Source organism: Gymnoscopelus microlampas, assembly GCF_963454915.1.
Source record: "Gymnoscopelus microlampas genome assembly, chromosome: 21".
Lineage (NCBI taxonomy): Eukaryota > Metazoa > Chordata > Actinopteri > Myctophiformes > Myctophidae > Gymnoscopelus > Gymnoscopelus microlampas.
Genome location: NC_139958.1, coordinates 1,871,393 through 1,943,481, shown reverse-complemented (window position 1 = coordinate 1,943,481; position 72,089 = coordinate 1,871,393). Strand labels below are relative to the sequence as shown.

At 42.4% G+C, this 72,089-nt stretch overlaps 1 protein-coding gene and 1 pseudogene across 2 annotated transcripts in view; both read left to right on the top strand.

The window, feature by feature from the left end:
* wdr45 (WD repeat domain 45) overlaps positions 1-754 on the top strand; it is a 71,039-nt gene extending 70,285 nt beyond the window's left edge. Inside the window, exon 11 of the mRNA XM_084046121.1 lies at positions 1-754. This exon is cut by the window's left edge and continues 1,130 nt beyond it. The gene's annotated coding sequence lies outside the window, so the exon portion shown is untranslated.
* Positions 755-14,698: 13,944 nt separating this feature from the next.
* Positions 14,699-70,911, top strand: LOC311037545 (cGMP-dependent protein kinase 1-like; annotated as a pseudogene). Its single transcript has 20 exons — positions 14,699-14,891; positions 18,881-19,016; positions 22,914-22,980; positions 23,863-23,962; positions 25,938-26,051; positions 26,888-26,994; positions 27,574-27,636; positions 28,451-28,528; positions 29,218-29,312; positions 30,312-30,377; positions 34,669-34,743; positions 34,983-35,079; positions 42,463-42,602; positions 51,248-51,337; positions 53,091-53,232; positions 54,039-54,202; positions 64,544-64,666; positions 66,617-66,679; positions 66,768-66,834; positions 70,813-70,911. The product of its transcript is annotated as a cGMP-dependent protein kinase 1-like (transcript).
* The last annotated feature ends 1,178 nt before the right edge of the window (positions 70,912-72,089 follow it).

Here is a 72,089-nt window from a genome sequence, read left to right as displayed (position 1 = left end):
TCTTTTAACATTTGTACCAGGTACATGCTCTCCTGTGTGGTCGCTGCAAGTGCCATATACTCAGCTTCACCAGTAGATAGTGCCACTGTGGGCTGCTTCTTACTTTTCCAAGATATGACAGGACCACTCTTATTTAAGCTAAAGCAATAACCTGTTGTGCTTCGCCTGTCTTGCTGGTCTGCTGCCCAGTCAGCATCGCTGTGCCCTTCAAGTTTTAAGTTTTCCTCCTCTCTTCTTAAAGCACAACTCTTGATCACTAGTGCCTTTCAAACATCGCAACACTTGTTTTGCCGCTACCCAGTGCTGTTGCTTAGGCTCTGACAAATGCTGTGACAACTTGCCCACAATCCAACCCAAGTCAGGCCTGGTGCTTGTCATAATGTATATCAGACTACCTATGACTTCTCCATACCCTGTTGTATCTATCACTTCACCTTCAGTGTCAAAGTGTAGCTTTTGCTCACATGGGGTTGACCTTGGTTTGCACTCAAACATACCAAACGTTTGTAGCACCTTTTCAATGTGTCGCTTTTGATTCATTTTGACCTCTCCTTCACTCTGAGTGAAGTCAATTCCCAGAAAGTGTTTTAACTTTACTAAGGATTTAGTAAAGTTAAAACACTTTCTGGGAATTTTGAATTTCCCTTTTAACATCTCTTTCACCTCACTGAGCAAGTCATTGTCACTGGCCGCAATGAGTAAATCTTCTACCCATATTATCAGTATGACTTTGTCATTCTCAGAGTGTCTACTATAGACACAATGATCTGCATCATTTTGCTCTAAATTATTCTTGGTAAGGTGATCATGTAGAAGCCTGACTGCTTCAAACCGTACAATGACTTGTTCAGTTTACAGACTAGGTGTTCACCCATGTTTGACTCATGTTTGACTACTTCAAAGCCTTCTGGCTGCTCCATATATACCTGTCAGTCCATTGGAGCATGGAGGTAAGCAGTTTTACATCCATCTGATGTAGGATGAGATCCTCCTGTGCTGCCACCTGTATCACTGTTCGTACAGAAGTCATATTGGAAGTGGGTGAAAAAGTGTCCCTATAGTCAATTCCCTCTATTTGACTATTAGCCCTTACCCATTTATCTGGCTTTATAAGTCTCAGACCCCTCTGGGCTCTCCTTTACCACATACACCCACCGACCCACCACTGCTTGCTTATTCTCTGGCAGTTTGGTCAAAGTGAATGTCTCATTTTGTTTTCAAAGACTTAATCTCCTCCTGCATTGCTTCAAACCAACGTTTTGACTTGTTCGAGCCCATAGCTTCTGTGTAGGTTTTTGGTACACCATAAGCAACCCTGTAGAAATAATCCACATCCTCATTTTTTTCTCCTCAGATTTAGCTTTGCATTGATACTCTTTTAAATATCCTGGAGCTCTTCTTTCTCTACTGGGGTAGCGCTGTGCGCTCTCCTCCTGACCCCTGTGAGTAACTCCTGTCTCATTGGACTGACCAGCCTCATTTTGGGAAGTAGTATCACTGTGATACTGTACACTAGGCTGTCTTTGACTCTGTCTTAGTCGGTATTATGGGTGTACTGTCTCCATAACTGTCATAATTCAGGTCAAGATCTGTCTGAGTTTGGCTATCCATGCTGCTCTTTGTAATAAATTTGGCTAATCTGTGTTTCATAACCTTCCTTGTGTCAGGATAATAGACCAAATATGCAGGGCTGGATTTATCGTATCCTACGAAAATTCCCTTCTCACACCTCGAGTCTAATTTCTTTGCATCCTGCTTACAAGCATAGCATTCTGAACCGAAAACCCTCATTTTAGACAAGTTAGGTGTTTTCCCAGTGAATGCACAGTACGGTGTCTGTTCTAGACGCTCGCAATAACACCTATTGCGGGTCTGTGCTGCTGTCTGCACAGCGCAGGTCCACAATTGTTCACAGTGGCGTGCACAGACATTTTGAGGGGCAGGTGCTCAAATAAATTATACTTTTTTTTGTTTAATTGGTCTGCTCTTTTTTCCCTCTACACCTATACCTCTTTGCCAAAAATAGCCGGTATACAAGCCCACAACGCCTCACGCTGCGAGGCGTTGTGAGCTTGTAGATCGGCTATTTTTGGCTAAAGTTCTCCTCAGAAAAGGGATGCTAGGTTTCGAGTGGTTATGGTAAAAAGAAAAATCATATCACATAAAGATTTGGCGGCCCCCCTGTAGTAACTCTGCGGACCCCCTAGGGGTCCCGGACCTCCTGTTGAAGACTCCTGCTGTAAACTGGAAAAAAACAAACACTTTTTTTCAAAAGGCCTCTTCTGGTCAAGAGGGCAAAGGGCAGGTGCTCCAGCACCACCTAGAGTCTATCTGTGCACGTCCCTGATTGTTTAGGTACATTACATACATCTAGACATCTCAAAAAAAAGGTTCTCCAACTCCTTTCTGCTGTCCCATTCTGGTGTGGAGAACAGGGTGCACTTTTCCTCATGTCTTTTGCCGTTCTTGGTCAATAAAGACTGATCCTCCTGTCCTGTATATTCACCACCATTATCTGAACCTTAAGCACCGAGTCTTCCAGTATAGGGAGCAGTGTCTGCTATGAATTTCTCTGTTGCTTTGACACCCACTATAATCATCTGTGAATCCATCCATCTGTAGCCATCTTTATCTGCAGGCTCTATTGAACCAGCTAGATCTGTATGCACTAACTCAAGTGGCACCTTTGCCCTGGCATCTGCCTGTCTGTTTCTGTATAGAGTACATTTTCCCTGTGTGCATACCTCACAATTAAACTGGGACTTATCACGTTTCCCTTTGATAGTCATTGTGTCATATTTATAATCATAATTATAATAATATCATAATCATATTTTGGATGACATGAACACACCTGTACAAACTGAATTTCAGTGGAGTGATCTTTATTCTCATGCCACACTGTTTGTACAAATATGTTGTTATGTTACTTGGTCTGGAGTTAAACCTCCAACTAACGTATAACAAGAATTATGATATCATCGCTGTGTCTGTGCATGTGTGTGTGTGTGTGTGTGTGTGTGTGTGTGTGTGTGTGTGCGTCTGTGTCTGTGTGTGTGTGTGTCTGTGCGTGCGTGATTGTTTGTTATAGAAATTCCACTCCACGATGGGACGACAACCAAGAACAGCCATGAGTGACCATGGTTTGACTGGTACTGTTTATCTTTCAGCTCATTAACATTTAGGAAGTCTCATCTACAGAACCAACAGAGCAATGAGACAGACATTAGTCTAAAACTGGTGTTGATGTATTACATTGACAAACAAATATATCTATCTATAAAGTGCAGCAGTGTCTAGTCATGTTAGTGCGCGCTCCCACCACACTTTTATTTGACCTCTGGGGTGGAATCTGCCAAAGCTTTGTCAATGTAAATGTGTGGATTCATGGTCTTGCAGATTTATTCCATGAATCCACGCATTTGCATTGACAAAGCATTGTCAGATTCCACCCCAGAGGTAGAATAAAAGTGCGTTGGGAACGCGCCCTAACAGTGTTTTTCTATGCTTTACTTATTTGCAGTGGTGGAAAAAATATTCACAAATGTAGAAATACTCTGTTACAAGTAAGAGTCCGGAATTCAAAACTTTGCTTGAGTAAAAGTACAAAAGTATTGGTATCAAAATGTACTTAAAGTACCAAAAGTAGAAAGTACTCATTATGCAGAATGTCCCTAACCCTAAGTTTTCAATTGTATAAAATGTATACAAATCTTTTGAAAATAGCAGATCTATTTTCAAATGGCCTAAATGTATACAGTACTTTAGTTCCAACGGTCCCATTTGCATTCACATATAGAACCAGTTGTCTTACCATATACTTTACACTTAACGTCCTTTACGACCATGTTTCAAAGCACATTAATTCAATTGTTAAATCCCAAAATGTGCCAATTTACCAATTTCTTTTGTTTTAAGTCTGTTGTAAATCCGGTGGACATAGAGCTCTAATTTAACATCATGCTGATGCCACAAGAACTGCTTCTTGTTTGTCCATGGAATTAGCTGACATTTGCTGTGTGTGTGTGTGTGTGTGTGTGTGTGTGTGTGTGTGTGTGTGTGTGTGTGTGTGTGTGTGTGTGTGTGTGTGTGTGTGTGTGTGTGTGTGTGTTAGGGATGTCCGATTTTATCGGCCTCCCGATATTATCGGCCGATATTAGCATAAAAATTGATATCGGGAAAATATCGGTATCGGTTTTTGAAAAAAAAAAAAAAATTTTTTTTTTTTTTTTTTTTTTTTGCTTTATAAATAAGTTACAGGAGTTCTTACTGTATATGGTGTGTGTGATATGAAATTTGAGCTTACCCTAATCACAATAATCCCCGCATATATCGGTATCGGTTGATATCGGTATCGGTAATTAAGAGTTGGACAATATCGGTATATCGGTTATCGGTAAAAAAGCCAATATCGGACAACCCTAGTGTGTGTGTGTGTGTGTGTGTGTCTGTGTCTGTCTGTCTGTCTGTCTGTCTGTCTGTGTTGTGAAGACATTTATATCCTATATAGTAAATGTGGTTTTGCATACTAAATTGTATTTAGCATTTTACTCTGTGCACATTTAGCTTTATGGTATTCATAATGCTATGAGGTGTAGTTTATTATAAATATATGGTATTCATAATGCTATGAGGTGTAGTTTATTATAAATATATGGTATTCATAATGCTATGAGGTGTAGTTTATTATAAATATATGGTATTCATAATGCTATGAGGTGTAGTTTATTATAAATATATGGTATTCATAATGCTATGAGGTGTAGTTTATTATAAATATATGGTATTCATAATGCTATGAGGTGTAGTTTATAATAAATATATGGTATTCATAATGCTATGAGGTGTAGTTTATTATAAATATATGGTATTCATAATGCTATGAGGTGTAGTTTATTATAAATATATGGTATTCATAATGATATGAGGTGTAGTTTATTATAAATATATGGTATTCATAATGCTATGAGGTGTAGTTCGGTGGTTCTCAAACTTTTTCATGTCAAGGACCCCCAAAATGATATGTATTTGGCCGCGGACCCCCCCCATCTAAAAATATTTTGTCCCAGGGACCCCCAGAAGCAAAGATTTGAGTTGCAAATGTTTGCTTTAAAAAAAACATATATTCAAAGATTTACAGAAATGTTCAAGAATTTTCAAAAATAGCAGATCTACAAGCTCATAGCGCGGCACTCGGTGCCGTGCTATGAGCTTGTAGATCTGCTATTTTTGAATAGCCAAAGTATAAAAGGTTCAAATTATTCTGATGCTATATTTACACATTTTGCTGGGTACCCGCTGGAACCCCCTCAAGTACCCCTGGGGGTCCCCGGACCCCACTTTGAGAACCAAGGGTGTAGTTTATTATAAATATATGGTATTCACATATATATGTTTTATTCATATTGCAGTGGAATATTGTGACAAACAGTTAAAGTTACTGTGGTCGTGGGTTGGGTAAAACATATCTTTTGTCAGATTAAAGCAACGTTTACATAAAGAAGTGTAAATAATATGATCAACCAGTGACAGCATATGGGAGCCTGTTTGTTTTAATATTGACAACCACAGATTTACTTTGACTACATTTCACAAATAGCAGATCTACAAGCTCACAACACGTCACATCTGAGTATGAGGAGAGCTCTTGTCTGCACAGGAGATCAGAGCTCACAGAAGGTGTAGAGCGGGAAGGTGTAGAGCGACATCTAGTGGCTGAATGTTGTCTGTAAAACTGGTTGTCATTGTTTTGTTTATAAGTTATATAATTGTCTGTTATTTCCAAGTTCATAATTAAGAAGTTATTTCACATTTATTGTATACATTATTTCAATTAGTATGTCATTTGTGTCAAGTTAAAGTTCTTTTTACTTCTCTAGCCCTATGGAAATTATGGAATACGTGTGAAAAATAAAAAACAACGTAATACTTAGATACAGGGGTCTTCAACAGGGGGTCCGGGACCCCTAGGGGGTCCGCAGAGCTACGACAGGGGGTCCGCCAAATCTTTGTGTGATGTTTTTTTTTTTTTTACATGAACCACTTGAACCCTAGCATCCCTATTTCTGAGGAGAACTTTAGCCAAAAATAGCAGATCTACAAGCTCACAACGCCTCGCGCTGCGAGGCGTTGTGAGCTTGTAGATCTGATATTTTTGGAAAAGAGTTATAGGTGTGTAGAGGGAAAAAAGAGCAGCAAATGTATCTGAATTTTATACAATATAGAGGGGGTCCTTGCTTCATCTCTCTCTCAGCTATGGGGTCCCTGCTTCATCTCTCTCTCAGCTATGGGGTCCTTGGCCTGAAAACGTTGAAGACCCCTGACTTATAAGGTTAATATGAGCATCACATCAATATTCTAACAATGTTTTATTTGCACATGTATTCATACATTCCATAGGCCTAGACCACACATGGACACATGACATCATCAACTTGCGACGGCATTGTCCCTCTTGAGTGAAAGATGAACTATTAACTATTAAATGAACTATTTCTAAAATTAAAAATCATATTTAAGGTGTTTTTAAATGTTTGGCAGTGGTGGAAAAAGTACTCAAATACTTAAAGTATCAATACTGCAATGTAGAAGTAGGCTACTCTCCAGAATTTAACATTTACTTGAGTAAAAGTACAAAAGTATTGGTATCAAAATGTTGCCTACTTAAAGTACCAAAAGTAAAAGTACTAAAGCTTATTATTATTATTATTATTATTATTATAAAACACATTAACCACTTCAGCCCTATTTTATACCTATAGGCTATTTGAAAATAGCAGATCTACAAGCTCACAACGCGTCGCATTGTGGCACGTTGTGAGCTTGTAGATCTGCTATTTTCAAACAGTAGTTTTACTTTTGGTAATTTAAAGGTAGGGTAAGTGATATGTTTGGGTTAAAACAAAAAGTATTTTGTTAAAAGGTTAAAGCACTATATTCTGATAGTAATCATTGCTATAGAGTGTTTGTTCAGTAACAGGAGTCTCCATGTCTCTCCAGATCTTTAATAAACAGAAAATACATTTTCTGGTAGGTGTCAAAATCTCAGCCAATCAGGAGAAAGTACCCATTTTTAAGCTTCATTTTTATAGTGTTCCAGTTCCAATTTTGCATCTGCTCATTTCTTAGTGTCATCACTTCACATTTCACTTGTTTAATCTATATCCTGATTAAGTTCTCTATCCTGATTGGATAAAATTGGAAATTAAACTGAAACTGAAACGAAAATGCATTTTCTATTTTATAAAGAGCTGGAGAGACATGGAGACTCTTTATATGGACAGGACACTCTATCGTCACGAGCACTATCAGAACATAGACCCATTTTGCAATTATTTGAATAATTGCAAATCACTTACCCTACCTTTAAGTATATTTTTTACGCCAATGCTTTTGTACTTTTACTCAAGTAACATTTTCAACACAGGCCTTTTACTTGTAACAGAGTATTTTTATATTGTGGTATTGCTACTTTTACTTATACGTAAAATACCTGAGTACTTATTGAGTACCTGAGTATTTTTTGGCATAGTGGATGGATGGAAAAAGAACGCAGTGGAGGTGAAGTGGTTAAACACATATTACACTTCCACACATTATCCCATAGTCCCTAGGAAACAGGGAGGGGCAACACAGGTAACCAAGGCAACCAGACAGGCCGGTCAATCATGTCAGTCCTCCAACACACACACATACATACACACACACACACACACACACACAGCCACACAGCCAGCTGGTTGTTACTCTCTGCTCGCCTTGTTTGGACGTTTAAAAACAGACTCTTATAGTGAAGTAAACAACTCATAATGTAATCTATTACTCCACATGGAGGTTGAGTAGAGTAATATCAGTGTTTTACCAGGCTGGTGGAAACACAAGAGAATCTACCTCCAATCCAGGTGAGTTTTCTACAGTTGTGTTAGCTTCAGTGGTGGAGAATTAAGTACTCACATAAAATGTGACCATATCACCCCCTGTTCTGTGACCATATCACCCCCCTGTTCTGGCCTCACTACACTGGCTACCTGTGGTTTAAAATATTATTGTTTGTTTTTAAATCACGAAACAGCCTTCCACCTGCCTGTATCTCAGACCTTTCGCCCCCTTACATCCCTTCCCGCAACCTTAGATCAGTGGAACTCAAACTTTTTCATGTCAAGGACCCCCAAATTGACACTTATTAGCCCGCGGACCCCCATTTGAAAAAGATAAGCCAGGGACCCCCATAAGAGAAGATTTGTACGGCTCTAGCAGTGATTCTCAGTCATTTGTAATTTAAGGACCCCCCCCTCCCAGTTTGACGTGCATTAGGGCTACAGGCCCCCATTTAATGGCATTTCTATCTCTGACTGGGACCCCAATTCATATTGTAACATCAATGTTAATGTAACTCTGAGAGTGTACAAATGGAACCAAATGGACCCGTTAGGGTCCATTTGGTTCCATCTGTACACTCTCAGAGTTACAGACCTGTAAGGGTCCATTTGGTTCCTATAAATCATTTAGCTGGGGACCCCCTGGTATCCCCTCAGGTACCCCCGGGGGTCCTCGGACCCCCCCTTTGAGAACCAATGTCTAGTCTGGTTCCAGAAGGGGACAGACAGAACATCTAGTCTGGTTCCAGAAGGGGACAGACAGAACATCTAGTCTGGTTCCAGAAGGGGACAGACTCCACTTTTATGGAACAATCTTCCTCTGGAAGTTTAGACAAGCCTCACTGGACGTTTTTTAAACTCGTCTAAAGACCCACTGTTTTAGAATGTTTTTTTAACTAGACCACTAAACCCATCTGTGGACTCTATTGTATGGCCTCTGTTGTTGTTTTCTGCCTTTTTTGCTGTTGGTATTGTTTTAACATTGAACTGTCTGTGTCTTGTTTTTCTGTTTTCTGTTTTGCTTTCCCCACACTGTCTACTGTGGGTTGTGTTGTGAAGCACTTTCATAGCACGACAAAGTAACTCGCTTTGAGCTTGTAGATCTGCTACTTTTTAATAGCCAAAGTATATAATAATGGTTACAATCGGTGGTTCAAATCTAAAATGACACGGATGCTTTCCCGGTTTTAATGGGTTAAACGTCTACCTCAGTAGACTCACCGCGTGGCCGGGCAAAAATAGCCGATCGGATCTACAAGCTCGTGACGGGATGTGACGTGTTGCGTGCTTTAGTCCAGGGGCCAACACTGATATTTTCACAAATTGGTACCACCTGAGGTGGCCGTAAAGTTTTTGTATTTTTATATTCCTAGATGTCTCTAGTTTATATTTTGGTATGATACATCTTCCAATTCAGTAGCTTAATGGCAGTTATCACTACCTACCGGCTAATGTATCCGGTAGGAGACACAAAGTAGAATCTTTGTGTCTCCTACCGGAAATACAGCCGGGCATCAAATTATTGCGACAAAAAACAAAATATATCCATGTATTCATAGTCAGGGGATATTAAAAAGTCTTGGAATAAATTCCTTACCAAAAAAAATCTTCACCAATGTGTTTGTAAAGGTGTCTAGTAACACATCTCAAAAAGACTTAAATTCAGTATACCTAGGAGAATTTTTGACAGCTCCTTAAAGTTGGTGTACCATCCATAACCTCCCCAAAAAAATCTAAATTTAATTCTGTTTTAAGTAGCATGTGAGGTGTCAAACTAGGGTATTTCTATGATTCTGAATCCATTGCAAGCATTTGTTTTGCACCAAAACCACTCCTTGGGCTAAAAACGGCCCAATCTCAATGGGCTTTTTACACAAAAAGTATACCTGGCTATGGCCATTTTTAGCCCAAGGAATGGTTTTGGTGCAAAACAAATGCTTGCAATGGATTCAGAATCATAAAAACACCCTAGTTTGACCCCTCACATGCTACTTAAAACAGAATTAAATTTTGACATTTTTTTGGGATTCTTTTTTAACCAAGGTTATGGATGGTACAACTTTAAGGAGCTGTCAAAAATTTTCCTAGGGATACTGAATTTCAGTCTTTGTGAGATGTGTTACTAGACACCTTTACAAACACATTGGTGAAGATTTTTTTTTGTAAGGAATTTATTCCAAGATTGGAAAATATTCTGCTAATATCCCTTGACTATCAAGGCTTCATGGGGTGTGCAATTGATAACTTCTCTGATTTTTGGTGTTTGCAAAAAGACTGCTTTCCATAAGCTTGTAAAAGTTGACCCTCCTTCGGTCTAGGGTGGTCATATAGCTGAATGGGTAGAGAGTCCCCCTGGGAAACTTAAAGGAGGAGTTCACCCGAAAAATGATTTATTTTCTATCAATTGCACACCCCATGAAGCCTTGAATACATGGATATATTTTGTTTTTTTGTCACAATAATTTGATGCCCGGGTGTATTTCCGGTAGGAGACACAAAGATTCTACTTTGTGTCTCCTACCGGATACATTAGCCGGTTTACAGTGATTACTGTCATTAAGCTACTGAAATGGAAGATGTATCATACCAAAATATAAACTAGAGACACGTAGGAATACAAAAATACCAAAAATGTACCAAAATCTGGCTTGGCCCCTGGACTACTTGTAGATCTGCTATTTTCGCTGGGTTTGAGAGTTTAAATTCTATTGTAAAAAGAAAACACTCAACCCCCCCCCCCCCCCCCCCTGCTGTCAAACTCAGCTGTGTTCTGCATCTCTCACTGGACTCCAGCAAAGACCCAACATAACAGTGACCCTATATAGCCTGTCGGTACGTTGCTTTATGGTAGACACACACACACACATACAGTTTAGTTTCACAATTTCAGCCTATCATGTATAATGTAATGTGTTTATTTGTCACAGTTGTGTGAATTAAGAAGAAGACCATCCTGCAGTTTGAGAACAAAAGTTACCTGGCATTATCTGTGGACTGTCTGATACCAAGTATAAATGTGAGTATGCAGAAGACTAACATATCTCTGTCTGTCTGTGTGAACTATAATGTATATATGTGACTACAATGTATAAATAAGACTCACCGCAATGTAGATATGCATGTTATAGACCAGTGGTTTTCAGCCTTTTTTGCGTCAGGGACCCCCAAATTGACACACATTAGCCCACGGACCCCCCATTTGAAAAAAGATATGCCAGGGACTCAACCATTTTGATTTCTTGGGGGTCCCAATCTACACTGTGTCACCATCATTAGTGTTCATTTAACTCTGAGAGTGTACAAATGGAACCAAATGGACCCGTTAGGGTCCATTTGGTTCCATTTGTACACTCCCAGAGTTACAGACACATAAGGGTCAATTTGGTTCCATTTGTACACTCTCAGAGTTACAGACACATAAGGGTCACTTTGGTTCCTAACTATTCATTTGGCTGGGGACCCCCTGGAACCCCCTCAAGGACCACTGGTTGAAAACCACTGTTATAGACGCTATAGGGCCATTGTTTACCTGGTATCCTATTTGTACAGATCATTGTGTTTGATAGTATATAGTGTTTAGACTGACACTAGGTTCTTGGTTTAGCTGTGATGATCCTAGTTTACTGAAGTCTCTCTGCATGTGATGTGTTTACGGTACAAATTGTAAGTTAAGAGTCTGCTAAAAGCCTAAATTGCGTATAACAGCATGGATCTTAAAGGAGAATTTTGGACTAAGGTTTTCTTACCTTTTCTATGATGTTATGATATCTTAGGATGAATGGTACAGTTGAAAAATGTCATAACTCCTTCCCGGCTCCTTCCCAGCTTAAAACGTGCGCGGATAGGCCTTGCGTTAGATCGCATATTTTAATAGCTTTTTTTTTTTTTTTTTTGTGAGCTCTGACGTTCATAGTGACAGAACACTATGTAACCAAAAAAAAAAGAAAAAACTAAGTCTCTCTAGACGAGATTTCAATCTCGAGATTTCAATCTCGTCTAGCGAGACTTAGTTTTTTCTTTTTTTGTCTCTATGAACGTCAGATCTCACAAAAAACAAACAAAACAAAAAAAGCTATTAAAATACGCAATCTAACGCAAGGCCTATCCGCGTACGTTTTAAGCTGTGGCGGACCCGGGATGGAGTTATGACATTTTTCTACTGTACCATTCATCCTAAGATATCATCAACATCATAGAAAAGGTAAGAAAACCTTTCCTTTAACAGCATGGAGCATCCCAAAACAAACTTGTAAGGCTACTTCTTGGCCTCAATCACAAAACCCATCTAACCCCTGATCATTTTGCTAGGATTGGATGGCTTAGGGTTGAGGACAGAGTACAGCAACTTGCTATGGGCCTGGTCTAAAAGATACACCACAACATTGGGATCCCCCTGTATTTGTCAAAATACTTCCAAAATGTTAATGAAGTCCACGATCATAACACCAGAGGAAGCTCCACTAATCATGTTCAACCCAGATTTGGCTCAACAAAGGGAATGAACTTGTTCTCATGCTATTCATCAAGAATGCCCTACCAAAAGGAGTAAAGGAGTGTAAAACCCTACTCACTTTCAAAACTGCCCTAAAGATACACCTTCAGGAGGCTGCAATTCGAAAATGGCCCCTGTCCAAGTCTTAACCTACCCTAAGTCCTAACCTAACCCCCTACCCCCCCCCCCCCCCCCTTTCCTCTCTCTTCTCTTGTACATATTTTTCACTCTTCATACCAGTAACCTGTAAGCTGATACTGCCTCCCCCTGGTCAGCCAGGGCGCCTGATGGAGGGGAAAGGAACTGGTTGGAATAACGTGTTCCTTCCACGCGCTACGTCCAACCAGGGAAACTCCCCCCTGTCGGGTGACAAGAAGGTCAGTTGGCTCTCATGCATTGAAGGAGGCATGAGCTCGGCCCTGGCCTCCCTAGGCTGGTGGGGGGAGTGTAGTGCCCGGGATCACTTAGAAAATTGGCACAGGGTGAAAAAAGGGTTACAAAATCGAGGGATAAAAAAAAAAAAACCTTGATGATTGTATGACGTTCTGTATAGTAGTATGTGTCTGTCTCTTATATGTATAGTAGTGTGTATATCTGTCTGTCTCTTATATGTATAGTAGTGTGTATATGTGTCTGTCTCTTATATGTATAGTAGTGTGTATATATGTCTGTCTCTTATATGTATAGTAGTGTGTATATCTGTCTGTCTCTTATATGTATAGTAGTGTGTATATGTGTCTGTCTCTTATATGTATAGTAGTGTGTATATGTGTCTGTCTCTTATATGTATAGTAGTGTGTATATGTGTCTGTCTCTTATATGTATAGTAGTGTGTATATGTGTCTGTCTCTTATATGTATAGTAGTGTGTATATGTGTCTGTCTCTTATATGTATAGTAGTGTGTATATCTGTCTGTCTCTTATATGTATAGTAGTGTGTATATGTGTATGTCTCTTATATGTATAGTAGTGTGTATATGTGTCTGTCTCTTATATGTATAGTAGTGTGTATATCTGTGTGTCTCTTATATGTATAGTAGTGTGTATATGTGTCTGTCTCTTATATGTATAGTAGTGTGTATATCTGTGTGTCTCTTATATTTATAGTAGTGTGTATATGTGTCTGTCTCTTATATGTATAGTAGTGTGTATATCTGTCTGTCTCTTATATGTATAGTAGTGTGTATATGTGTATGTCTCTTATATGTATAGTAGTGTGTATATGTGTCTGTCTCTTATATGTATAGTAGTGTGTATATCTGTGTGTCTCTTATATTTATAGTAGTGTGTATATGTGTCTGTCTCTTATATGTATAGTAGTGTGTATATCTGTGTGTCTCTTATATTTATAGTAGTGTGTATATGTGTCTGTCTCTTATATGTATAGTAGTGTGTATATCTGTGTGTCTCTTATATGTATAGTAGTGTGTATATCGGTCTGTCTCTTATATGTATAGTAGTGTGTATATGTGTCTGTCTCTTATATGTATAGTAGTGTGTATATGTGTCTCTCTTATACTGTATGTATAGTAGTGTGTGTGTCTGTCTCTTATATGTATAGTAGTGTGTATATCTGTCTGTCTCTTATATGTCATCATGATTTGTGTGCATGGGGATCTCATCTTAAACAAGCTCAGTGCTTAATGAGTCTTCCAGTTTAGTACCTTGGTTCTCAAAGTGGGGTCCGGGGACCCCCAGGGGTACTTGAGGGGGTTCCAGGGGGTACCCAGCAAAATGTGTAAATATAGCATCAGAATAATTTGAACCTTTTATACTTTGGCTATTCAAAAATAGCAGATCTACAAGCTCATAGCGCGGCACCGAGTGCCGCGCTATGAGCTTGTAGATCTGCTATTTTTGAAAATTCTTGAAAATTTCTGTAAATCTTTGAATATATGTTTTTTTTAAAGCGAACATTTGTAACTGAAATCTTTGCTTCTGGGGGGGGGGTCCCTGGGACAAAATATTTTTAGATGGGGGTCCGCGGCCAAATACATATCATTTTGGGGGTCCTTGACGTGAAAAAGTTTGAGAACCACCGGTTTAGTAGACCTTGTATTGTTAATCTGTACTTCCATGTACTGTTGTTCTCATTTCTTACTAAATAAAGTACATCAATCGATCAATGGGTACCCTCAGAACCCTGTAATATGTATACATATTGTGTCTTGACAGCATGGGTACCCTCAGAACCCTGTAATATGTATACATATTGTGTCTTGACAGCATGGGTACCCTCAGAACCCTGTAATATGTATACATATTGTGTCTTGACAGCATGGGTACCCTCAGAACCCTGTAATATGTATACATATTGTGTCTTGACAGCATGGGTACCCTCAGAGCCCTGCAGCGGGCCTTACAGCTGAAGATAGAGGAGCTGATCCAGAGAGACGTCCTCATAGACGAGCTGGAGCTGGAGCTTGACACCAAGGACGAGCTCATCAGACAGCTGCGGACGGAGCTGAGCGCACACAGCGGAGCCGCTCACCACGCCGCCGCCGTCTCTGAGGACGCACAAGGTGCCCCCGCCCCCACCAAAACCCACCTGTCACTCAAAACCCTTAGGATAGCATGATGGATGGATGGATGGATGGATGGATGGATGGGTGGGTGGATGGATGGATGGATGGATGGATGGGTGGGTGGGTAGGTAGGTCGGTACAGTAGGTAGGTAGGTAGGTAGGTCAGGCAGGTTGTATTGGTAACAGAAATGCTTTTCGCGGACCAGGGGTGCTTGTATTCTTGTATTTGTTTTACTGAGGATAAGCCGTTGCACTGAGGTTACCTTAAAGGTAGGGTAAGTGATTTGCTTTGGTTAAAATAAGTGTTAAATAGCTCTATATTGTGATAGTACTCATTGCTATAGAGTGTTTGTTCAGTAAAAGGAGTCTCCTTGTCTCTCCAGCTCTTTATTAAACAGAAAATGCATTTTCGTTTCAGTTTAAATTTAATTTCTAATTTTATCCAACCAGGACAGAGAACTCAATCAGGATATAGATTAAACAAGTGAAATTGGAAGTGATGACACTAAGAAATGGGCAGACAAAATTGGAACTGGAACACTATACAAATTACGCTTAAAAATGAGTACTTTCTCCTGATTGGCTGAGATTTTGACACCTACCGAAAAATGTATTTTCTGTTTATTAAAGAGCTGGAGAGACATGGAGACTCCTGTTACTGAACACACACTCTATAGCAATGATTACTATCACAATATAGTGCTTTAACCTTTTAACAAAATACTTTTTGTTTTAACCAAAAAATATCACTTAACCTACCTTTAAGGAATAAGGTTAGGTTTAGACATAGTTTACTGAGGTTAAGGTTAGGAATAAGGTTAGGTTTAGACATAGTTTTACTGAGGTTAAGTTTAGGAATAAGGTTAGGTTTAGGCATAGTTTACTGAGGTTAAGGTTAGGAATAAGGTTAGGTTTTAGACATAGTTTTACTGAGGTTAAGGTTAGGAATAAGGTTAGGTTTAGACATAGTTTTACTGAGGTTAAGGTTAGGAATAAGGTTAGGTTTAGACATAGTTTTACTGAGGTTAAGGTTAGGAATAAGGTTAGGTTTAGACATAGTTTTACTGAGGTTAAGGTTAGGAATAAGGTTAGGTTTAGGCATAGTTTTACTGAGGTTAAGGTTAGGAATAAGGTTAGGTTTAGACATAGTTTTACTGAGGTTAAGGTTAGGAATAAGGTTAGGTTTAGACATAGTTTTACTGAGGTTAAGGATAGGAATAAGGTTAGGTTTAGACATAGTTTTACTGAGGTTAAGGTTAGGAATAAGGTTAGGTTTTAGACATAGTTTTACTGAGGTTAAGGTTAGGAATAAGGTTAGGTTTAGACATAGTTTTACTGAGGTTAAGGTTAGGAATAAGGTTAGGTTTAGACATAGTTTTACTGAGGTTAAGGTTAGGAATAAGGTTAGGTTTAGGCATAGTTTTACTGAGGTTAAGGATAGGAATAAGGTTAGGTTTAGACATAGTTTTACTGAGGTTAAGGTTAGGAATAAGGTTAGGTTTAGACATAGTTTTACTGAGGTTAAGGTTAGGAATAAGGTTAGGTTTAGACATAGTTTTACTGAGGTTAAGGTTAGGAATAAGGTTAGGTTTAGACATAGTTTTACTGAGGTTAAGGTTAGGAATAAGGTTAGGTTTAGACATAGTTTTACTGAGGTTAAGGATAGGAATAAGGTTAGGTTTAGACATAGTTTTACTGATGTTAAGGTTAGGAATAAGGTTAGGTTTAGACATAGTTTTACTGAGGTTAAGGTTAGGAATAAGGTTAGGTTTAGACATAGTTTTACTGAGGTTAAGGTTAGGAATAAGGTTAGGTTTAGACATAGTTTTACTGAGGTTAAGGTTAGGAATAAGGTTAGGTTTAGACATAGTTTACTGAGGTTAAGGTTAGGAATAAGGTTAGGTTTAGACATAGTTTACTGAGGTTAAGGTCAGGAATAAGGTTAGGTTTAGACATAGTTTTACTGAGGTTAAGGATAGGAATAAGGTTAGGTTTAGACATAGTTTTACTGAGGTTAAGGTTAGGAATAAGGTTAGGTTTAGACATAGTTTTACTGAGGTTAAGGTTAGGAATAAGGTTAGGTTTAGACATAGTTTTACTGAGGTTAAGGTTAGGAATAAGGTTAGGTTTAGACATAGTTTTACTGAGGTTAAGGATAGGAATAAGGTTAGGTTTAGACATAGTTTTACTGAGGTTAAGGTTAGGAATAAGGTTAGGTTTTAGACATAGTTTTACTGAGGTTAAGGTTAGGAATAAGGTTAGGTTTAGACATAGTTTTACTGAGGTTAAGGTTAGGAATAAGGTTAGGTTTAGACATAGTTTTACTGAGGTTAAGGTTAGGAATAAGGTTAGGTTTAGACATAGTTTTACTGAGGTTAAGGTTAGGAATAAGGTTAGGTTTAGACATAGTTTTACTGAGGTTAAGTTAAGGAATAAGGGTAGGTTTAGACATAGTTTACTGAGGTTAAGTTAAGGAATAAGGGTAGGTTTAGACATAGTTTACTGAGGTTACTTTTAGGAATACCAGGTGAATACCGCCGGATTTGCCCCGTGGGGAACTGTATCTTGGGGCGAGCGTTCTGATATAACATGCGTTGATGAAGACAAAAAGTGGAGGCGCACATAACAGAGCCGCACACACACACACACACACACACACACACACACACACACACACACACACACACACACACACACACAGGCACACGCACACGCACACGCACACGCACACGCACACGCACACACACACAGCGCAAAGACGCTTGTAGGCTTATCTTATACATGAAATGAATGAATAATACAACAGAGGTGTGTCACACACACACACACACACACACACACACACACACACACACACACACACACACACACACACTCGTGTTGTCTGCTGTGCACTGTAAGCCGCGCTGTCACGCTCTGATAAAAACAAAGGCAGAAGAAGTCAAGAACACACACATCACACTAAGAAGGAAGAAAGCGTCCGTATTTCGAGGTCGGGGAATCAGTATGAATGACAGGGGGATGTATTTGAGAAATGACGGTGATTCTGCTGTCCTGCTCTCACGGACTGTAATAATTGTGACCGGCCTAATAAGCAGTGTTACAGTATGTGTCGTATATTAATACGATGCGGTGTTACAGTATGTGTTTTATATATTATTTTTTTTTCTGGGGGGGGGGGAACATTCAGAACCCAAGATATCATGATCTGTAGATTTGTTGCTCCATTCACTTCTTGGTTAAAAAGGCTGTATCTCGGCTACTGTGTACTTTTTCTTTTACAATGCATTTTTGGCCGAGACATGTTATTTTCAAAGGCGTATAAAATCGAACGCGGAGGTCGCGATGACATTTTCTTGGCGGAAGCACAGTGAAACCCTCAGTGATTAGCAACCATCAGGGGATCCATTATACTGGAGATAAATATTCTGTGACTCCTTGAAAAAGGTACGAAAATCGAAAAAATCACTGGCATAGTACGCAATCATTTTTTTATTTAATTGGCACTGAATGAGTTAACACATTGACCGCCAGGCCCGTAGCCCTACGGGCCGATAAATCCAACCGTTAAGCGCCGATTCAATTTTCGACACGGCACATTTCAGTGTAACACCAAAGCCGGAACCATTCTTCGCCGGATATTTTCGTTTCCATCCGACTCCATTCTAAAGCGGACACTAAAATGGCCCTTTCTCTAGTTGTAGTTTTTCCTCCTCGCTGATCACTGTTTAACATAAACCGTTGTAACTACAACATGGATGCCACGTTTGACACGCGATCTCCACTGGTAGACACATGGAGATCTCCGAAATGTTTACATTCAGTGCAGCGCTGATTCTTATGGATTTTAACGAGGTCTATGGCCACGTGAAAAAAACAAAAACAACAACAAAACGTTGGCACTGGTGAGTACATCATGAGATTAACCTCTGGTGATCAATGTGTTAATAAGGTGCAGTGTTACAGTATGTGTTGTAATTCATAAGGTGCAGTGGTGGAGTCAGCTGCAGTACCAGATGAACCACAGCGTACAAAGAGACAAGCCATCTCAGCAGAACCCACTGCACTGGATCCCTCACAGCTCACCCATGTTACCCTGACCTGCTACAGCAAGAGCAAAGAGTGAGTGCACACACACACACACACACACACACACACACACACACACACACACACACACACACACACACACACACACACACACACACACACACACACACTTTAATTCTTTACTTGAATCCACAAAGTACAATTCATTTTCAGGGAAACACATATAACAGGGTTGATAGTTCATGGTCCCTAAGGATACACATGGCACCTCCTCCTCCACACAGACAAAATGCCTAGAACAGCTGAAACAGAGCAATATTTTGCAAGTTGTTTGGCTTTGTTTTGTGTCATGCCAGCGATTGCTAGGCCAATCGTGGTCAGCTTATATACATGGCCCAGGCTTCCAAATATGAGCACAGATGTACCCATAAGGTTTGTTATAATTCTCAGTAGCGGTTGGTAATTAGAATGCTTGTCTTGGTAAGCCTGGTTCATGTATAGATCAGAGACACAGCCCACCTCCACAATCAGAACTTCCTTGTGACAGGGATCAACAAAAACGACATCAGGGGTATTTGGGATGTTAGCAAAGACATCTCCTGTCCTGCAGTACTGTAGTACCACCTGGTATGGATGTCTGTCTGTAGCTTTAAAGTCACAACTGCTGCAGCAAGTGAACATTTGTTCAAAGATTGTTGGACAACCACTTCAGAGGCTCTATACATCTACATATGATAACAGTATGATAAGGTTGGCAAGGAATATCACTTCAAACACTAGCCATGCTTTGTATGGAGAATATAGGTTGCTGCCTTCAGGAAGGAGATACAGTGTTCCTACATTATACACAATAAGGTCAAACTGAAGAGGTCCTTTGTCCATCAGACGACATTGAGGCTTAATCAGGAGTTATAAGCCAGGGGTAGGCTGAGTGGTGGACATTGCTCTCGTCTTTGCATGTCTTCATGTATGTATTTTGTATTTTTCTTGTGTCATGTCAAATGTGTGTACTGTTATATGTTGCATACATGGCTGTTTGGGTCGCAAGACAAATTTCAGTGCAAACTGACAAAGTATTATCGTATCGTATCACAAGCTAAACCAAACCAATCTGGTAACAATCTTTAGTGTTTGTACATTGTTGCACTGGATGGCATACATTTTTTGACTGCATCGGACACTAAGTCAACTATGCGGTTGTGGCGAGCAATGTACACATTGTTATATGCACTACATCCATTGGTGATGTGTGCAATGGATTCTAGGTGTTGTTCAGAATCATGATGGTTTATACAGAGTGGACTATGGATGTCAGGATACCAGATTGACAGATTGTACTTGGTTGGTAATACTTGCATTCTTGCTTTGATGGTGAATTTTAACACATCCTCCCCAATTACAGCATTTTTGTACATAGAATGTGAAACAGAATGATCAAGCGGAATCAACACAGGCCAACTTTCCCTGCAGTGGAAGTCCATGCCAGTGTTGTTTGGCTTCAGTCTGTTTCATATTAAGCAAAACCCTTCTAGCTGTGTCTTCCTGTAGTCTAATGTCTCCTCCCTGGTGGGAGACAGTAGCCTCCACTACCACACTGGGGTCTGTAATTAGTCCATCAGAGATGAGCACTTCGGTGTTGTTTTTTTTGCCCATTTTAACTGGACTCCTGTCCAGTGGCAGAGGTCATTGAGATCTGGCCAATCAGACCAGACCCCAAAGCCCTTGTCTTGTGAGTCCAGTTTTCCAGAGTCTTTCCTCCTGAAACCTAGGAAATGATTCTGGTGTGTAACAGCCAGGGGGAGCTTCCTCCTGTGTAAGTCCAGTAGGAGTGACGCCCTGGCCATTTCTCTGACAGTGCCATCATCATTATTAAGCATGTGGAGTAGGATCAACTTTGATGATGATGGAGAGAGACACTATATTTCCACACTCACTCCAGAGGGACACATTGCATATACTGTCTCTCCGTATTTTAACTTTTTTCGCCATTCTATGTCTCACAGAAGTAGCAAAAATAGCCAATCTAAGCTCAAAACGTAACATTTTTATTTAATTTCAAATGCATTTAGTTATACTTATGTTTACTTTATGAACTTAAATACAAATACATTGGACATAAAAAGGACAATAGAATTGTAATACTAGTCATTAAGTCATTAGTCATTGCTCTTGCTCATTTGATTTTCCTATGTGTCTCATCTGTTTAAGACAGTAGTTAGCTGATATATTAGACTTTTACCTTAGCGCTAGTTATACTCTTAGTTGCTTGTTTTAGAAGAGAATTAATTTAAAACTTCTCTGGTGATTAGTAGTTTTCTTGCCTACCTACTGTATGTTGAATGCACTTATTGTAAGTCGCTTTGGATAAAAGCGTCTGCTAAATGACTGTAATGTAATTAAGCTACTAATACAGACTGAAGTAATTAAAGAGGGTCACGTTTGCATGTTTGGAATTATAACAGCTGAAATCAATAATAATATATCAGTATTCTATATATTAACCTGCAGGCCGCATTAAGTGAAGGTGGGGGCCTTATGTGGCCCATTGTAGTGGAGTAAAAGTACAAGTATTGAACATTGGAAATACGCCTGTAAAGTAAAAGTACCTCAGAATTGTACTTAAGTATAGTACTTGAGTAAATGTACTTGTTTACTTTACATCACTGCTACAAAGGAGCTATACTGACTATAAAGCCATATTGTAACCCATTTTTTTTCACCCGGTGCCAATTTCCTAAGTGATCCTGGGCGCTACACCCGCCCTACACCAGCGCTACACCAGTCCCCCACAGCCTGGGGAGGCCAGGGCCGAGCTCATGCTTCCTTCAGTGCATGAGAGCCAACTGACCTTCTTGTCACCTGACAGGGGGGAGTTTCCCTGGTAGGACGTAGCGCGTGGAAGGAACACGTTATTCCAACCAGTTCCTTTCCCCTCCATCAGGTGCCCCGGCTGTCATGGGGGAGGCGGTATAGAGACCAGGATTACTACATGTTTTTGTGAGGGTATTAACTACCCTGGGAGACACAGGGAGAACATGCACACTCCACTATAAAGACGTGTTAACACTCAAATTGACCACAGGGTGATGCTCTAACACCACAATATACTGTATTCAGCATCATAATACAATTGGGAGAAACGATTAACTATCATTACACAACACAGGAATATGTGTCATAACTCGGTCAAACAAACTAATAGCAATGGACGCCGATGCTGCAGCAAAAATGTGGGCTTCAATTATGAATAGGCAAATATTTAGTCACTCAAAACCATCACTCAAAACCAAATTCCTTTTATGAATATTCTGTGAGTTACAATGAGGTATTGGCTGTAGGCATGTCTGCATGCTGTGTCGTACAACGGCATGTTGCACTGAAAATAGCAGATCTACAAGCTCAGAATTAGCAGCTTGTAGATCTGCTATGTTTGGTGAGACAGAGTAAAAAAAAAGTACGCCCATAGCCTACAGTCATGTCTCTCACTGCACTATTCTGTGTTTATTTTGTATTGTTTTGTTACGTTTCCACTTTATTGTATTCTATTGTATCTAGAACAGGGGTCTTCAACGTTTTCAGGCCAAGGACCCCCTAGCTGAGAGAGAGATGAAGCAGGGACCCCCTCTATATCGTACAAAATTGTGTTTCAGATAAACATTTGCTGCTCTTTTTTTTCCCTCTACACCTATAACTCTTTGCCAAAAATATCAGATCTACAAGCTCACAACGCCTCGCGCTGCGAGGCGTTGTGAGCTTGTAGATCTGATATTTTTGGCTAAAGTTCTCCTCAGAAAAGGGATGCTAGGGTTCAAGTGGTTCATGTAAAAAAAAAAAAAAATCCTATCACACAAAGATTTGGCGGACCCCCTGTAGTAACTCTGAGAACCCCCTAGGGGTCCCGGACCCCCTGTTGAACATTGTGCAAATGATTACAAGTACAAAACCAAGTGGATGTTTGGTTTACTGCAGGTCCAGGGAGCTGATCCAAAGAGCTCTGCTGGAGAACGACTTCATGAAACATCTGGAACATGGACAGGTTGGTACCGACCACATTCTGTTCTTAACCCATTAAGACCTGGAACACTTCTGTGTCACTTTTTGATTTGAGCTTAAAAAAAAAGCATTATTTTACACTTTAGCAATTCAAAAATAGCAGATCTACCATTTACATATTTACCATATGTCTTGTGATTTGAACATTTTCTGTTAGTTTTTTGCAGTTTCTGTCCTGAAATAGAGTCAAGACCTGCTTGAATCTTAATAATAACCACTTTAATGAATTCCTTGGGTCAAAATTATATATAGAAATGTGTTCAATTGTCTCTGTATGTTTACTTCAAGAGTTATGGTATTTTCTATTGTCTCCATTGTATGGTTCGGGTTGGGAATAGGTGTAACAAAGGGTTAAAATAAACCCCATGGGACCTTATTTGACCAGGGCAACAAGATTAAAACTTAACTAGACACCCTTAGGGTCCTAAAAGACATATGCTAGAAAAGAATACACCTTAAAAATGTAGTACAAAGAGAAATATAAATGTGATTTCAAACTATTCTGCTAGTTTTTGGCTGTTTCTGCCCTGAAATAGAGTCAATTTGTGTTTGAATCTGAATAAAAAACACTTTAATGAATTCCTTGGGTCAAAATTATAATATGTGTTCATTTGTCGCTGTATGTTGTTTACTTCAAGAGTTATGGTATTCTCTGTTATCTCCATGTTATGGTTTGGGTTGGGGGTAGGTGTCAGAAAGGGTTAAAAATAAACCCCATGGGACATTAGTTGACATGGGCAACAAGCAGAAATCATAACTAGACACCTTTAGGGTCCTAAAAAAAACAGGTCTAAGATATGTGTTTTTGGGGTGCTCACGGAGCCTCGAAACGGCCCTACTATTTGACCTCGTGTCTCCCATGCAGATCCTGACCATCATGGACTGCATGCATCCCACCTCGGTGGCCCAGGGCTGCTGTGTGATCCAGGAGGGAGACGATGGATCCACCGTCTACGTGCTGGAGGGTAAGGCCTGAAAATAACTGATCTGCAAGCTCTGCAAGCCTGATGCGTTGTGAGCTACTGTTTTCTGATGAAAGTAGTGTTGTATTTTTTTTTTAAATTATCATTGCCTTTGGTTGAAGGTACTGTATTGTGTGTCATGATGTATTTAATCTATGAATGGTTACTTTCTTTTTACTATGTATTTGAGCGTCTTTGACAGCTAACACACCAGATGTTGTTGATGACTCCAGAGTCCAGAGAAGTGTCTGTATTAGAGATAGCCTCCACCTTTGACCCTAGCCTAGAGGAAGCTTTTATAGACCACCGAAGTCTGACGTAATTTACTCATCCTACCTGGGTCGCGTCCCCCCCGCCCCCCCCCCCCCTTCTGAATTCCCATAGATGTGTTTAATATCGCGTCAAATAAGAACTGTGTTCCAAAAATAAACAAATGATCCCGGCGGTTTGACTCTTATGGATATGAAGCCGTTCTGAAGGTGAGAAAACGATAACGTTACTTCTGCCGAATTACTAAAAATGTTGCCAGAAACAGACACTATCAAATATGAGTGACTGACTATCATAAACGATACAGAGCCTCCTCCCTGACAATAAGCGCCGAGACAGTTTGTTTATTTCTGCACCCCAATTCTTATATGAGACGATTCTAAGATGACCCAATGTTATTCTCCATAGAGAAATGACTTCTACGAACCAGGGGATGAACGAGTGACGTCAGGACTTCTGTGCTCTATGACCACTGTCATTAAATACAGTGCAGACTATTTGTTTGTATATTTGTCAGAGCCTATAGGACCCACAGACTGGTTGTTAGAGGGCTTCAACAACTTGAGATGCCCGAAAAAGGAGGGGAAAAGGCTCTGCTATAATTGGCAGCCGCCGCTGTTACTAACACCCATAGAGCAGTGGTTTTCAACCTTTTTTGCGTCAAGGACCCCCAAATTGACACATATTAGCCCAGGGACCCCCATTTGAAAAGATATGCCAGGGACTCAACCATTTTGATTCCTTGGGGGTCCCAATCTACACAGTAGTATCATCATCAGTGTTCATTTAACTCTGAGAGTGTACAAATGGAACCAAATGGACCCTAACGGGTCCATTTGGTTCCATTTGTACACTCTCAGAGTTACAGACATATAAGGGTCAATTTGGTTCCTAATTATTCATTTGGCTGGGGACCCCCTGGAACCCCCTCAAGGACCACTGGTGGTCCCCGGACCACTGGTTGAAAACCACTGCCATAGAGCACTGAGTGATATACTGTACTGTGACTAACACCCATAGAGCAGTGGTTCTCAAACTTTTTCATGTAAGGACCCCCAAATTGACACTTATTAGCCCGCGGACCCCCATTTCAAAAGATATGCCAGGGACCCCCGATAAGAGAAGATGTTGTACGGCTCTAGCAGTGATTCTCAACCACTTTAATTTCAAGGACCCCCAGTTTGACATGCATTAGGGCTACGGACCCCCATTTAATGGCATTTCTATCACTTGGGACCGCAATTTATATTGTAAAATCTATGTCAATGTAACTCTGCCATAGAGTACTGAATGATATACTGTACTGTGACTAACACCCATAGAGTACTGAGTGATATACTGTACTGTGACTAACACCCATAGAGTACTGAGTGATATACTGTACTGTGACTAACACCCATAGAGTACTGAGTGATATACTGTACTGTGACTAACACCCATAGAGTACTGAGTGATATACTGTACTGTGACTAACACCCATAGAGTACTGAGTGACATGCTTATTGTTACATGAAGACATATGCCATGAGTGTGTGAATGAAACCTTAACTGTGTCTTTAATATTTGTGTCATTGTATGCTTGTATGCTCTCCTTTATGTGGACATAAATACATTGTGTGTGTGTGTGTGTGTGTGTGTGTGTGTGTGTGTGTGTGTGTGTGTGTGTGTGTGTGTGTGTGTGTGTGTGTGTGTGTGCGTGTGCGTGCAGAGGGCATGGTGGACGTAACAAAAGAGGGGAAGAAGCTGTGTACCATCAGTCCAGGGAAAGTGTTTGGAGAGCTGGCCATCCTGTATAACTGCACCCGCACTGCTACTGTGACTGGTATTACTGTCTGTCTGTCTGTATAACTGCACCCGCACTGCTACTGTGACCGGTATACTGTCTGTCTGTCTGTCTGTATAACTGCACCAGCACTGTGACTGGTATACTGTCTGTCTGTCTGTCTGTCTGTCTGTCTGTCTGTCTGTATAACTGCACCAGCACTGTGACTGGTATACTGTCTGTCTGTCTGTCTGTCTCTGTCTGTCTGTCTGTCTGTCTGTCTGTCTGTCTGTCTGTCTGTCTGTCTGTCTGTATAACTGCACCAGCACTGTGACTGGTACTGTCTGTCTCTATAAACAGTATGAAGAACAGCAGGAACCTAGGTTTAGAACCATACAACCAGAACATCATCATTGTCTCTGCCAGGCCGAAGGCATGGTGGAGAGTATGTTTTCGTTTGATTTCCTTTGGTTCCACCAAGCTAACATTGGTCAAGCTTCACGTGACACGTGACAATATGTTGAAAGGGTGCGCTTTGATTGGCTAGCGAGACGCATGACGACATGCATACCTATAAATTGGTGAGTCACTTCAAAACATTGCATTGCATGTTTCGAAGTGACATCAGTGCCATCAGCCAAGCTAACATTTAGTCAGGAGATATTAGCAGAAAAAGTTCCAATCTTGGAATAAATTCCTTACCAAAAATCCTCCACCAATGTGGTCTGCTGGCGAGACTTGTGCTCCGAGGAGCACATTTTCTAGTTTAACACATTGTGATAATTGTGTTTAGTAAACAGAGCTCTAGTGATCAGGAGGTTCCGTTCACACTGTTTCTTCTTCTTCTTCTTCTTCTTCTTCTTCTTCCCCATCTCTCTCTCTCTCTCTCTCTCTAGCTCTGACTGACATCAGGCTGTGGGCGATCCGACAGACAGGGCTTCCAGACCATCATGATGAGGACTGGTCTCATTAAACACTCTCAGTACATGGAGTTCCTACGCAGGTGCAACAACACACACACACACACACACACACACACACACACACACACACACACACACACACACACACACACACACACACACACACACACACACACACACACACACACACACACTGTATACATAATATACGGTACATATATGTATGTATGCATGTATACATATAATACCTGGGATTTATATAGTGCTTTTCTAGGTACTCAAAGTCGCTTCACATGTCTGTCTGTCTGTCTGTCTGTCTGTCTGTCTGTCTGTCTGTCTGTCTGTCTGTCTGTCTGTCTGTCTGTCTGTCTCTCTCTCTCTCTCTCTCTGCTCTCTCTTCTCTCTCTCTCTCTCTCTCTCTCTCTCTCTCTCTCTCTGTCTCTCTCTGTCTCTCTCTGTCTCTCTCTGTCTCTCTCTCTCTCTCTCTCTCTCTCTCTCTCTCTCTCTCTGTCTCTCTCTGTCTCTCTCTCTCTCTCTCTCTCTCTCTCTCTCTCTCTCTCTCTTCTCTCTCTCTCTCTCTCTCTCTCTCTCTCTCTCTCTCTCTCTCTCTCTCTCTCTCTCTCTCTCTCTCTCTCTCTCTCTCTCTCTCTCTCTCTCAGTGTCCTACGTTTCAGTCCATACCAGAAGATCTTCTCAGTAAATTAGCTGATGTGTTGGAGGAGGTAATTTATTCATCACTATTATCTCTGTAATGACTGTGATTGGAGCATTATGTAATACTGGTGACCGGCCTTTATGAGCCCAGTGGTGTTGGTGAGGATGGTCCTGACTGAATCCACTTACTGTATAATCATATGTGAACTGGGGACCCCCCACAAATAATCCTATTTGAACTGAGGACCCCCACCCTGACAAGCACTTGGCATTGTAGGAGTTGAGGCGTTACATTTAGTTTGACTCGGTTCCACAGATACATAACGCCTGGCGTTGTGAGCTTGCAGATCTGCTATTTTCACAATGTTTGCCGCTTTCTTATATTATTTGACACTTTGTGTTGTGGTACTAAAAAGGCTCACTGAAAATACACACTAACATGAATAAACATGAATTTGCACAACAAACATGAATCCAACATGAATTAACATGAATTAACATGAATTTGCACAACACTGATGACAGTGCTGTCAAATAAGTCTGTGAAGCTATCTATGAAATCTATGAAAAAGTTTTAATTTGCAACACAATTTTATACAATATGTATTCATGGTCTGAAAAATGTTGAGGACCCCTGCCTTCAGCCCTATAGTGTACCCTACGATGAATATCCAAAATTGCACTTTATTTATGAGTTGTGATTTTTTTGGGGGGGAAAAACATACTAAAAAACGAACAAGTTTAAAAAAAGCTAGATACAAATGTGAAATGTTTATTTGAAAATGTGCTCAGAATAGGGACTATATGGTTGACACTCTTTGACATGATGCACACTGATATGTCTCTTTAATAATAATAACAACAACATGCTGTCTCTGTCAGACTCACTACAACGATGGTGATTACATCATCTGTCAGGGAGCCACCGGAGACACCTTCTTCATCATCAGTGATGGACAGGTAGGAGGATGATGATGTCATCAGTGATGGACAGGTAGGAGGATGGATGAGGAGATTTAGCTTACAAAACATACACACAACTTCAGCCCTTAAAACGTTGGTTTTACATGAATGAATCATTTTGTTGTTTGCATAATTGTATAGTTTTACTGTATGCCTGAATGTATATTTTATGCTTGTATACGCATCACATTTGAATGGTCTCTTATAACTCATACATAAGGACCCTATGGATTTAGTGTAGTTGCGAGCCATTTAGAACACTGTTTCCCAAACAGTGGTTTGGGACCCCATTGGTGGGTCACGAGTGAATATCCTGTTATTTTATTTCCTACATTTTCCTACATAAAAGATGTTCTTAAGATTTCCACAATAATTCATTAATAATATTTTTTCATAAAGAACTTCTTGAATAAAATGAAAATAACCGAAGAAATTCCCTGAATTGGAAAACAAAATGTTTAAGAACTAGTGAAAATATCAGATCTACAAGCTCATAGCGCGCGCGGCACAGAGTGCCGCGCTATGAGCTTGTAGATCTGATATTTTTGAAACATTTTTAACTAAAGTCTTTGCTTCTGGAGGTCCCTCGCAAACTGTTTTTGAGATGGGGGGGGCCTTGAGCTAAAACGTTTGGGAAGCGCTGCTCTAGAAGAGGGTCTGTGCGTGTGTCATTGTGTCATCCACAGGTTAAGGTCACTCAGCAGAAAGCAGCCAACGAGGAGCCGGTGTTCCTGAACACTCTGACCAGAGGAGACTGGTTTGGAGAGCAGGCATTGAAAGGGTGAAACGCTGGCGTTGTGGGCTTGTAGATCGGTTATCTTTTAACCATGATGTGACAAGTAACGTTATATAGTTGCTGTCGGGGCAGAAACCGCTTCTCTCCATATTTTAACTTCTTTCTGTGTTTTTTTCGTAAATTAACGCACTTCACAGTACAGCGTCACTCAGAAGCATCGAAAGTAGCAGATCTACAAGCTGGAAACGCGGCGCGAAGCGACGCGTTTCCAGCTTGTAGATCTGCTACTTTTGATGCTGTTGAATTTGAACCCTGAAAAGTCAGAGTTTTTGACTAGCTCTGTTCCAGAGCGTTAGTGAGTTCTCTCTAACGCTCTGCCCGCGGTGCTGGGCTCGGCGCATGTACAAATAATTCCACTGCCCTGCCAGGGCTCCAACAGTAGTGAAAATAATCAAAACCACGTCGCTACTCACAGAAACAAAGGCAGTTTTGTGTTGTTGAAAGTCTGTTCTCGGAGGTGGGAAGCCTCTCAGCACCTTCTCTGTAGAATACACTTTATGGGCAGACAATAAAATATGTCCGCGAGACGGACATTATTTGAACTTACCATTGACCAGATCTGTAGAGGGCACTGTGGAGTAAATTAAAATAATTTCCGTCTCGCGGACATATTTTATTTTCTGCCCAAAAAGTGTATTATACAGAGCACGTGGGGTGCTGAGAGGCCTCCCACCTCCGAGAATAGACTTTCAACAACACAAAACAGCCTTTTTTTCTGTGAGTAGTGACGTGCTTTTGTTTATTTTTTCCTACAGTTGGAGCCCTCGCAGGGCAGTGGAATTGTTTGTCTATGAGCAGAGCAGAGCGCCTGGCAGAGCGTTAGAGAGAACTCACTAACGCTCTGGATGAGGTTTTCCACCCAACAGAGATGATATGACGGAGTATAGATCAGGCATAACGGAGCTTGTGTCTCTCAGAGTTCTCTTAATTAATGATTCATAATTAATAATTCTCCTCTCTGTCTCTCTCTCTCTCTCTGTCAAGTGAGGACGTTCGCACGGCCAATGTCACGGCTCTGGGAGACGTCACCTGTCTGGTTATTGATAGAGAGTGAGTTCTGTTGTAATCGCGTATATTGTTAATTAGGGGTAATTAATAGAACTAATCAATTCAATTGATTATAATAAAATAATGATGCTTTTTCAAAAATAGTGTTTTTTGTTTTGTTTTTCCTGTCAATGGGTTGATATTTAAAGGAGTAGTTCACCCAAAAAATGACTTAAGTTATTGTCTGTCAATTATGAAGCATTGAATTCATGGAGATTTTTTAGTTTTTGTCGCATTCCTGAGACATTAATTTGATAATATATAAAATATAGCTATGTGTTTATGCCATGTATTATGGGTTAGGGTTAACCCATGTGTTCATATTCTATGCTCTGTTGATTAATTGAATACATAGGACCACAATGGAAACAAATCCCCAGGTCTTTTTTTGTGTAAGGCTTTTAGCCTTAATGTTTTACTGTACCTTTACTGTACCTTTACTGTACCTTTGTGCTCTTTACATTTCTTCACTAATAACATATCTTTCCACTCAAACAGAGAGCGTCTCCTTTCAAACCCCAATGGTTCTAATCAGCCCCCCGCCCACAGGAGTGGCCCAATTCTCTCACAACTTGCTACAAAAATCCCTCATGAAAAACTATATAATCTCCTACCTTTCATTTTCAACCTTCACATGTGTCTCCTTCTCTAATAATCAAAAAGTGCTATATATTTCATCTCGCAATTTACTTCCGGATGGTTCGTTTTGCACTTTTTTTGCCACATCGGTCACGGGAAAGAAATAAGCGCTGCCGTGGTCTATGGAAACGAGCCCAAAAGTGCACCCAAATAAGCCCAAAATCGCTTATACAAACAGTCAGACCTGGCAACGCAGCCTACGCCAATCATGCGTGAGAGATCTACAAGCTATGGGGCAGAGACGCCACCGTATCTTAGCAACAACTACAGCGCTCACTCTCATTGGTCGTGTCACGCTAAGAGCAGTCTCCAGACAATGGCATCGCAGACAGCTTGCTGTTACTGCTGTAGCCATCACAGTTAGTCCCAGCGACGACGGACAGGGCGCTGTGATAGCTGCCATGTCGCTAACGCTAACGTGGTTGTCATGCCTGCAGCGGCTGTGCAATCACTTTGTCAACAATGCACGTTCGTGTGGTGAATGTCAATATTGCTGCTCAGTTAGTCCATTGTAGATGGTGTATGTTTGTGTGTGTATTCTGGAGAACTATGTAGCTCCACAGCAACTACAGTAACTAACGTAATGGCAGGACCCCCCCGTGCAACGCATGTTAGGCTGCATTATGGTCATGTAGTAATTTCAGATAATTTCGCTCCGATTACAGCAGTGCTTATCAACCCTTTCACGCCGCCCCCCCCCGCCCCCCCAAATAAACGTACTTGATCTGGGGACCCCCCCATTCTGTTTGACTCCGTTCCACAAGTACATATTGTGAAAATAGCCGATCTACAAGCTCAAAACGCCTCACGTTGAGAGGCTTTGTAAGCTTGTAGATCGGCTATTTTCTACATGCCTGCCTCTTTCTTACATTCTTTGACAATGTGGCCCATGTTTTCATAGTATAGTTTGTTCACTACTTTTGTTGCAGAAATGCTCATTTCCTTTACTTTCCTTTTTTTATTGTCTCCGCCAGGCCGAAAGGCATGGCGCAAGACTATGTTTCACCCCCTGTCCGTCCGTCTGTGATAGCTAATCTCTCACATCGTTGACTTGATCGCAGCAACATAACAGCCCGACAGTGTTGTGCCTGAACGCGTTCAATGAACGATCGTTCATGAACTCGTTCATATTTTGGGCGAACGTGAACTGAACGTACTGTATATCCGCTAGATGAACGTTATCGTGAACGCGTTCATTCTGGCGTTTGTGAACGGCGTTCTCTCACAGTTTAACTTCGTTCAAGAGTGTCCAAAATGTCCATGGTTACATCGGTTTGTCATGTTGTATTTAATCCTATTCTGTGTTTCCGAGGCGTCTTGAACGCACCATCAGCCCAAAAAGAGAAAAGCAAGGCGGTGTCTAAACATTCATCTACGCAGCGCGGAGTCCGAGTGAACAGTCTCATTGCAGCGACAGCTAGTGAGCAGCACAGACAGTTACGGCCACTCGGCCAGGGCGAAGAGCTGACACCTTATCCGCTCTGCGAAGCTCATTTCCCGGCCACAAGCATTTGGAAGTTGACTTGTGTCTCTTCCAAAGTATCGGTGTTGTTTCCTTGGCTTCACTGCCGACAAAATTAACTTGAAGCTGGGCTGAATTAATAAGTAAACACCGCGGAACGGCGAGATGAGTTTGGGATGTCACAACAACATGTCCGTGGCTGATGCGTCGTAGGCTAGCACCGTAGCCTACAGCCGACTTTAGGACGGTAGCCCCGGCCCCCGAACCTCTGAATGAACGTATTGTAGTCTGGACGTCCGACCGGACTTTATTTTGGGATTAAAAGTGGACTTCTGCACCTGGCTTTTGATGTTAACAGTGTCATACACTCACTTTGACAAGCCCCCAGCCCCCCCCCCAAGATTAATGAAAATCTTTAGAAAATAGCAGATCTACAAGCTCACTGTGTTGCACCGTGACCTGTTGTGAGCTTGTAGATCGGCTATTTTCCAATATCCAAAACTTAAATAGGGCTGAAGTGATACATGTATTTGTAAAATCTACTAAGTAACTAGTAACTCAAGTTTTCAAATAATTAAAAATAAGTACAATATTTGCCTCTGAGATGTAGAGTAGAAGTAAGTAAGTACTGAAAACTGCTAATACTCTAGTAAAGTAAAAGTACCTCAAAATTGTACTTAAGTACAGTACTTGAATAAATGTGCTTAGTTACTTTACACCTGGAAATAATAAATATAGGGTGCTTTGTGTATGTACACCAGAGAGGATATAATGTATAAGAAAATTAAATAAATAACATTGGTTTTATAATGTATTGGATAAATAATAAAAGTATAGTAATAATAATAAATAATATATTTGGATGCATCCTGCTCCATATACAATACATGCACTGCTTTTCAGTTCATCATTCAAGTTTGAGACAATAAAAAATATGCGATTAATATGCGATTAATCGCGCGATTAACTACACAAATCATGCGATTAATCGCGATTAAAAATTTTAATCGCCTGACAGCACTAATATATATTGAAAAAAAAGAACGAAAAAGAACTGAACTAGTTCATTTTTTGAACCATGAACTTTAGTTCAAAATTTTGAATTATGAACTGAACTTTGAACTAGTTCATTTTAAAATTTGTGAACTGAACTTTGAACTAGTTCATATTTTAAGTGAACTTTCCCAACACTGCAGCCCGATGAGTCAGTGAGAGCTGGATAAACGAGGTAAAATGTGTCAAAAGGAGTCTGTACGGCTGTCGATAAATGAACACATGACGTCGGTGGGAGAGGAGATATTGTGTCTTTTGGACAAACAGCAGCGTCGTGCTGATGTTTGTTGTGTGAAGCAGCTTAATGTCAGAGTGTTTGTGTTGGAGCGCCTCAGTGCGGCTGCAGAGTTCATGTGCAACCTCTTCCAGAGAGAGACAGAGACACTAGAAACTCTGCTGGGGAAAAAAAACACTGCTGGGCATTGACTTTCATATGGACATTGATCTACACACTGCAGGTATATCTGCTACACACACAACATCAAACTACACACTGCAGGTATGATGCAGCGTTTGCATTACAGCCAGCATGCCAGCGTAGTTCCCATATGGTTTCAAGGTGGGCTAAACCATATGGACCCCATGTCAGCAATGTCAGCGGCATCCACTTCAGTCCCAACTGCGATGCCCATGCAGGCTATAAGTAGCTTCTACCTGGCCCTTAGGTGGGCCCCAACTACCCATGTTTATGTGGGACCAAGGCGGGTCCTACCTGGGTTTGCCCATGCAGGCTTTAACTGGGTTCTACCTGGGCCCTAGGTGTACCCTAACCAACCACAGTGCAGTGCCCATCGCTCCAATTGTTGTGACGTCAGGGCTCTCAATACTGCACATTGGTGGAGGAGGAGGGGCCGCAGGGCGACCGCACACATCGCTGAACCAATGGTAGCCCACGGATGTTTCCTCTGGGGATTTACAATCTGCCCCTCTATGCCACATATCATCCGCACTACAGGGTCTTCACTGACCGAGCCACGGCCCCACTGACCCTCATGACGCTACGCCACTTATATGCGTTGCCAAGTGGCCGCGGGCGCTACGTGGGCGTGGCCGCGGGCTAGACGCGAGCCCCCGCGTAGCGGGGGCGAGCTTCTAGTTAATTCAATAGAAATAAACCTCCTTGGTGGGCGTGTGTTCCAGATCCTTCAAGCAGCTGATTGGAGGTCTGGATAAAGTCAACAACAAGCAGTATGAGAGTGATGAGCTGAAGGCTAAGTGAGTTCACCATGAATACATACATTATTATGCATTTATCTATTAAATTAAGTTATATAATAAAGGTATTTTGTTCCTCACGTTTGTCACCATATTCTCTCTCTCTCTCTCTCTCTCTCTCTCTCTCTCTCTCTCTCTCTCTCTCTCTCTCTCTCTCTCTCTCTCTCTCTCTCTCTCTCTCTCTCTTTCTATGTGTGTCTGTCTGTCTGTCTGTCTCTCACTCTCTCTCTCCCCTCCAGGCTGGAGATAGAAGCAGTGTTTTTCTCCAGTGTGTCGCTGAGTGATTTCAGTGTGGTGTGCACCCTGGGGGTGGGAGGCTTCAGCCGTGTGGAACTGGTAAAACATAACTTTATAAACCTGCATAAACAAACACACAGATCAGGGGTCTTCAACAGGGGGTCCTGGACCCCTAGGGGATCTTCAGAGTTACTACTGGGGGGGGGGGATGCTAGGATTCAACCACTTGAACCCTAGCATCCATATTCTGAGTGGAACATTAGCCGAAAGTAGCAGATCTACAACGCTCACATTGTGAGCTGTGCAAACCTGCAGTACAATCAGTGCAGTGCAAAGACAAGGGACATCGTCCACAGTGTAATCACTACTAAATGTCATCAGAAGGCAGAGTTCTTGGTACATCTTATATATTTCAAGTCAAGTTGTCATGGCAGAGCGACTAACGTGTGTCTCGTAGTAAATCCTCCTACCTCCTACCGGCCCTTATAGTCTCATACAGTTCCACCCTGGGGGGGCAGGGTGGGGGGGCAGGGGTTCTCCAGCTGCCTCGCTGAACACACCTCAGCCACCTCCTCCAGTGAGGCCCCCACGACGGAGCCTGCCTTCCTCACCAGCCTTTGATGACTTAATCAGACTTTAAAGGAGAGTTCCGGTCATTTTAGGTTGTATGTTTGTATGGCTGGCGTGTGCCAGATTTTGTGAGAGAAACAAGCAACCAGCGTCATGTCGTTCTGCACGAGCGGTATCTCATGCGGGACATTCAGCGCATGTTTGAGTATCATGAGACTCCACCGTGAGTATCATGAGACTCCACCGTGAGTATCATGAGACTCCACCGTGAGTATCATGAGACTCCACCATGAGTACTAGGAGAAAAAACAACAACTTTGCATCTGTTAAAATAGACGATTTTCACTCTTACACACGTCTCCCATTATGCCGCTGCAAGGGGTCTGCAGAATGGACAACACTGTAAGGGGTCTGCAGAATGGACAACACTGTAAGGGGTCTGCAGAATGGACAACACTGTAAGGGGTCTGCAGAATGGACAACAGGGGCAGATCTGGAAATATTCAACGTTCCTTTGTATGTTGGTGAGTGATTAGCGACACATCAAACATACAACCTAAAATGACCGGAACTCTCCTTTAATGATGACACGGGCTATGCATAACCTGTGTGTGTGTGTGTGTGTGTGTGTGTGTGTGTGTGTGTGTGTGTGTGTGTGTGTGTGTGTGTGTGTGTGTGTGTGTGTGTGTGTGTGTGTGTGTGTGTGTGTGTGTGTGTGTGTGTGTGTGTGTGTGTGTGTGTGTGTGTGTGTGTGTGTGTGCGTGCGTGCGTGCGTGCGTGCGTGCCAAATGTCCTCACAAGTATGGTAGAATATGAGTGATAGACATGGAGTTATACCTGATTTACACAGTTGTGAGCCGGTGTCGTGCACTGTGAGCTTGTAGATCTGCAATTTTTTCAGCTTTAGGCTTAGGTTAAAAATGCCAAAAAAAAAACTATTAAAATAACATGCATAAAATCCTAAAATGTTGATGTCCCCACAAGTATAGTAGGCTAATACAAACTGTGTGTGTGTGTGTGTGTGTGTGTGTGTGTGTGTGTGTCCTTATAACATCCTAAAAACCACAGCCGTTGTAACTATCACCGTTAATGTAGTAGGTGCAGAATTGAGATGCATTTGCAACTGTTATGTCATGCATCTACAGTGAGAATGAACAAACGTTCCCATGTCATTCCATCCATGTTCCATCTCTGTGATAATAACCCAGACATCTTTCACAGCTAACACACCAGATGTAGTTGTGGATGATGAAGAGTCCGGAGAAGTGTCTGTATTAGACATAGCCTGCTCCTTTGACCTTAGCCTAGAGCAGGGGTCTTCAACAGGGGGTCCGGGACCCCTAGGGGGTCCTCAGAGTTACTACAGGGGGTCCGCCAAATCTTTGTGTGATAGGATTTTTTTTTTTACCTTAACCACTTGAACCCTAGCATCCCATTTCTGAGGAGAACTTTAGCCAAAAAATAGCAGATCTACAAGCCCACAACGCCTCGCGCTGTGAGGCGTTGTGGGCTTGTAGATCGGCTATTTTGCATGGTTTCCTCCTCCATCGGTGTATGAATGTGTGTGTGAATGAGTGTATGAATGAGTGGGTGAATGTGTGTGTGAATGGGTGTATGAATGTGTGTGTGAATGAGTGTATGAATGAGTGGGTGAATGTGTGTGTGAATGGGTGTATGAATGTGTGCGTGAATGGCTGTATGAATGTGTGTGTGAATGAGTGGGTGAATGTGTGTGTGAATGGGTGTATGAATGTGTGTGTGAATGGCTCGTAACTAGCGAGGCGTTGTGGGCTTGTAGATCGGCTATTTTTTGGGCAAAGAGGTGTTTGGTGTAGAGCAGGGGTTCCCAAACTGTGGTGCGTGCACCCCTTGTGGTGCGCGAGCGCCCACCAGGGGGTGCGTGACCTGCCATCTAGGCAAACCAACCTAATTGGTTTGCCTAGATGACGCCCCGGGGGGGGGTGCGTCATCTAGGTCAGGATGTAATAAGGGGTGCACAGCTAAATAAGTTTGGGAACCGCTGGTGTAGAGGGGAAAAAAGAGCAGACCAAGTCAATAAAAATCTGAAACACAATTTTTATACAATATAGAGGGGGGTCCCTGCTTCATCTCTCTCTCAGCTAGGGGGTCCTTGGCCTGAAAACGTTGAAGACCCCTGGCCTAGAGGAAGCCTTTCTGACCAAGGTCATTAAATACCAACCACTCCTACATACCATCTCAGAGCTACAGTATAGGCAGAGGGTGCAGACTATTGTTTTTTATATTTGGCAGCCTGGGACATTATACCCACAGACTAGTTGCTAGAGGGTTTAAACAACTTAGGACAGTGCTTCTCAAACTTTTTCATGTCAAGGACCCCCAAATTGACACTTGACACAGCCCGTGGACCCCCATTTCAAAAGATATGCCAGGGACCCCCATAAGAGAAGATTTGTTTACGGCTCTAGCAGTGATTCTCAACCATTTTTCATTACAAGGACCCCCAGTTTGACATGCACTAGGGCTACAGACCCCCATTTAATGGCATTTCTATCACTTGGACCGCAATTTATATTGTAAAATCTATGTCAATTTAACTCTGAGAGTGTACAAATGGAACCAAATGGACCCGTTAGGGTCCATTTGGTTCCATTTGTACACTCTCAGAGTTACAGACCCATGAGGGTCCATTTGGTGCCTAATCTATCATTTAGCTGGGGACCCCCTGGAACTCCCTCAAGGACCCCTGGGGGTCCCCGGACCCCACTTTGAGAACCAATGACTTAGGATGCCCCAAAAAGGAGGCAAAAAGGCTGGCAAAGTATTGTGCTATCTCTGCTATAATTGGCAGTCGCCATATATGGCATATGGCAGATAGAGTACAATAGAGTACTAAGTTTCAAGTTTCAAGTTTATTTCGCCATTTGTATTAAAATTTACATTAAAATACATTGGAATGTTTTGTTCACAAGCTGCACGTGGTAATAAATAGTAGAAAAAACAAATAATACATTACAGGTTTAGACATCAGCATGCCGGCTCAGTGCAACGGTTGTCAAGGAACAGGATAAAAGGAGGTACAAAGTAAAAAGACCAAAATAAAGTGCAAGAATAGCAGCGTAGCCTGCTTTAGGCAAGGGATGAATAAGTTACTTCTTCTCATTTAGGAAACAAACTGCCTCTGGATAAAAGCTGTTCACTAACCTACTTGTACGAACCCTGTTTTTTGATTTCTTATCAGGGCAGCGCTCCCATCGGTAGCGTCTGCCAGAAGGTAGCAGGGTTATCAGGCCGTTGCCAGGATGGCTGGGGTCTCTGATTACTTTCAGGGCCCTGTCACAACACCTTTGCCTGTAAATGTCTGCCACTGAGGGCAGGTCAACACCGATGATCCTCTTGGCAGTTCGAACTACCCTGTTAATTAGTGTGCGATCCACATCAGAACAGCTTCCGTACCAGGTCGCTATATTTGCGGTGAGGAGACTCTCCACAGTAGATCTATAGAAGTTGGTCTGGGTCTTGGTGGATACACCAGCCTTTTTTAGGCATCTCAAAAAGTAGAGACGTTGTTGTGCCTTTTTTACAATCGATGTGCAGTTCAGGTGCCATTTAAGGTCCTTGGAGATGTGCACTCCTAAGTATTTGAAACTGTCAACAATTTCTACTTCAGCACCATTTATGATGATAGGAGTGGGTGCTTCTCTGTTTAGTCTGAAGTCAACTATGACTTCTTTAGTCTTGGACACATTTAGCTCAAGATTGTTGTTTCTGCACCATACTGTTAGGTCTACCACTTCTTGACGGTAGGCAGATTCATCATTATTCTTAATTTTCCCAATCACACAGGTGTCATCCGCAAATTTGATAAAGAGGTTGGTTCCACTCTTTGCTACAAAGTCATGGGTGTACAGAAGATAAAGATAGGAACTAAGAACGCAGCCTTGGGGGGCACCAACATTTGTTATGATTGAGGAGGAGGTAAAACTTCCTATCCTCACAACCTGTTCCCTCCCCACCAAGAAGTCCAGGATCCAATCACAGATTGAGGAGGGTAGGCCCAGTTCTCTCAGTTTGACAAGAAGTTTGCTTGGCACAATTGTATTGAATGCAGAGCTAAAATCAATAAAAAGCTTTCTGCAGTATACATTGAGTAAGTCGACATGTTCTAACCCAGTGTGCAGAGCAATGGAAATAGCATCTTCAACAGACCTATTCGAGCGATAAGCAAACTGATAAGGATCAAGAGAGTGAGGAATCACAGATTGAATGTGCTTTAATACCAGCCTCTCTAGGCATTTCATTAAAACAGACGTTAAAGCCACTGGGCGGTAATCGTTCAGACAGTCAATTTTAGGTTTCTTTGGGACAGGAACAATGATTGATTTCTTAAAGCACTGAGGGACAATGGAGGACTTAAGGGACAGGTTGAACACTTCACAGAAAACAGGAGCCAGCTCACGAGAGCATAGTTTTATGGCTCGGGATGATATCCCATCTGGCCCTGCTGCTTTGCGCACATTCACTCTGTCAAAGGCCCTCCTTACTTCAGATTCTGAAACCACCAAGTCGGTTACATCATTGCTGTTGTTTAAATGATCATTTACATTAGAGTTGCCAGTGAAAACAGTGTTGTTGTAAAAATGATCATAATTTGAAACTGTCGGATTAGCGCTCGCTTCAAAGCGGGCAAAGAACGAGTTCAAGTCATTTGGTAGGGTACAGTCATTTGTAGTGGCCATGCTGTTGTTAGTCTTATATCCTGTGAGGGACTGGAGCCCTTGCCACACTCTCCGAGAGTCAGAGCTCATACTCTCCAATTTGGAGCTGTATCGACGCTTGGCATCTCTAATAGACTTATCCAGGTCATAGCGTGCCTTTTTATACTGACCGGGGTCGCCAGACGTAAAAGCAGTAGAGCGAGCTTTCAGCTTGTTCCTGACGTCACTGTTCATCCACGGCTTTTCATTCGGGAAAAAACGCACAGTTTTTGTTGGGATGCATAAGTCAGTACAGAAGTTGATGTACCTTGTGACGGCACTTACATGTTCATGGAGATCAGCAGAGGAGTCCCTGAATACGTTCCAGTCAGTTGCAAGGAAACACCCCTGCAGCTGTGCTGTCGAATCGTCAGTCCAGTGCTGAACGGTGCGGACTGTGGACGGTTCGCTCCTAATGCGCTGTGTGTATGCAGGCAACAGGAGGACTGAAGAATGGTCAGACTTGCCGAAGTGCGGTCTGGACAGAGAACGATATGCCCCCTTGATTGTTGAATAACAATGATCCAATGTTTTGCTGCCTCGGGTGGCACACTTAACATGTTGATTGTATTTAGGCAGAACTTTTTTCAGCTTACAGCCGTTAAAATCGCCTGCCACCACTGTGACAGCGTCAGGATGAGCGTTCTCGTGTTTTGTTATCACGTTATACAGCTCATTCAGAGCAGCAGACTCACTTGCCTGTGGATGAATATAAACTGCCGCCATAATCACGGAGGTAAACTCGCGCGGCAGATAGAATGGGCGACATTTAATAGTTAGTTGCTCCAGGTCCTGTGAGCAGCTCGAGGAGAGCACCTCCACATCGGTGCACCATAAGTTGTTTATAAGAAAACATACTCCTCCTCCTTTAGTTTTACTGGTGGCTTCTCTCGTCCTGTCAGTGCGGAAAACAGTGAAACCTGATGGTTGCACCGCCGAGTCGGAAATGCTGGCTGTTAGACAGGTTTCTGTGAAGCAGTAAGAGCAACATTCTCTCATTTCCCGACGAGAGGAGATGCCACACAAAAGATCATCCATCTTGTTACGTAGAGATTGCACATTAGCCAGAAAGATGCTCGGTAGAGGTGGTTTAGACGGATGCCGGCGAAGTTTTGCCAATACTCCCCCTCGTCTCCCCCTCTTCCTCAGGCGCTGGCGTGTTTCAAACACGGGTGGATGGTAGAAAAAGTTTGGGCTCGTCCGGGTCGTTGCAATGCTGCTGGTTCGCAGACTTAAAAGTTCCTGGCGGCTATAGACAATAGTTTCAGCTGAGGCCGGTGCATACTGCAAACATAATAGAACAAACAGACTACACAACAATAAAAACGACAGCGCTGCTTGTGAGACGTCGCCCTGGTACGGCGCCATCTTGCTCTGTCATTAAAACAGTCTGCCTCACCACAAGCAGAACTTTGCGTGACATGCCTATTGTATCATGAAGACATGTGCCGTGATTTTGTGAATGTAACCCTACTGCACCTTTAAAGGGTCTACACCATGAATTTAAAAAAATAATAATAATATTTAATATCATATTGTTTATGTCCCTCAAACGTTTTTCAAAAGGTTTGAGCCTAAATCAAGCCTCAGATATACTCATTCCAACTAACTTCTCTCTGGCTTATAAAGCACTTTCACCTGCAATACCACATTGTCTTGATTGGCACGGGGTGCTATTGAGCCAGTTTGTATGCATGTTATCTCCTGGTTCTGTGTGGAAAAAGTTTTTTAAAACAAATGAGAAAAAAATAAGAAAAATAAAAATTATTATTTTTTTTTATTTTTTTTGGGAATTGAAGAACGGGAGGAATTGTTCCCTGACGTGACGTAGGCACAGGGAACAAATCAGTTTGGCCTGTTTTTAGACCAATTTACAGAAAACCCCAGATTTGCTGTGAAAGCCTGAGTGTTCAAACTGGGGTATTTTTGAGGATAGAAGAGAGGTAGGGGAGACCAAAAACACACACAAAAGAAGGAAAAGTTAAAATTCATGGTGTAGTCCCTTTAATGTGTGAGTATGCATTCTCCTTTATGTGGACATAAATAAATGGTTAAGTGTGTGTGTGTGTGTGTGTGTGTGTGTGTGTGTGTGTGTGTGTGTGTGTGTGTGTGTGTGTGTGTGTGTGTGTGTGTGTGTGTGTGTGTGTGTGTGTGTGTGTGCGCGCGCGCGCACCAGGTGCACCTGAAGAGCGACCCCAGTCAGTCGTTTGCGATGAAGGTGCTGAAGAAGCATCACATCCTGGACACCAGTCAGCAGGGTCACATCCTGTCAGAGCGCAGCATCATGATGGAGGCTCACAGTCCCTTCACTGTCAGGTACACCTCTCTCTCTCTCTCTCTCTCTCTCTCACTCTCTCTGTCTCTCTCTGTCTCTCTCTCTCTCTCTCTCTCTCTCTCTCTCTCTGTCTCTCTCTGTCTCTCTCTGTCTCTCTCTCTCTCTCTCTCTCTCTCTCTCTCTCTCTCTCTCTCTCTCTCTGAGCGCATGCGTGAGCGTGGGTGAGCGTGTGGAGTGAGTGGTAAAAAGAGTCTAAGTGAGTTTTCTATCTTTATTTTGTTCCTTTTTTTGATTGTTTATTTTATGTGATTTTTTGGTTTGTTACTAGCTGGTGTTTTTCACGGTTGTTTAAAAGTAGCGGGGCTCACAACCAGCAGGGCATTATGCCCGTGGTTAGTGGCCATGAAGAATTTGAGAGGCTGACACGCCGACATGCTATCAAAGTCATGGTCAATGTCGGCGTGTCGGTGGAGGAGGTTAGTCTAGCTGTTGGACAGGTTGTAGGTTGTGAAAGTGTGAAATCTGCCTCTCGCATGAATGGCGGTGTTGTTATATTCGTGGACGATGTAGCTAAAGTGGGAGAAGTTGTGGAGAATGGGATTGTTGTCCGCGATACATTCACACCTGTTCTTCCACTGGTGAATCCAGCTAAAAAGATCGTAATTTCAAACGCTCCCCCTTTCATTAAAAATGAGGATCTGGCCAAAGAATTGTCACGCTATGGGAAGTTAATCACCCCAGTTCAAATGGCAAATCGCCACAGTTAAAACATGTTGTGAGTCATAGAAGGCAGGCTTACATGATCCTGAAAGAAAACAATGATTTGAATTTGACATTTAGTTTCAAAGTCGGTGGTTTTAACTACACAGTGTTTGCAACCTCTGATAATATGAAATGCTTTGGTTGTGGAGTTGAAGGGCATTTAATTCGCTCTTGTCCTACTCCTAAAGGAGTCGGCTCTGGTGCGCCACCGCCGGCTGCTGAGAGCAGTGGAGAGGCTGTCGCTGGCACGTCTGGCGCGGAGAGCGCGCATGACGCTCCGCAGGCTGAGTCAGGTTTACAGTGCGCACCGCAGTCTCAGGCAAACGCACAAAACGCATCGCAGTCTGAGTCAGACTCACAGAATACAGCGCAGGCTGACCCTTTCTTGCTCGGTGCGCAGACAGCAGAGACAGTACCTGAAACAGAGACAGTAGTGCAGGAGGAGCAGAGGGTGCAAAGTGGTCACGCTCAGAATGGAAATACAATTGTTAATGAAAATAATGCAAAGGCACAGACCAGTGAGAAATCATTGAAAAAAGACAAAAAGATAAACAAAAATGGGGAGAAAGAAAAAAGTAAGCAGTGTCATGATGACAATGTGGTTAAAGGGACAGCTGCAGGAGCAGGAACAAAAGCTGTCCAAAATATGTTTTTTGGCCCCCCTGCTTCTTCAGTTCCCGAAAAAATGGACATTTTTGAGGATTTAGGTCTATCAAATAAGCCCAATAAAAGGAAATCAAATGATAAGGAACAGAGTGGAGGCAAGGTTAAGAGCAAGAAAGCACTGGATAATTTGTCAGATGATTTGTCAGAGCTTGAAGAGGATTGTGAGTGGACACCTTCACAGGAGGCTGAAATGGTGTCTTATCCTCTTGAGAGAATTAGGAAATTTCTGTCAGACACTAAAGGGCAAAGGGGAGTTAAAATTGAAGATTTCTACCCTGATCTGAAAGGTTTTGTCAGGTCTGTAACGCTGCTTTTAAAGCAGGAAGGGTCTTTTACTGGCCCAGAAGTCCATAGGCTTAAGAAAATGGTGACTAAAGTTAGGGCTACTTTTATAGATGATTATGATTAAGACTGGTGTGTTTTTCCACACATTGTGTATGTGTGTGGTTTTTGTTTTGTCAATTTTTCTATTTTTGATGGGGGACTTTAAAGTAGGTTCTTTAAACATTAATGGAGCAAAAAGTGACGTGAAAAGGGCTTCTCTTTTTAAGCTGATAGAGCTAAAAAACGTTGATGTTGTTTTGATTCAAGAAACACATAGTGACAGTAACAATGAAAATGATTGGAAAAAAGAATGGCCTGGAGAGGTTATTTTGAGTCACAATCTGTCTAATAGGGGTGGTGTTGGAGTGCTTTTTTCAAAGGGCTTTACTCCCCATTCTTTTGAGGTGGAAGAAGTAATGTGTGGTTATATTTTAAAAGTGAAAGTTCAATATGAAAAGGTGACCATGATTTTTGTTAATGTTTACGCTCCAGTTTTGGCCATTGAAAGAATGACATTTTTGGACATTTTGAGTAATGTTATTCAGAGTTGCACCAATGATTTTTTGTTTTTGGCCGGGGACTTTAATTGCACTGAATTGGCAATTGACAGAAATCACTTAGAGCCTCATCCTGCTTCGTCTGTTAGACTTAAGCGTCTAATGGAAACTCATGAGTTGAAAGATGTGTGGAGAAGTTTTCATAGAAATGATAGGCAATACACATGGAGTCATGCGAAGGACAATGTTTTGTCTTTGGCTAGGCTCGATCGTTTTTATTGTTTTGAACAACATTTTGGTATCTTTAAAGACTGTAGAATTTTTCCTGTGGGTTTCTCTGATCATTGTTTTGTTCAGTGTTCTTGTTACATCCAGAATGTTAAGGTTCACAGTGCTTATTGGCACTTTAACACTGGTCTCTTACAGGATAACTCCTTTAAGGAGGCTTTTGAATTTTTATGGGCCTTACATAGGGAGAATAAATAAAATTATTCTTCTGTGCAGCAATGGTGGGACAATGGTAAGGCCCAGATAAAACAATTTTGTCAGCAGTATACGCGCAATGTCACCAAGTACATTACCAGGTCTCTTCAGGACCTAGAGATTGAAGTGGTAGAATTACAGAATATTGTGAATTCTACTGGTAATCAGGAGCATGTTGAAGCTCTGAAATCTAAAAAATCTGCGTTAGCTAACCTGTTGGGCTTCACAGCACAGGGAGCTCTGGTTCGTTCCAGGTTCATGAATGCATCTCATATGGATGCCCCTTCACAGTTTTTCTTTGGATTGGAGCGAAAAAATGGTCAAAAAAAGGTCATTCACTCCTTAAGGTCTGAAAATGGATGTACGATCACTGGAACCTCCGAGATTCGAAGATTTGCCACCTCCTTCTACAAAGAGCTGTTCAGAGAGGAGTATGTGGAGGATGAAGAGCTGGCTGAATCTTTTTTTGAGGGACTTCCTCAGGTGGGCGATCATGACAATGCTGTATTGAACAGAGAACTGTCGCTAAATGAACTGTATACTGCCCTCATGAGCCTTGGAAATGGCAAAGCGCCAGGCATTGATGGACTACCTGTTGACTTTTATAAATCTTTCTGGCCAGTGATTGGTGAAGATTTGCTGGAAGTGTTTCAGGACAGTTTGGGCAAAGGACAGTTGCCGCTGAGCTGCAGGAGAGCAGTTATTACCCTGCTCCCAAAAAAGGGGGATCTACAAGAACTAAAAAACTGGAGACCGGTCTCTTTGCTGTGTGGGGACTATAAGATCTTTTCCAAGGCTTTAGCCTCTAGACTGAGAGAGGTGATGAGCGAGGTCATTCATGTTGATCAGACTTACTGTGTGCCTGGCAGGTTAATAAGTGACAATATCACTTTAATTAGGCATGTTTTGGACATCTCTAGCTCATTTGGCTTGGATACTGGTCTTATTTCCATAGACCAACTTAAGGCGTTTGACAGAGTTGAACTAAAGTATCTGTGGCAGACCCTAGGTGCTTTTGGTTTCAACCCTGGATTTATCGCCAAGATTAAGGTTTTGTATGGTGACATTGCGAGTATACTAAAAATTAATGGTGGCTTGGCTGCGCCTTTTGAGGTAAAGCGGGGGGTACGGCAAGGTTGCTCACTTTCAGGGATGCTGTATTCTCTCGCCATAGAACCAATGCTTCACAAACTGAGGAAAGAACTTTCAGGTGTTTTTTTCCCTGGTTGTCTTTCACCAGTTAAAATGTCTGCATATGCTGACGATGTAATTGTCACATTAAACAAGCAGAGTGACATTGATTGTTTAGAGAAGAATATACATCTTTTCAATAAGCTTTCCTCAGCAAAAGTTAACTGGAACAAAAGTGAGGCTGTAATGGTGGGAGAAGTCAATTTAAGACTACCAGAAGGGTTAACATGGAGAAAAGGAGGCATCAAATATTTAGGTGTTTTTTTGGGTGAAGACTCCATGCTAAATAAGAACTGGGAGAATGTTATAGAAAAAATAGAAGGTAGGCTCAAAAGGTGGAAATGGCTTTTGCCAAGCATGTCATACAGAGGTAGGACACTTATAATTAATAATCTGGTGTCCTCCTCTTTGTGGCATAGGTTAAGTTGTGTGGACCCCCCTCCAAAATTGCTTTCGAAAATTCAGGCTTTACTAGTTGATTTTTTTTGGGATAAACTGCACTGGATTCCACAGGCTGTTCTTTTCCTGCCAAAGGAAGAGGGAGGACAAGGGCTAATACATTTGCCTAGTAGAGGTGCTGCTTTCCGCCTGCAGTTTGTTCAGAGACTGTTGTATGGACCTGAAGACTTGGTATGGAGACCACTTGCCCATGTTATTCTTCAACGTTTCAATGGTCTGGGACTGAATGACTCACTATTTCTAATGGATTTTAAAACTATGATCTTCAAGAGCTTGCCAATTTTCTACCGTGGAATCTTCACCATATGGAGGTTGCTGGTGAAGGAGAGGCTAGGGGAAGATAATTCTCTGTTCTGGCTGTTACAGGAACCTGTGGTGCATGGAGAGCGTTTAGGCACCCCCTGCTGGGCAGGTTCAGCAGTTGCGGAAGTGTTTCGTAGGGCTGGGATCTTAACCTTGGGATCTGTGGTGAATATCGCTGGATCTAAGTTGGACGATGCGGCTGCTCTAGCATCTGAGCTGGGAGTGAGGTCTGTGAGGAACATTAACAAAATGCTTGAACACTGGAAACACTGTCTAACCGGTCATGAAAGCCTAATGCTGGAAGGATATGGCAAGGGTCTGTTCAGGCCTCACAGAGATGATTCCTTTCCATGTCTTGGTATCTGCCCAGACTTTGGCAACTGTGCTGGGGTTTTCATTGATGACAAAAGCTATATTTGTTTAGATTTGTCTGAGGCAAAAGGTAAAGCACTGTATGAAATGATGGTCAAATGTTTAAATAAGGAAAGATTGCAAAATAGGGTCGATACACCTTGGAGGGGTCTTCTGCACTTGGGGGAAGATGTCAAACCTGAGTGGAGGAGTGTTTACAAGCCACCATTAACACAAAAAGTAGCTGACTTACAGTTAGGGTTGGGTACCGAAATACGGTTCCGGTACGGAACCGATAAAGAAATTGTCGGTACCGGGTACCCAAACAAAATATGTAATTTCGGTTCTGCATATCGGTTCCTAGATGCGCTAAAAGCCGTTCAAACAAAGACGTTAGCAGTCCTACACAAACAGCACAATCTGAGCAAAAATCACAAATCCGGTAAAACACCTATGTTTGGAGAAGTATAGATCAGTAGCGTCTCTCCGTATGGAAGAGTAGACACTGCTGCTTCTCTACGGGGGCACTCAGCCCAGCCTCATTCCTCCCCCCATCGCCCCCCCCTCCCCTCACTCACTCACCACCATCTGAACTGAAGTAGTAAGGAAAGGAATAACCTGCCCTGCAAACTTTGTAACCAAGATTTGCTGTTGTCAACTTGAAAACTAGAATCCACATGTCAGAGGGTGTAACGTTAGTTGGAAAACCAGCTAAATAATTAACACCAGCTGTGAACGCTTCTTTTTGATTGTGTGTGTGTGTGTGTGTGTGTGTGTGTGTGTGTGTGTGTGTGTGTCTTTCAAAAATGAAACTGAAAGTGACTTCTTCAAAAGGAAGGAATGGCAGACCTAATATTATTAATGCATTTTGTCTGTGTGTGCAATAATGCAAATGCAGACATTATAATGCCTTTTGCTAGGCTATTCAATATTTGTTTTAATTTCTTGAACATGGCAGGGTAATGTTTTGAGGCATATTGTATTTTATTACTATACAATAGTAAATCAATAATTCTACACAATAAATAAATGTTTGCTGCTCAATATGGACCCATTATAGTTATGATAAGTTTTGCCATAATCATGTAGCTCTGCAACAGAGGCACAGCCATGGCAGCAATGGTACAAAAACCTTTTTTTTAAAAAGTATGTATATATCTTTTTTAATTAATAATTTCCAGCTATTCGGTTTTCGGCCAAGTGTTTCCTGTATTCGGTATTCGTTTCGGCCAAGAATTTTCCATTCGGTGCATCTCTATTAAATAAACATTTGACCGAAATATGGAACCGATAGGAACCGGATCCGATAAGCAGAACCGGAACCGGAACCGGACTCGTAAAAATCCTAACGATACCCATCCCTACTTACAGTGGAGAGTTTTACATGGGATAGTTGCTGTCAATGCTTTTATTTCTGTTTTGAATCAGGATGTTACTGACATATGTCCGTTTTGTCCTTTCAGAGAGACTGTGTTCCACTGTTTTTTGGAGTGTAAACGCCTGGTGCCTTTGTTCTTGTTGCTGGAGAGGTTGTTTTGTAGGGTGGGAGAGGTGTTTTCTAAGCATATGTTCATCCTGGGTTTCAAGTATAGATTGATTACAAAACAGAAATCTCAGCTTTTGAATTTTATGTTAGGACAGGCAAAGATGGCCATCTACGTTAGCAGAAAGAGGAAGATTGATGACGCAGTGGATGTTGATTTAGAGTTGCTGTTTAATAGGATGGTGAAAGCGAGAATAATGATTGACTTTAAGTTTTATAAGGCAATGAAGGATTTTGACCAATTCAGTATGATTTGGACCTATGATGATGTGTTGTGTTCTGTAATAGAGGATCAACTTATTTTCTCATTGGAAATGATGTGACGTTTTGTTTTTTTATTTTCTAGAACTTCTGTGTTCTGTTTCTTTGCAAAATGATTGTTAAGTCAAGCTTTTGTTAAATAAAGTTTTGGTTAAAAATCAAATCTCTCTCTCTCTTCTCTCTCTCTCTCTCTCTCTCTCTCTCTCTCTCTCTCTCTCTCTCTCTCTCTCTCTCTCTCTCTGTCTCTCTCTGTCTCTCTCTGTCTCTCTCTGTCTCTCTCTCTCTCTCTCTCTCTCTCTCTCTCTCTCTGTCTCTGTCTCTCTCTGTCTCTCTCTCTGTCTCTCTCTGTCTCTCTCTCTCTCTCTCTCTCTCTCTGTCTCTCTCTCTCTCTCTCTCTCTGTCTCTCTCTCTCTCTCTCTCTCTCTCTCTCTCTCTCTCTCTCTCTCTCTCTCTCTCTCTCTCTCTCTCTCTCTCTCTGTCAGCGGTGATGCAACTTTGATGATGTAGAGCAGTGGTTCTCAAACTTTTTCATGTCAAGGACCCCCAAATTGACACTTATCAGCCCGCGGACCCCCATTTCTAAAGATATGCCAGGAACCCCCATAAGAGAAGATTTTTTTTACGGCTCTAGCAGTGATTCTAAACCCTTTTCATTACAAGGACCCCCGGTTTGACATGCATTAGGGCTACGGACCCCCATTTAATGACATTTCTATCACTTGGATCGCAATTTATATTGTAAAATCTATGTCAATGTAACTCTGAGAGTGTACAAATGGAACCAAATGGACCCGTTAGGGTCCATTTGGTTCCATTTGGTTCCATTTGACCCGTAAGGGTCCATTTGGTGCCTAATCTATCATTTAGCTGGGGACCCCCTGGAACTCCCTCAAGGACCCCTGGGGGTCCCCGGACCCCACTTTGAGAACCAATGATGTAGAGGGCCACTATATTTCCACACTCGCTCCAGAGGGACACATTACATAAACTGTCTCGCCGTATTTTAACTGTTTCCGGCAGTCTGTCACACAAAAGTAGCAACAATAGCCGATCTACAAGCTCAAAAAGCGTCACAGTGCGACACGTTTTGAGCTTGCAGATCTGCTATTTTTGAATTGGAATGCATTTATTCATACTTCACTTAAAAGTTAACTTTAAATACAAATACATCGCTCCCGATGAGCAGGTTGGTGTCTTGCATGGTTTCCTCCTCCATCGGTGTGTGAATGTGTGTGTGAATGGGTGAATGTAATGCACAATCTACTGTATGTAAAGCGCTTTCAGACAAATATAACGTCGCTTAAGTGTTGCAGAGAGATACCCCCAAATGCAGTAGGCTCCCACTGACACGTGGGTTGATCGGCGCTTATTGGCGTTGCCATTACACATGTTTAATCCATATCTTAAAATGCAGTTTTGCTATCTCTGGAGCACCATGTACCGCCTCCCCCGTTTTGTGATTGGCTGGAAAAGTGCATCTAGCCAATCACAAGACGGGGGAGGTGGGGCATGGAGCGTGGAAGAGAAGTAAACTTAATACGTTTGTACGTTTTTTAAACGTTTTATTAGCAGATGCTTTCCCGGTCTTAGTGGATTAATCCATGTGAGATGAACCTGTGTTCTCAGACTGTATGGTACCTTCAGAGACTCTAAGTATCTCTACATGAACCTGTGTTCTCAGACTGTATGGTACCTTCAGAGACTCTAAGTATCTCTACATGAACCTGTGTTCTCAGACTGTATGGTACCTTCAGAGACTCTAAGTATCTCTACATGAACCTGTGTTCTCAGACTGTATGGTACCTTCAGAGACTCTAAGTATCTCTACATGAACCTGTGTTCTCAGGCTGTATCGTACCTTCAGAGACTCTAAGTATCTCTACATGCTGCTAGAGGTGTGTCTGGGAGGAGAGCTGTGGACGCTGCTGAGAGACAGGTACTGTGCTTCTATTACTGAGACAGACAGACAGACAGACAGACAGACACGGTGCTTCTATCACTCAGACAGACAGACAGACAGACAGACAGACAGACACTCACTGTGCTTCTATCACTGAGACAGACAGACAGACAGACAGACAGACAGACAGACAGACAGACAGACAGACATACACTCACTGTGCTTCTATCACTGAGACAGACAGACAGACAGACAGACAGACAGACACTGTGCTTCTATTACTGAGACAGACAGACAGACAGACAGACAGACACACACTGTGCTTCTATTACTGAGACAGACAGACAGACAGACAGACAGACACTGTGCTTCTATTACTGAGACAGACAGACAGACAGACAGACAGACAGACAGACAGACACTGTGCTTCTATTACTGAGACAGACAGACAGACAGACAGACAGACAGACAGACACTGTGCTTCTATTACTGAGACAGACAGGTACTGTGTGCTGTTCCATTGTGTTTTATTACACAGACAGACAGACAGACAGACAGACAGACAGACATGTACTCTGTGCTGTTCCATTATGTTTTATTACACAGACAGACAGACAGACAGACAGACAGACACTGTGTGTATTATTACAGCCCAACACATTTAAGGTCTGAAAGCGATTAATCGTAGTTTTGACTGATACTGACTGATGTTTAAGCCCTAATACATTTATTTAAAAAAATACTAGATCTACAAGCATGAAAAGGTGTCATGTTGAGACACGGCACAAGTTTGTAGATCAGCTATTATTGAAAACGGTTGAACACTTTTGAAAGACGTTCCGTGTGGTGGCAGAATTCATAGATTGCCAAATATATATATATATGTCAATCTGACAGCTGACTCTTACACTCCCTCAGCAAATCTGTCGCCTATACTTTAAAGACAGGGTAAGTGATATGTTTTGGTATTTATTATTTATTTTGTTAAAAAGGTTAAAGTACTATATTGTGATAGTAATCATTGCTACAGAGTGTTTGTTCGGTCACAGGGGTCTCTCCAGCTCTTTAGTAAACAGAATATAGTACATTTTCAGGTAGGTGACAACGTTTAAGCTTATAATCAGGAGAGAGCACTGAAAATGCATTTTCTGTTTAATAAAGAGCTGGAGAGACATGGAGACTCCTTATATGGACAGGACACTCTATAGTAACGAGCACTATCAGAACATAGACCCATTTTGCCCTTATTTGAGTAATTGCAAATCACTTACCCTACCTTTAACTATGTGTGTGTTGCCCTTATCGTTAGTACATAATCACTTTTCTGTCCCTCAGGCCAGGAAGCATGGGGACTATGGACTAAAGCTCCTTACACACCGGGGGCGATTTTTTCATGCGAATAATATGTTTTTTTAAAAAAACCTTATAAAGTCAATGCAAGCTTCCATGGAGCGAAAAAGCGTCTTTTAATTATTTGGAACAAGTCGGAATTTTGCGTATATTCGCATAATCGCCGGTGTGTAATGACCTTTACTTACTTACTTACGCCACTGTAAATGTTTTTGTCTCTGCTGGAATATATTTCAATACAATTCCAACACTTCACACTAGATATGAATATTTTCCATAATAACTGGGTTAACCATAATAACATTGGGACACGTCTGCATAATCGCCGACACACTGATTCCTCCTGCTTCTCGTGTATGAGCCTACAGTGGCTGAACCAACACACTGACATTTCTGTGGCATTCCTCTTGTTTGCCTTCCCTCCCTCCATGTAATGCAGGGGTTCGTTTGACGACGGCGCCACTCGCTTCTACACCGGCTGTGTGATCGAGGCCCTGGCCTTCCTTCACTCCAGAGGAGTGATCTACAGAGACCTGAAACCTGAGAACATCATCCTGGACCAGCGGGGCTACGCCAAGCTGGTACAAACACACATGTGGTGTAAAGAAACCAAGTACATTCCATTAGCCTCATAGCAGAATTGCCTAACTGACTTTTTGGGGCCCCTATAAGTGAGTTTTGGACACTGACCAATCCTGCACCGTGATTGGCCAAAAGTCTACAACGCAGTCTACAACGCTAACCCTTCCACAGTCAATGCAAATCTATACTTTTGCAAAGTCAGCCAATCGCATTACAGCTAGTGTCATCACCACTAGCTGTAATGTGATTGGCTGACTTTGCAAATTCAGTGATTGTGATTGGCTAGAGAAACACATGACACATGTTTTTTTAAGTGAATCACTTCCATCACTGTGATGACCACTGTGACCACACCGCCCACTTCACACTGGGTGTGATTTTTTTGGTCAAATTGACATTTGTGCCCATAGCTCTACTCTCACTGCTGCATCATTGTGCCTTATTGCCTGTGTCCTAAGCCAATCCGAACGCTTGCTACATATAGGCAGATATAAATAAAGTTTGAAATGTTATAGAGGGCAATTATAATGTATTAAAGCATATGAGGCTTATTAGTCAGGGATCCTTTTAAAACCGGCGACCCGTTCCACCGTAGCTCTGTTTGTTCAACCCGATCTCACACGGAATGACATACACTGAGTCTGTGCAATGTGTACTACGTTGTGTGAGATCAGGCTGGTTTGTTGCATGTATCACCTATTTAGTTTGATAGATGTGTGTGTGTGTGCGCGTGTGTGTGTGTGTGTGTGTGTGTGTGTGTGTGTGTGTGTGTGTGTGTGTGTGCGTGTGCGTGTGTGTCGGGCAGGCGGACTTTGGCTTTGCTAAGAAGGTGGGCTTTGGTAAGAAGACGTGGACGTTCTGTGGGACCCCAGAGTACGTGGCCCCCGAGATCATCCTCAACAAAGGTCACGACAGCTCCGCCGACTGCTGGTCCCTGGGGATCCTCATCTATGAGCTGCTGAGTGGCAGGTCACTGAGGACACGCGCACACACACACACTCACACTCACACTCACACTCACACACACACTCTCTGTTGGTTTAACGTTGGTGAGTATGGCTACCGTATTTTCCGCACTATAAGGCGCTCCGTCAGTGCGCCTTATAGTGCGAATGCGCCTTATAATCCGATGCGCCCTATATATGAAAATAATACATTTATTGAAGGTGCGCCTTATCAGATGCGCCTTATAGTGCGGAAAATACGGTATATGTTCATGCTGGCATTTTTCTTGTTGCCTATCCAGATTGGAGTCACCATTCCTAGGTGGTTTAAAATGTGATCCATAGTCTCAGTCAGATCTACAAGCTGTCTATGCCGTGGTTCAGCTCCATTTGTTTTGTTACAATGATCCCTGGCTAATAAGCCACAGATGCTTTAATACAGATGATTATAATGTACAGTCAGGGTTGGGAAGTAACGGATTACATGTAACGCCGTTACGTAATCAGAGTAAAAAAAACAAAAACGTAACGGTAACGAGTACATTTTAAAATGTGTAATCTGGATTACAGTAACGGGGGTGTTGTAACGGGCGTTACAGGAGGATTACATTCTCCCCTTCCCCTCATTCATTTTACAAACAAGTTATAAATTATTATAACACCAAACAACCACCTGCAAGAGCGCACACGGCAGCGCACAGACGGCAATGGATTGGAGTTGAGCGCAACGCGCAGCTCTCTGTGTAAAATCCTCACAGTGAGACTGGAGCCTGCTGCTGCGTCAACAGCGGTGTTGCCAGACTTTGCGAGAGAAATAAGCAAACAGGTCTATGAAAACAAGCCCAAAAGAACGATACGATAATACGATACGATAATACTTTATTGTCAGTTTGCACTGAAATTTGTCTTGCGACCCAGAGACAGCCATGTATGCAACATATAACAGTACACACATTTGACATGACACAAGAAAACAACAAGATACAAATACATACATAAAGACATGCAAAGACAAGAGCAATGTCCACCACTCAGCCTACCCCTGGCTTAAGCCTCAATGTCGTCTGATGGACAAAGGACCTCTTCAGTTTGACCTTATTGTATGTAGGAACACTGTATCTCCTTCCTGAAGGCAGCAACCTATATTCTCCATACAAAGCATGGCTAGTGTTTGAAGTGATATTTCTTGCCAACCTTATCATACTGTTATCATACGTAGATGTATAGAGCCTCTGAAGTGGTTGTCCAACAATCTTTGAACAAATGTTCACTTGTTGCAGCAGTTGTGACTTTAAAGCTACAGACAGACATCCATACCAGGTGGTACTACAGTACTGCAGGACACTCATTATAACAGAAGTGAAAAACAAAAGAAGAATCTGTCTACTAGCACCAAAAGATCTCAGACGGCGAAGGAAATAGACTCTTTGTTTTGTCTTCTTACCCACTGATTCAATCTGGTCTTTCCATGACAAAAGATGGTCTATTACTACTACTAGGTATGTATACGAACATACCTGGTTGATCTGCTCACTATGAATAGTAATAGGGGATCTGTGTATCTCTAGTGGGGCACCAAAAACAATCTCTTCTGTCTTTTTTGTGTTAATGATAAGAGCGTTGTTATCACTCCATTCCACCACCTTATTTACTCTGTGTTGGTGCAGTCCAGGATCACTGGAACTATCCAATAGAGAAATCAAAACTGTATCATCAGAGTACTTTAGAATGTATTGGTCTGGCTTGTCAGTGCGACATTCAGACAGACATTTCTCAGTACTACAGCTGTCAGTATAAAGGGTGAACAATACAGCTGAGCTTACACAACCCTGGGGAGCACCAACATTAGTGGTTAATGCTGAGGAGAGAGTTTGGATTCAGTTCCAACTGTAGGCCTACCATCTTTGACACCAGAATATCAGACTGTATTGTATTGAAGGCTGAAGAGAAGTCTAAGAACAGCACCCTTGCATGATTCTTATTAGACTTATCTAGGTGTTTTGTAATGAAGTGGACCAGTGTGACAACCGCATCCTCTGTACCGCAACCTTTCTTATAAGCAAACTGACAGGGGTCAAATTTGTCTTTAGTTATACTCACAAGATGTTGCAACAGTATTCTTTCCAGTGATTTCATGGTCCCTGAAGTAAGAGCTATGGGTCTATAATCCTTATGTTCTTTTGGACATTGGATTTTGGGTAATGGTTTTATGTGTGAGGTTTTCCAACACAGAGGAATTATATGTGTGTCTACAGAGGTTTGAAATATTGGTTGCCACACAGGAGCCAACTCGGATGCAAAGTTTTTGAGGAGAAAAGCACTGCACTCGTCCGGCCCATTAGCTTTCCTTGTGTTAGTACACCGAAACACTTTCCTGACATCCTCTTCAGTGATGATAATTCTGTCTGAGGGGGCAGGTGTTACAGCCTTAAGTATTTCAGTGCACTTAGAGGAATCGCCTAATGATTCAAATCTGGCATAGAAAGTATTTAGGTCATTGGCAAAGCCAAGTTCATTGTCTGTCACAATAGGTTTGGTTGGGGCTGACATTCCTGTCATGGATTTCATAGTATCCCACGCCTTTTTGTGATTTTTAGCTTTGAACGCATCCTCTAGGTGCTGTCTATGTGCCAATTTTGCCTGCCTCATTTTTGTTTTTAGCTTATTTTCTGTCAATTTGAGTGCACCGAAATCTTTGTTTATGAAGGCTGTTTTCCTTTCATTTATTATATTCTTTATGTCCTTGGTCACATATGTTTTATTGTTCGGATAGATTTTAATTTCTTTTGTAGGAACAACCAGCTGTACACAAAAATTAATGTAATCATTTGTAACTGTGGTTATTTCGTCCAATGAACCATCTCTAAAAGTGTCCCAATCTGTACAGTCCAGGCATGCTTTTAGTTGTTCCTTGCTTTCATTTGTCCATGTCCTAACTACTTTCTTCTCCACCTTTCCTCTCTTCAGTTTTGACTTATAAACTGGAGTCATGTACACAACATTATGATCAGAGGTCAATATAGGCGGGCCTACCTTGGCAACATATGCATTTGGAATGTTCACATAACACTTGTCCAGAATGTTATTTTTCCTAGTCGCATCCTTGACATATTGTACAAATCCTGGCAACACAGTGTCTAGATAACACTGGTTCAAATCTCCAAGTACGATTGCTGGTGCCTCTGGGTACTGTAATTGTAGTCCATGTACACAGTCAGCAATGGTTTTTGCTGCCTGTGCTGCTCTTCCTGGCCCTTTAGGAGGCACATAGACTGTGAACAGTAGAATGCACCCAAATTCGCGGGGGAGATAGAACGGTCTTAAAGTCATGCCCAGGATTTCCACGTTGGGATCGTCGCATATCCCGAGTTTGACGGAATGGGATGGACACCAGAGATCATTAATGTACACACATACTCCACCGTAACCACTCCCTCCACCTCTGTCCAGTCGCACCAGAGTGAATCCGGGGACCTCATAGAGTGAGTCTAGTTTTGATGGTTTTAACCAGCTTTCAGTGAAACATAACAGTGATGCCTCACGAAATTCGTAGCTGTACCTTGTGTATGTTCTTATCGTGCTGATTTTGTTTTCCAAGGATCGCACGTTGGCCAGAGCGATAAAGGGGAGCGGGGGGGCGACTATAAAAGGCCACACGAGCACTTCAAAGCTATATGTCGTTGTTACGACCCACCGGGTCTAAGGGAGTAGGAACGCAACAAGGCAAGATGGTTCAAGCCAAACTTAAGCTTTTATTTTCAGGTATTAAATTGTGGCATACAATCAGTGCAAATATATATATACACAGTGAGGTGCTACTCGTGCGTAATATGGATAGGGCTGAACAGGAACCAAATCAAAGAACGAAGTAAAACAAACAATACTTTCTGTAACCACTAGGGAAACCCCAACGCTGGCTATCTACATAATATTCTTAAGAAAGAAATAAAGAAAACTTACCCTACCTGACTACTCTAGTCTGAACTGGGCCAACACAAAAATACAAGGTACTGGAACCTGCCCTCTGAGATGTTAACACATTAAAGGAGAAATGTAATAATAGTTATACTTGCCCTGGATAACACATTTAGTTAGCACGTTAATGTAGCAACCTGTACAAAGAGAAGGGAAAGACACATTTGGAAACTCTGACTGCTCCGGTGGGCGCGCTGCCACTAGCCTAGACTCAGACAGATCACAACTGACAGCGGCCGTGAATGAAGGATTCAGGTCGGCTTTAAAGGGACGGAAAGAATGGTGATTGGAGGGGTGCGGAGTGCTGAGCTTGAAGTGAAGAGCTCCCCACCAATCCTGAAGACTGAGTCGCACCCAGGATCTGCATACCATCAAAGGGAAGACGAGGACGAAGACGGGCGCGCGCACACATAACACAACACAGACAACAGATCCTCTACACTGACACTTATCCGTAACAGTCGTCCATTAAACAATGTGCATATTTATAAATGTTGGCTATTTGAAAATAGACGATCTACAAGCTCACAACCGTTCTACCATTATTTACAAGCAACTTCAGAAAAATGAGCCCAATGTGGCTTATAATAATCAGACCAGGCAACACTGCAGACAGATACTTGGGGTGCGTTCGGAAATACAGCACTGAGCACTGCCCAGGGCTTACTTTTGATTGACTCTCTTTCAGATGTTATTCCTTTACTCTTAACCTTAAACTGATCAGATGGTTTGGTTAAAGGAACTATAATCTATTAAAGTGTCTTTCTTTGGTTCTGATTGTTACTAGGTTCTGATAGTAACTTGGTATATTCTATTTATTTTATCTAGTCTATGTATAGCCTTCATCAGCCTGTCAGTGATGCGTTTTCAACAGAAATGCGCATATTGGCAGTCAGCTGTGCAGTGGCGTCAGTTCAGCAAAAGCTAAGGTATGGCAGCATGCACGCGGCCTCATGCACGCGCGCGCGCGATATTTTTGTGCGGTTCTGGGCGGGTTGGGTTCGTTTTTTTCCAGTTTCTGGTTACTTTATTTCGGTTTTAGGGTTAGGATTCGGGTTAGGTTAGGGTTATGTTATTTAATTCTTATTTTTGCCTGATTTTCCCGATTTATTATCAAAAAAGTACTTTTTTTTTTTTTCTTCCCTGGAGCCAGGGTATGGCAGCTGCAATAGCCTGCCATACCCAATTGATGCCCCTGCAGCTGTGTAACACTAACTGGTTAACAATGGCTCGTTGGCTCGCATTTGACCACATAGCAATCAACAGCACTAATTAATGTCAGCTGTGTGTGTGTGTGTGTGTGTGTGTGTGTGTGTGTGTGTGTGTGTGTGTGTGTGTGTGTGTGTGTGTGTGTGTGTGTGTGTGTGTTTAATGTCCAACTGAACGTTTTCTGTAGTGTAGATATCAAGTCTTTCCCTGTAGAGCAGGGGTCTTCAACAGGGGGTCGGGGACCCCTAGGTGGCTCTCAGAGTTACTACAGGGGGGTCTCCAAATCTTTGCGTGATAGGACCTTTTTCTTGTATTTACATTAACCACATGAACCCTAATATCCCTATATTCTGAGGGGAACTTAAGAAGAGGTAGAGGGGAAAAGAGCAGACCAAGTACAGAGCCTAGGCTCAACTTTACTGAGTACAGATAGTTTGACATGTCTGAAAAATACACTGATGGCAGTGTTGTTAAACAAGTCTATGAAGCTATCTATGAAATCTATGAAAAGGTTTAATCTGCAACGCAAATTTTATACAATATGTAGTGGGGGTCCTTGCTTCATCTCTCCCTTAGCTAAAAAACATTGGGGACCCCTGCTGTAGTAATCAGAGTAGACCCTCTCCCTCACGCTAAACTTTAATGACTTCTAAGTTCCACTTCTCCCCAAAAGGACAACTTGCCAATGTTCAGAGATTCAGTATTTGTCTTAATTTCTTTAATTAACATTTATTTTGTTAAGGTAAGGTAAGGTAAGGTTAGTCTCGCATAGCCAGACCCCACAGAAAATGAAAAACAGCGACCTCTGCTTTTCTGATATTCTGTGGAGTCTGGCAGGAGTATAATGTTAGACTAGAGCGCAGGGAAACACCGGTTTCATGTCTGCCTATAGCGCATCACTTCCGGTTGGTGCGACCATGTTTTCATTCCCACTAACAATATTTCTACACGGAACACTAACACCACTTCTCCCAGAGAACATGGATGGTTTTGGTTATAAGCCCACTTGTTTCTATGATGAAAGAGTAATTTAAAATGTGAATATCTTTCCGTGGTTTTGTCCGCTCCGAGGACGCTATTGTTAAATTAGTTTCGGCTAGTTTCGAGGGGGGGAGGGTGGATCATGGTGGATGGACACGTGAATCCCGCCCACTACATTTGATTGGGTAAAGCGCGGCCCACTTCCTGATCTGAAGGCACGCCCACTTTTAGCCAATGCGCACTGGTTAGGACGAACCGCTCCGACAGATTCCACCGCAGGTCGGAATCTGTTCTTGAGAGATTAAGGTAAGGTAAACTTTTATTGTCCCGAAGGAAATTTGTTTTGGGCTTTAACCCCAGCTGCAGCCACACGTAAAACAATGACAATACAAAATACAAAATACATAACAGGGGGTGGGGGGGGGACAACATTACACAAGTGCACAGATAGTGATCGGTCTACTCTTAATGGTCACTGCAGGGCCTCATTTAGCATTTTAGTTGCCACAGGAACAAACGATTTTTTGAATCGTACATAATTCCATCTAGGTTCGCTATACCTTCTCCCAGAGGGCAGCATTACAAACTGTCCATGTAAAACATGGGTAGCATCACTGACTATTTTCTGAGCCTGTCTTAGCGTGGCCTGCTCGTAAATAGACTGCAGAGAGGGGAGTTGTCTTACTCCTATGATTTTCCCTGCAGTCTGCACCAATCGGAGCAATTTGGACCTCAGTTGCACTGAGAGGTTGCCAAACCAAACTGTGATGCCAAATCTGACCAGACTTTCCAAGACCGCTCGGTAGAACACTAACATAAACTTTTGGTCAACACCATGAACCCTGAGACGGCGGAGGAAATGCAGTCTTTGCTGAACTTTACTACAGAGACTGTCCACATGTGTATTCCACGTTAGCGTGTTGTCAATGCTAATGCCCAAGTATTTATATGAGGAGACCTGTGAGATGGTCGAGTCATGGATGACCACAGGCCTGTGGTCACCTATACTCCTAGGGTCAAACACCATCTCCTGTGTCTTCCTCACATTGAGAACAAGGTGGTTGTCATCGCACCATGCTACAAATCTCTGAACCTCTGAAAAATAGGTAGCTAAATCTCTATCTTTACCCAGTAGGGATAGGATGGCAGTGTCGTCCGAGAATTTAATAATGTAATTATTCGGGTTACCGCTTCTGCACTCATTTGTGTATAAGGTGAATAGGACGGGTGAGCTAACGCAGCCCTGCGGTGCTCCAGTACTCAAGGTTCTGGGCTCTGACATGGTACCGTTCACACTGACCCTTTGTGTACGTTCAGTTAAAAAAGAATAATACCACCTGATAATAAGGGGGTGGACATTAAGGTCCCTCAACCTCGTAATTAAGATATGTGGCTGTATTGTATTAAAAGCTGAACTGAAATCCACCAGAAGAAGGCGTGCATAAGCAGTGTTCTTTCCTAAGTTATTTTCCAAGTGTTTCAAAAGGAAATAATCTAAGGCCAGAACTGCATCCTCTATGCCTCTGTTACTCCTGTAAGCAAACTGAAAGGTGTCCAATGAACAATCAACCGCTGCCTTCAGTAAACTGATAATGATTTTCTCAAAACATTTCATAATCACTGAGGTCAAAGCGACTGGGCGATAGTCATTATTTTCCTTGCAGCATGTTTTTTTGGGAACAGGGATTATAATAGAGTCTTTCCAGGTGGACGGAACAGTACATGAGTCCAGTGACTTTTGGTAGATGGGACACCAAGCCTCTGCAAGTTCCTGACTGCATGAGTGCAGCAGCCGGCCACATATTCCATCTGGACCTGAGGCCTTTCGGGGACATGTGCGTGCAAACATCTTCTGGACTTCATGTAGATCCACAGTAATTCCCAGATCACTGTGTATGGGTACAGACTCAAGGGCAGCTGTTTTCTCCTGCAGGAAATCAGCTGTTTCAAATCTTGCATAAAAGTTGTTTAGTTCATTGGCCTTTTCCTTTTCATTCGAACCACTAAGGCCCTTCTTTGCTGGAGCCATGTTGGTCATGGCTTTCATAGATTCCCACATTTTTTTGGAATTAGAAGAGGAGCAGTATGCCTCAAACTTCTCCTTCTCTTTCCGTTTAGCATCCCCAATCTTTTGATTGATCTCTTTCTGGGTATTCCTCATAGTTACCAGGTCTCCACTTTTAAACGCTCTATGTTTCTTAACCAGGCACTCTTTAATTTCCCTTGAGATGTAGGGTTTATTATTAGGGTACATGGTTATTGTTTTTTTTTGTCAACACATTATCTTTACAGAATTTAATGTATTCTGTCATCGTATCTGTAGCCTCCTCCAAGTCTAGGCTGTGGAAAAGGCTCCAGTCCGTGCAACAAAAGCAACCTTTGAGCGTTTCTATGCTGTCATTGTCCCACACATGAATAGTTTTAACTTGTGGTTTACTGCTTTTAAGCAGTGACTTATATGTGGGAATCAAGTGGACAACATTGTGATCAGACATGGTAAATGGGGGTTTAGCAGTGGACAGTGGAGGTTTAGCCTCAGCTACATAAGCATTCTTTACATTGCCATAACATTTATCTAAAATGTTTTTACCCCTTGTCTTACAATCAACATACTGCTGAAAACCAGGTAGCACAGATTCAAGCTTACAATGGTTTACATCACCCAAAACAAAACACGGTGCTTCGGGGGTGCGTTTCAATTGTTTGTGAACACAGTCTGCCACAGCGGTGGCTGCTCTTGCAGCGTTTGCACTCGGTGCAATGTAGACAGCACACAGAACAATGTTGCCGAATTCGCGCGGTAAATAAAAGGGACGCATGCTTAGACATAGTAACTCAATGTCCTGGTTACACAACGACTCCCTTACAGTGAATTGGGAGCACCATTTATCGTTTATGTAAACCGCGATCCCTCCCGCTTGGCTCTTAGCCGAGTCAGCTGTCCTGTCAGCCCGCACCAGAGTGAAGCCATCCACGGACACTAGCGAGTCAGGGACCGTGGCGTCCAGCCATGTCTCTGTGATCACCTGCAGACATGACTCCCGGTACTCGTGTAGGAATCTGGTGTTAAATCGAAGCGTGTCTGCTTTGTACCTCAGTGAACGGGCGTTGCAGAGAATCATGGATGGTAGAGGTGGTCTGTACATCCTTCTCCGTAATCTCAGTTTCACCCCTCCGCGTCTCCCCCTCTTCCTCGTTCGCCGGCTGTCTCCGCTCCGCGGTGGTGTCAGCAGCAGTTCCCTTGGGAGCACTGGGGCCGTGGCAAGATTGCCACTGGGTCGTAGCAGCATAAGCTGGTCATGGGTGTACCGCAGGTACGCAGCCGAAGTCGGCGTGGAGTCCGAACACGCCGGCGAGTAACATTCTGCTATAATATCCCGGACGATTATTAAGAACAGCCATCTCAACGACATCATCATCAGATAACAGTCAGTGCACAAAAAACACAGACACAGACAAGACAATAGAGGGGATAAAACGGGGGGAAAAGAGGCTTAACAGCAGGAGCAGCCCGGGTCGCAACAGTGCTTGCGCCTCCGAGTACTGTACTGTACTGTCAATAATTCAACTGTCAGACAGTGTTTTGAGACATATTGTCTTTTATTGCTACAAAATAAATGATAAAAATACATTCTACATGCATAAATTATAATTAAAACATTTTTTAAAATGAAAAGATCGGATCGGGAAAGATCACGATCGGCAAAGATTAAAAAAAAACGTGATCGGGACATACTTAAAAGTAATCCAAAAGTAACTGAAAGTAACTAATAGTTACTTTTTAAATGGAGTAATCGGGATTACGTTACTGACTACATTTTTTAGCAAGTAACTTGTAACTGTAGGGGATTCCTTTTTAAAAGTAACCCTCCCAACCCTGTGTACAGTATTAAGGCTTATTTGGCTCATTAGCCAGGGATCCTTTTAACAGGTTAACGGTTTAATGTTCTTCTACTGTTCAGTCTGTTCTCTGTGTGTTTAGTAATGGTTTAATGTTCAGTCTGTTCTCTGTGTGTTCAGTAATGGTTTAATGTTCAGTCTGTTCTCTGTGTGTTTAGTAATGGTTTAATGTTCAGTCTGTTCTCTGTGTGTTCAGTAATGGTTTAATGTTCAGTCTGTTCTCTCTGTGTTCAGTAATGGTTTAATGTTCAGTCTGTTCTCTATGTGTTCAGTAATGGGTTAATGTCGTCCCACGGTGCAGTCCTCCGTTCTCCGGCTCAGACCCCATGAAGACGTACAACATCATCCTGAGAGGCATCGACATGGTGGAGTTCCCCAAGAAGATCACCAAGAACTCTGCCAACCTCATCAAGCGTCTGTGCAGGTCAGCAGTATAGGGCTGAGAATCTGCTGCCAGCTCACCATTACATTAGATTCACATTCTTAGGGTCACGACTCAATAACAAAATGAGATTTTTCCAAATCAAAACGATTCGATTCAGATTCTTTCTGATTATTTTGCGATTGATAACTATTAAAAAAAATATGTCATTAAAACATATTCCCAATCAGTTTAACTTTGATCCAAATTATTTCAGTCATATTGTTCTCATCTGGACTTTAACAACCAAGTGTAGCCTAGTTATTTCCAACAGCTCAAACAAAAAAAAAATGTAATACCAGAGAGGGTCGTGTAGAGTAAAAACTCCAGTAACCCTAACCAGCTAAAAAAACTACAAGATTTTTGGAAATTGTGACTCGATTTTGAATCGTTGATAATAAGAATCGCGATTCTTACACAAATCGATTTTTTCCAACACCACTAGTTAGCCGTGCTGGAAGAAGTGTTGTTTACTTCAGTGGTTTTCAACCTTTTTCCTGCCAAGGACCCCTAAATTGATATACATTTGGCCGCGGACCCCCATTTGAAAATGTTTTGTGCCAGGGACCCCCAGAAGCAAAGATATCAGTTAATTTTGACTAAAAAAATATTTATATTCAAAGACTGTAACAAAGATTGTAACAAAGTAAATATACAAAATATACTTACTTTACCAATGTAAAGCTACTAAGAAATAAAGAAGCAATATTTGTAATACTTTATTGAAAAAAGCCCAAGTATAAAATTGTGCTTAAGTGGATAAGGTATATTAATAATCCAAATCTGCAAAGTAACTATTTGAAGTATTTGAACTATTGAAGTAAATAATTGTAATGGAGTAAAAAGATGAGAGTATAGTATTTCCCAGAGACAGCCTCTCAGAGCGTCGTCTGGGTAACCAGAAGAACTGTGTGTGTGTGTGTGTGTGTGTGTGTGTGTGTGTGTGTGTGTGTGTGTGTGTGTGTGTGTGTGTGTGTGTGTGTGTGTGTGTGTGTGTGTGTGTGTGTGTGTGTGTGTGTGTGTGTGTGTGTGTGTGTGTTCTGGGTTAAACTACTCCATTGCAACTACCATCGTCAATGTAGTAGTTGCAGTGGATTCATTTGCAGCTTCTGTAAACTAGTAGCTTACATACATGAAGGCATTTCTCACCGGAGGAATCTACCAACAACCAACGCTAGGCTATAGACCCGGCGGCCTTCCAGCGGTGTGTCCGTCCGCTGTCGGAATAGCAACGGGTGGGACTTCCAGACCCATGAGAACAACTACAGAGAGCGCTTTAACACCAAGCAGCAGTTCAAGACTAAGAACTTTGTTTCCTCTGGTGATCCAGCCTATAGGACATATTTATACCCACGGACTGGTTGGTGGAGGGTTTTGACAACTTGGGATGCCCAAAGATATGGCAGAAAGGCGGGCAAAGTACTGTGCTGTCTCTGCTGCCAGATATGGCGGAGCCACCGCTACTTCCCACTGAGCATTTTTCGGGCTATTACACGTTTAAACTACGTCTAAGGGCTAGGTTAAAACAGGGTTATAATTGGTCTAACAGTGAACGTTTTTTAGCGGTCTAGGCTTAGCCTAGACGTTGATTAGCTGTTTTTTAAGCGTCTATTTGTAGACCGTCTATATCATAGCCGCTGAAATGACGTCTATAATATAGACGTCTATATACAGACGCTAGGCTAAGCCTAGACCGCTGAAAAACTTTCACTGTTAGACCAATTATAACCCGGTTTTAGACGGAGGTCTAATAGCCGACTATGGCTCAGTGGGTTGTGGCCATGGAGTGCTGAGGGACATGCATGTTGTATCATGAGGACATAATTATATCCATGAGTTTGAGAATGTAACCTCTAGCTGCACCTAAAATATGTGTGTCCCTGTATGCTTTCCCTGTGTGTGGACACAAACACATTGTTAAACTGTGTGTGTATTTCCGTGTGTATTTCCCAGAGACAGCCCCTCAGAGCGGCTGGGTAACCAGAAGAACGGCGTGAGGGACGTCCAGAAACACAAGTATGACGACGACATGTTTTACGCTCTCAACTCGTTTAATGCCATCCTCAGCCTGTCGCCATGGTAACACAGTGTGTTTGTGCTGCAGGTGGTTTGAAGGTTTCAACTGGGAAGGCCTCCGTCAGGGAACCATAGACTCTCCCTTCACTCCTACAGTGAGTCTCCTGCTGCCCTACACTGTTCATTGTGACAGCAAAACTATAGTCTAACATGATTAACTCTTTGACTGCCAGCAGTGGTGTAAAGTAACTAAGTATATTTGCTCAAGTTCCAATTTTCTGTACTTTTACTTCTACTCCATTACATCTCGGAGGCCAATATTGTACTTTTACTCCACTACTATTATTTGAAAACTTTAGTTACTTGCTACTTCAGCCCTATATACATTTCGGGCCATTTGAAAATAGCAGAACTACAAGCTCACAGGAACAACATGTTTGAGATGGGGGGGTCCGCGGCCAAATACATATCATTTTGGGGGTCGTTGTCATGAAAAAGTTCGAGAACCACTGATTATAGTGTGCTATGAGCTTGTATATCTGCTATTTTTGAATAGCCAAAGAAATCTAAAAATGACACGGTCTTAACCCATTAAGACCTGGAACGCATCTGTGTCACTTAAGATTTCTTCTGCTATTAAAAAATAGCAGATCTACAAGCTCATAGCGCGGCACAGAGCGCCGCGCTATGAGCTTGTAGATCTGATATTTTTGAAAAATCGTGAAAATATTTGTTTAATTTTTTTTTTTTTTGAAAAACTGTTAGGATTTAGAAAATGTTTAGAAGCGGCCCCAGGTCTTAATGTATGCCAAGTCGTGCCCCCTCCTCCCCTCACTGATGGCTGCAGTAGGAATTGATCCAGGAGGTGGCGTGAGGGTGGACTACATCTTTAGGAGGGTGTGTGTCATTTAGTTAAATGTGTGGAGACTGGTCAACATACAGCCACCAACACAGGCCTCCACAGGCAGGGCTGTTTAACCACAAAAAAATGCTGATCCACCACAAGCTCAAAGACAAATCCAGTGCATTATCAAACCTTTTCAAAAATGTTCAAAAATAAAAATTGCCTAGAGGAGCGGGTAGACCTGAGGACCGTGAACCATGGATGGTGCACGTTCTTTCGTTCTTTCATTCGTTCTTTCGTTCTTTCGTTCTTTCGTTCTTTCGTTCTTTCGTTCTTTCGTTCTTTCTTTCTTTCTTTCTGCCATGACCATAGTCACACCGTACAGACACTGTCCAGGGGTCTTCCATGACCATAGTCTAAATATATAATAAAAGGTTAGAATAACTGTTCCAGATGGCTGGCCTCCTAGGAGCCATGGGGTCCTACCCCTTACGCCTAAACTTTATAGCCCTTTTTTTTTTACTATTTTGAATACATTTTTTAAATGTTCAAATAGCCGATCTACAAGCTCACGTCAGATCAGCATTTTAATCGTAAAACTGCCTTAAAGGTGTAGGCACAAGGGGTAGGGCAGCGCCTTTTAATAGCAATGCCTTTCATACACTTTGACCATCTGAACAGACTGTCTGCTGTGTGACACCAGGTATTTCCAGAGCCTACCTGGGCTGTGGTTTCTACTGCATATGATATGGAGATCCATTTGCCTTAATGGGGCTGTAAGCAGGCATCGGCTTCCCTGGTCGGTCAACTCCCAACAAACGTCGACTTCGCGGATTTGCCGAGCTTTGCGGGACGTTTATGTCGCCGTGCCAATTATAACCGTTCTCAGTTTGACATCGATAGAACTGATCTTTGAACTGAATTGATTGAAATTTGAATGGATAGAACGTCATCCCTTCACATAGCAGGAGTGGATGAATCCACTCTGGTCCACTTGTTTAAAGTGCCGTGTGGGAAATGCTGCGATGGACGCTGCACCTTAAAGGAGAACCCAACCTACACAACTACTACGCCGCCGTCGCCGCGGGCAACAGGATCTACTTCTTCGGCGGCTCCTGCACCATCAGGGGTCAGGTGGAGGTGCACGTGTTCAACATGGTGTCCCTGCGCTGGAGGAAGCTGCCCGCCGTGACGGCCGGAAGAGGAGAACAACAACAGCAACAACGGCCCCCCGAGGTTCCCTCCATATTCTGGGGTCACACGGCCGTGCTGATAGAAGACGTCGTCTACGTGTGGGGAGGGTATCCTCACTGCAACGTGATGTACGCCTTTAACGTCGACTCCCACCGCTGGTTCAAGCCCGAGGTGTCCGGTGCCGTTCCGGAGGGGAGGGACGACCACTCGGCCTGCTTGTTGGGGACGGTCATGTACGTCTACGGAGGGTTCAACGATCTGACCGGATATTCCAACGACATCTACAGGTTTGACACCGTCGCCATGGTCTGGTCCTTGGTCAACGCCGGCGGCACCCCGGCATCCGCCTCAGACTGTCACTCCGCCGTCCTCATCGGGGCGAAGATGTTCGTGTTCGGCGGCCAAGGGAACGAGGATCACCCCTACAACGTCGCCGTGTTCGACACGGAGAGCGACAGCTGGCTGAGCACGCCGTCCGCGCGTCGCCTTCCGGTGGGACGCGTGGGTCACCCGGCCTTCGCCTACAACGAGGAGCTGTACGTGTTCGGCGGCGAAAACTTTGCCCAGACCTTCAACGATCTGTGGAAGTTCAATCCGGACTCCTTCTCCTGGACGAAGGTGGAGCCCCGGGGGAAAGGGCCGTCGCAGAACTTCTGGTGTTGCTGCTGCATGGTGGGGGAGCGCGTCGTCATCTTCGACGACAACCTCTACGTCTTGGACTTGAGTCCTAGTCTGAAGACGTTATGCAAGCTGGCGGTTCTTCGGTACGGTCTGGAGCAGTCTGGACTCCCTCACGACATCAGGTGGGAACTGGAAGCCATGACGAAAAGACACTGAGCCAGCCCACTAAGAGATGAAGAAGAAGACAAAGAAGACGACGAAGACGAAGAAGAAGAAGAAGAAGAAAAGAGCATTCATATACAACATATAGCCTTTTTTCACTACTTATATTTATCCCAAATGACTGGCCATGGGGTCTATTTGCAGAATAAACCCTGTTGTCCAGTTTCCCCAGCAGCCCTCATAACATAGAGTGGATGCATAAGCATATCGCTACTTATGCTATTTGTTGCGGTCAAAAGTGATTGTCTTTTCCCAAGTCTCACGAGGAGTTGAGTAGACTTCACCCCACGTTGGTCTGTTTAGCAGACATGGGCTTTTATTCCGGATTTGTCCTTTAAAAACAAGTACTGTAAGGGGTGGGAAGTGGCAGCGATGACTACAATCAACAACAGCAGAAAGCAGACTGGGTGAATTAATGATTAACGACTTCATGTCCATGATCGTTCAAGCTGTCCGTCCGGCTCATGGGATCTACAGAACACTACTAGCCAATTAGAACTCTCCTGTCCCTCCAGCTCATGGGATATACCGATAATCGCAGGAATGCAATACGCCGGTGTCCAGATTCAAATGCAACTCGCATTTTTATTTATTATTTTTTTGCATTAGCCCCCTTATCAGACACACTGATAAGAGGCAGTATGCACGCACGGGCCGCATTCAGAAGAACCCGACCGCTCGTAAGATGAAATGGAAAAGTGCTCACGACACACACGTGTAAAAATGCATTCAGACAAACCTTCAGATGCTTCTCTTTTTCTCCCAATGCAGAGGAAGCAGGCTTGCAGTGTTTACTGTGATATAAGTATAACTTTACTGTGTTGTTTTCATCAGGTAGAAGCATAGATATAGAAACCTAGACACCTCATTGGCCGCTGCAGTTCGTTGGAGCGACCTGTATCGCGGCAGCCATATTTAGAGGGGGCACGCTGCCACTCAGAGTGACTACTGGCCAATCACAGCGTTGACTCACAGCGTTGACTACTACTGGCCAATCACAGCTCGTCTTTTCCAGGACTTGTCAGAATGTAGTTGTCCCGCCCCCACCTGCCTCTGATTGGCCTACCGAACGTCCCCTTCTGTGACGCACGCGGAAGCGTGCCCGAGATACAGACGCCTCAGAGCCGGAGGAGGCGTCTACCTTTTAGATGTCTATGTGTAGAAGGACAACAGTAACGTTACACTGTGTTGTTTTCATCAGGTAGAAGGACCGCTGGACGACAGTAACGTTACACTGTGTTGTTTTCATCAGGTAGAAGGACCGCTGGACAACAGTAACTTTGACTGTTTCCCTGTGGACACAGACAAGCCCCCGCCTGACGAGGAGTCCGGATGGGACATGGAGTTCTGACCACACTCACCCTATTTTTGGATTATTTTTTTAAAGAGTATTATTTAGCCCATTTAGACCCAGAACGCATCTGTGTCATTTTCCGATTTAATTAATATTAAATTGTCTTCGTTATTTGTGGCACACTATGCGGGACAAGTCCCAACAACATAGCAGTGTTACTTTTGACAGCAAATTCTGCTTTAGTTTTTTTGAATAACACATCATTTAATTTTAGTCCTATTTTAGTCTTCTGAAATTGTTAAGTCTCGGTGTAGTCTTAATCGACTAAATATCAAAATCTTAGTATTTTAGTCTTTTTAACACTGCAATACCTGTGTAAGTCGGTAACAAATAAAACGTCTTGAATCTTGTGTTGCCATCAGTGTTGCCAGATAGGAAAATGTAACATTATCGTACAGCACAAATTATTTGACTAGACAATAAAAGAGTGTTGATATTGCACTGTAGTTAAATACAATTGTTGTAATGTGAGGCATTTGTATGTGACTTTGTTAGGGTACAAAGGTACAGTATGACAGGGCATAAGGTATTTTCAAGGTGCACTTTGAAAAAAACATTTGGACACCCCTGGCTAAAGTGATCAATAAGGTGAAGTGTATAGGACTTAAGTGATTCATAATGAAAAGTCCTATGTCAATTAGTTGTACGAGCTCTTGTTTTATTGGATCTTGTTTATTCGATAGACTTAGTGGTTTTAGCTCTTTAGCTCATTTGATTTTCCTCTTGGTTGCTTGTTTTAGAAGAGAATGCAATACTTCTGCTGATTAGTAGTTTCGTTCCCTACTTATGTTGAATGCACTTATTGTAAGTCGCTTTGGATAAAAGCGTCTGCTAAATGACTGTAATGTAATGATGATGATGTATTGTATTTGTAGCCTATAGCTCCTTTCAAAACTAAGTTCTAAAGTGCTGCACAGAGCAAGGTTAAAAACATCAAAACCACAATGCAAAAATAATAATAAAAAAAAAAAACAGCATTGGAGTGAGAGTACAATCACATGTAAAACGGTTAAGAGAAACTTGGTGTAGAGGTAGGTTTTCAGAAGTGACTCAAACAGAGGCATGGAGGGTGTTGACCTTAGCAGCACCGGCAGTACGTTCCTATAGCCTATCGGTGCCCAATCGCCCCGGGTTACTATAGGTGAGTTTTAGGGACCTCCAGGCCCCCGGCCCTG